This window comes from Paramormyrops kingsleyae, chromosome 12 (genome assembly GCF_048594095.1).
Source record: "Paramormyrops kingsleyae isolate MSU_618 chromosome 12, PKINGS_0.4, whole genome shotgun sequence".
Taxonomy (NCBI): domain Eukaryota; kingdom Metazoa; phylum Chordata; class Actinopteri; order Osteoglossiformes; family Mormyridae; genus Paramormyrops; species Paramormyrops kingsleyae.
In genome coordinates, this window is record NC_132808.1 from 32,092,426 (window position 1) to 32,164,514 (window position 72,089).

Consider the following 72,089-nt stretch of genomic DNA (forward strand, 5'->3'; position numbering starts at 1 on the left):
CAAAATGGAGCGAAGGAAACAGCGTTCCCTCATGTTTACAAAACGTAAGTGTGTCATTAATGGAGTCTGCGGTTCTCACAGTAATGCATATGGTGCCACGAGCCACTGGCTAATTGCTACATCAGACCTGGGGTGTCTTTCTACTTTTAAAAAATGACAATATTTCAAGTAGCGTGTTTCAGACAAGGCTACGTATTAAGATTTCGGTGTACTGGTCACCTAAATATTTAAAAACGTCAAAAAAGTAAAACTGGCTACACCCAGACCATGTGCAACAGTGGGCACTATGGGAGTCTGGATGGGCGTCTGGATGGGAGTCTGGATGGGCGTCTGGATGGGAGTCTGGATGGGCTTCTGGATGGGCGTCTGGATGGGCTTCTGGATGGGAGTCTGGATGGGCGTCTGGATGGGAGTCTGGATGGGCGTCTGGATGGGAGTCTGGATGGGAGTCTGGATGGGCGTCTGGATGGGAGTCTGGATGGGCGTCTGGATGGGCTTCTGGATGGGCGTCTGGATGGGCTTCTGGATGGGAGTCTGGATGGGCGTCTGGATGGGAGTCTGGATGGGAGTCTGGATGGGCGTCTGGATGGGCGTCTGGATGGGAGTCTGGATGGGCGTCTGGATGGGCGTCTGGATGGGCGTCTGGATGGGCATCTTTCATGTATTCATAGCATTTTTGCAGACGGTTTTGCACAAATGACACTCGATTAGCAGCCATAAGCCAATGCTTTGGTTTGCACCACATATCAAACTGGGAAAAGCCCAGTAACAACACCCCAAACTCATTTTGTAAACTCTCAACGATTCACCTTCCATACCGAAGCCTACAAATCTGACTTTCAATCAGTTTTATCCTTAAGAATGTAACGTAGCACATCAAAATATACCTGAAGCAGCAGTTGCTTGGTGCTGTAATGGTTGAATGCAGCCCAACTATGCGTTCGAAAACACCAGTTTACCAAGCTATATGTCTTTGGACCAGTGCTTAAAGTGGGCCGGTACTCACCAGTACATAGTTTCTTTTCAGAGTACTGGGAACATTTCTCGCGTACTAACCTGAAGACAGAGTCAACTCCCGATGATCATAAATTTACCGGTAGTGAATCACAAGGTGAGTACCGAGCGGTACCTGTGCTTTCACACTGCATCCTCTGCTTTGGACTATAATAAGAAACCCGCACAATAAGAGAACATGCAATCTACACACACACACACACACACAAACACACAGAGGTGGGGGGCACGACTCAGCTCCCAAATGGTGATCTAGGGGCCAAAATGTCTTGCTGGGATTAAGCAAACTCAGCCGGTTTGGCAAATGCCTGGTGATGCAGGTGATGCAGGTGATGCGGTTTCCATGGAAACAGACAGTCGCCTGCAGCTAGAGGCTCCTACATTAAAAACATGCAAGAGTCATGAATTGGTCATGTAATGTCCTTAGTGAAAATAAGTTATAGTTATATATACTTCAATATATCACACATTAATTACCTGATAGTATATAAAAGCTTGAGGGCTTCCCATTCAGATATTCTGGACCTTTGTTAAGTATCGTTTTTCATCAGGGTGGGGTGAGAATTTTACCATTATTATGAATTATAGATACTAGTTATGTATGAGCTGTATTAAGAGGAGACATTTAATTACTAATAGATAACAGTTATTTCACTTTTATGTCTAGGGATCGCTGTAGGTTATCAACTAGTATCAGAAACGTGCTGGAGAGGAAGGAGGTCTGGAAGGAGGTCTGGAAGGAGGTCTGGTTTCAGGGTTTGTTTCTCACGTACACAAACATGCATGTATGTATGTAGCTTTTTCCATCCTGGATTGTGCTCAGGAAAGACCTCATAGAAAGAAAGATACTACTCAAACATGTAAAGAATAATTAAACATATCCATCCATCCATTTTCGATACCTGCTTGTTGCAGGGTTACGGGCCTCTCTCAGAAGCTACAGGTACAAGGCAGGTACGGGGTGCCATCACAGATAATTACCAAAAACGAAAAAACAGACAAATCAAAGTCGAAGTACGATTATTGTCAACTTCAGGTATATGATGCATGGGTCTTACATCGAGGTGAAATATAATTCTTTTTGGTCAAAGTGCAAAATAAAAGTAACATTGAATGTAAATATTGAGACAGGAACAGGACATATTGTGACATTAAGCTAGACACCAGATTGGTGGGCAAAAATTGAGCAAAAGTAAAAATAAGGGTCGATAAAAATATAAAAGCATGTGGAGTAGTTGGAGGTGTTTTCCTCTCAGACACAGGCCGCCATTCGCCCGCACACGGAAGGCTCTGGGTTCCCGTCCCACCCTGACAGTCTGAAGGCGGCGGGGTGTGGTGTTTGTGCACACGTGCTCTCAGCCGCCGCTAGCCTCTTATCGGACGGGCCGTCTGGCCCTGGCGTCTCCCACGCTCGCGGCTGACGCACCTGGGGGTGGTGATGCAGCCGGGTGCGTCATCGGGAGCCGGCTCTGTCGTCAGGCCAAGGCTGCGCTAATCTCGGCTGGGTTACGCAGACCTCCGCACCGAGCTGCGATCCCAGCTGGCAGACTGAATCACAGCTCTCCGAAAGGTACTCGTTCCTCATTCAGGAGGCCCGTAATCACGTTTACGTCTCTGTAAATCACTCTGCCGGCTTACAAGTTCACGCCGTTAAAATCAATCACTACGATCACAGCCACAGATTGTTGCTGAATGGGAAAGCATTAGCTTGGAATACATATGAAATAGAACAGTTATACTTTATTCATCTCCGTGGGAAAGTCATATCTCTGCCTGTTCCATCCTGCTCTTTATGAGGTGTATGGACACACGTACAGGTGTGGGCAAACTTAGGCAAGTGCAGGGACAGGCAGCATGCAGTGATGTCCAGAGTGATTGGGTTTTAAGGGCCTTTCTAAGGGACTTGATCTAACAACCTACTGATCATCGGCATAGAATGCTAACTCACTCAGCCACACACTGCCCCACAAGTAAATAAACTGAAGAATTCTGAAATGTCTATATAAATGATGTGTAATAAACACAGTCAAAAGAGTGTTATAATGTGAAATCTAAAAGGATATACTAGGACTGATGAGACTGGAGCAGAGGGCGGATGGTAATCATTACCTGCTGTTGCTGATTGGACACTTGTTCGCTCCACTGATGTTACAGTAATTCTTTCCACAGTTAGACACACTGCTGTCAGAGCGATGGCTACGCTAACAGCAACCCGCTAAGCCGCGTGAGCATCTCATTCCCGGAACCTCCGACAGATCGCTAATATCCTGTCGGTTCCGATGAGCGGATTTATCGCCACGGCATCCTGTGACATCATCAAGCTGGAGATACTGGAAAGCTGACTTCCCAGTGCCGTTATGGGGTCACTGGAGGGCTTTAGTAATCACAGAGTCCAAAGCCCACTGATTCGGATCACTGTATTTTTTGACTTGCTATTTGATGGCCCAGATGCGTGAGGCTGGGCGGTTTTCCCCCCATGTGGAAAGGACAGTGGCCAAAATGGCAGAAAAAGCAAGGGATTTGACTGGCTGCCAATGGATCTCATTTGCATGCTTTGCGTAATGACCCTGTATAAATATAGACACTCCCCGGGTAACGATGGTCTACGTTACGATATTTTGACTTTACGGTGAGTAAATGTTTTTCACCTTCAGTATATTATTCAATATATTACACGACATATTCAACATTTTATTATAAAATAGGCTTTGTGTTAATGATTTTGCCCAACTGCAGGCCAATGTAAGTGTTCTAAGCATATTTAAGGTAGGCTAGGCTACGCTATGATGTTTGTTAGCTTAGGCGTGCTGTATCAAAATGCATTTTCGCCTTACGATATTTTCGCCTTACCAGAGGTGGAAATTTCAGGTCCAGAAAGTACAAATCCAGACCAAGATTTACTTTCAACCAACCAGTTGAGTACTCTGTGACTGTGACTCTTTATGCTCTTTATGCTTAACCTCTCTGCATTATGTCTGGTTAATCGGAATGTAACCCCATCCAAACTTGGACAGAGGCTGTGTATGGTTATGTCGTTAAAACCCTTGCATCAAAGTTGCGGTTAGATTCTGTATCTTCCCTCTTTTGAGTGAAAGACTGGTTAAAACTGAATTAAAATGGCTGCATAGCTTTTATAAATTAAAGCATATAATAAATGCATCATTGTGAAAATATGCTGGATAAGCAGTATTTTACTAGGAAAAAAACAGACGGCCATTATCATTTAGAAGGTACTATCAGCAAAATAATTACTGGAATGCAGCAGTAAAACGTAGCATAGTGCAGAATGTCAGGTCTGCAGAGGGACATTAGCTCAGGAATCTACATGTTCATTCTTCAGCAGTTTTTTTTAAAACTACAAAGTCATGTGACCAGGAGTTTCAGGTATGAATCAGGTGTCCGTTTAACCGCAGCCCCTCAAACACAGCGGGCTCTGTCACTGGGAGCACTGGGCTGGGAATCCCTCATCTAGGTGCTGGTGAGACGGTGACTGGAATCTGTACAGAGCTGTCAGCTGCTGGCTTTGCGCCAAATACCAGAAAACAAGATACAGAAATGAAAGTTCATTATTTAAGAAAAAAAAGTGGATTGCTCCCATAGAAATCGTGAACCACACTGGATGCTATAAAATTTTGATATCTCTCCTTTAAGCTGAACTGCAAATGGCATAAAAACTTGTGTCCATTGAAAAAAAATTGTGATATATTAATAAAACAAAACAGATTTATTGAAAAGTATTAATTGTACTACGTGTGTGAAGTTCTCTATTCTGTTATTGTGTTATTCAGTTCTCTATCGCTTCTCTTGGTTGTTATAGGACAGGATCCAATCTACAAAAAAATAAATAAATAAAAAATACATCAAATACCTTCTGCTCGAAACAAGATGTTTTTAGGATCTGCTTGCCCCACACGCGCAGAGCCTCAGAAGTTCAGCACGCGGCTGGCCGGCTTTCGCGGTCTGTTCTTCCGTGTCTCCAGAAACACGATCCAAAGGTTTAGCATAAGACATGAGGCCTGTGTTTGAGGGATTAGGTCCTGAGTCGACCCGGTGCAGGCAGATCGGAGGACGAGGGAGTTCGAGAGCAACTGTTTTCCAAAACCTTTTAACAAGGATTTCTGCCAAAACTAGGTCATCAGACAAGTATGTTAATATTATCTTATGAAAAGGTCAAAATATTTATTTAATTCCCACCCACTTTTTGATATGATAACCAAAGCATGCTGTCCAGGTAACAGAGGGAAGATCTGAGATTGGGCAGATCCTTCAGGAAAGCCTTTTAAGGGGTTTACTCCAAATTACACGACTCAGATAAGAGATTGAAAGACATATTTCAAACAATGGCACTGGATCCCTGATTTACCTTCTGATTTACCTTCAGATTTACCTTCTGATTTACCTTCAGATTTACCTTCAGATTTACCTTCTGATTTACCTTCTGATTTACCTTCTGATTTACCTTCAGTCATGCATTTTTTTCTTTGTCACACCACTGATCTCTGTAAGCCGGCAATAAGACTATTGATTCCCTCATTTGAATGGAGACTTACTGAGGAGCTGTGCTAATTATTATAGCCCAGATACAGTTAATTATTATAGCCCAGATACAGTTAATTATTATAGCCCAGATACAGTTAATTATTATAGCCCAGATACAGTTAATTATTATAGCCCAGACACAATGGATAATAACAGCCAGGTGAGATGGGGGTTGATTCTCGGATGTGAAATATGAATGGTAAACTCAATACACATATTCAATACTCCCATTGCAATACTCACTAGTATGTGTAATGTGTGACAAATAAATGACATTTCTGAAACATTTGGGGGGGACCTGTTCTCCACCACGGTTCATTCAATTCAGCGTTTTATGGATATGATATTATATGATACTTATAAAAAGCTATGATCCTCATTCAGCTGTTCACCATCTTTTCAGTGGAGATGACGAGAGCTTTTGATTGCAGCCCCCTCCTCATCATCACATCCCCTTGGGGTAAACCAGCCAGTGACTGACAGCTGACGGACATCCCACCCAGCCTGCAATCTGAGGTCCTCCCTTGCTTGTATCTGCCTTCAGACATATTTTACCCCTAGCATTCCATATAAGGAATTCATGCTTGGACTCAAGAAAATATTTTACAAGGCCTTTTCTCTTTCAAATATAAAACGCAGCATGGCATTCAAGTTTTACTAACACCTTTAAAGTTATATATAAATTTAAGAGTTTAAATGATTGCTACTAAGCATTGCCAGGTCTTTAGCGTGGAACAGATGTAGTCATGCTTCTCACAGCATAGTCCTGCACTTCAGCAGGTAATAGAGCATTTAACCAGTCAACATTTCTATTCAGATACAGGTTTTCAGAAGCTCACTAACATAAATAACGATCTTTAAGAGAAAAGTCATACCCCACAACCAGTATAACATGGGGCTCGAATCATTTATCTGAATGTAACTCACATTCACGGTGACCCTGCTAACTGATAGATTACTATTTAGAACCCAATTTAGAACACTTAAATTAACCCAACATTTATTTTACATTTATTTAAAAATAAATAATTAATTAATAATAAATAATAAATTCTTCCTAACATTTAACACTAATTAACAGATGTGTTGCAAAGCATGCTGGGTAACTATGCTACAATATTATTTTAATTGGTCGTTTTTTTTCTGTTGTATATCTGCACTGTTGTGATAATCATCGCTTGGTTTAGCAGTAAAAATTATTGTGACTGCTCTGACTGCAGGTGGTAGAGTGGGCAGGTAGCAGAGGACTCATTTGGAGATGAGAAGATGCTTGTGGAAGAACCTTAAAGCTACGAAATGAAAAGAATGTTAAGTGATGGGAGTTCATAGCGAGCGGGCTCGGCGTCCCTCTGCATGCGGTATTTTGAGGGGCTTCGCTGGTGGAGATGTGGGCTTTTTTTGGTAACCGCTATGATGGGTCATAGCGGTTCCTTCTGAGAAAGTCTGCGCTTCCTCTGTTTTGGCAGAGGGAATTCTAGCAATGCGGGGCTTCGTGGATGGAAAGGAGATTCTTTTTTTTCTTTAAAACTAAGAGCTCTTCTATTTACGTCTAGAAAATTCCGTTTTATGTCATTTCACGTGGCAGGCTGTATTTCGGGGCTAGCCGAGTGATCGTGGTATTAGATAGAGCTCCTCTGTGCCCTAAAAAAGGAGATGCTTTCTCTGGATACAAACCCAGTCGGCGTCCTTACTTGCAATCAGTTGGCGCTTGCCTGTAGAAGCTAATCCCAAATATGCGTGTACTTCAGTTTCGGATCTGTCTGTCACAGAGGCTGAGTCCACAGCATAGTTTTCTTTTCCGTTTTTTTTCTGAATAAGATTAACAAACCAAGCTCATTTCAGCCACAGAGTTAGACGTCTTGGGCACCCTAGCATGTCGGTGAAGTAATACACGCATTTACGTGTTTTTTTATATGTCACAGGGAAAGTGCAGGTGAGAAAGACCACTAGTCTCGTTATGTTTGTATGAGGTGCACATTTTACTGGAAGGTCTTGACCATCAGGAGCTCCAGCAATTTGTAGTTACCAGGTCCAGACAATTGCTTCTGTTTATTATTATTATTATTATTTATTGTTATTAACTCTTGTCAAATTTTCCATGTCACTTTCCCATACAGTATTTTAACCACATCAATGTACATTCAACATCAATGTCACTGACTAAGATCCAAGTTTTCATTCAGGATGTTGAGTTGACTACCTATGTGCTTGTACATTCGATTTGGTCCTTTTAGTTGTATCATGGACATTCACCCAATAAAACTATAAGGCAGTTTTATTTGTTTCTGTTGAAAACCCAGGACTGGTTTCATCATACGCCCCCCAGCGTTAGGTACTCCCGCGACGTTCCCGGACCTGTAGCCAGTGTGACAGTATCCAGGTTCATTGACCATCCCTTTTGCTGCATGTGTGACAGTCTGCGAGTCCAACTCCCACGTGTGAGACCTTTTATTGTGCCTTGTAAAATATTGTTAGAATTTGTTCTGTCAAACTAGAAGTCTTTTAAGGTGATTGGAGGAAGACGAATACGACGTCTCTGTTTTCGTAAATGTTTATGCTATTGAAGAGACTCTTGTCTGGAAAGGGCCCCCTGCTATATTTTCATCATAAAGTATTGTTTACCGTTTCTACGTTCTCACACAAACACTGCACACCCTACACCGGAGTCATACTTTCGTATCTCGCCATTTGAATCTGTGACTAGTTACTTAAATTGAAATTGAACAGTGACCAAGTGCTTATCTCAGTTTCCTTATCCACACAAATTTATGATGTTTACATACATACAGTCCACCGCCTGGCACTTTTATTCAAAGGGACTTGCAGTTTTTATACAGCTGAATGTTTTACTGGAGTAATTTATTCTAAGTGCTTTGCTGAAGGGTATGATTGCAGAGCCTCATTCTGGGACTTAAACTGGCAACTTTTCCATTCTACTGCCATATGTTTTACTAACAGGCTATCTTCTGTTTGTGTTTATGGTTTGGTGTTCAATTGGTATCTTTAAAAGATGTGATTATACAGTTATACCAAATGATACAGCTAGGTACATGAAATTCAGGTTAGGTTTCTGCCTCCAGGATTAGAACCAACAACCTCCAGATACATAATTCCTAACCTTATTGGTAGCTGCTGCTCTAACAGGCATGGGAAAGAGACTTTTCTATAATGGGGATTACTCGTCTGCATGAGATTCTGCCTACAATGAGGACTACAGACTGCCTCTCTTACTCCTTAAGAAAAACCTCACCCTTCTCTAAAATATTGAATACAATTAATATCCAATGATTAATTACTTAGACACTCCAAGTTTGTATAGTGTAGTACTGATACAGTAAGTGATTGCACATTATTTATGGTATTATATATTCTACACTCCAATCCAGCATGCTCACAGTCACAATGTTCTTGTATATTGTACAAAAATGTTACAATACCTACCAGTTCTCTGAGTGTGCTGTTAGTCTTTTCTTTTAGATATATTTCCTCAGTTCTGAACCTGAATGCATTAACATGTCAATTTGCAAGCAAAAGACCGCCACCTGTATTCACTTGTAAATGAAATGAGCCGTTTAATGTTTGCCTGAGGTAAATGAAACTCGGCAACTCAGTTTCTGTCTGTCAGTTCACGTTACCAGATGAGTCCGTGCCCCCCCCCACAGCGGACCACAGCGGTGTCCCCTGGGCAGTGGCCTCCCACGATCACGATGAACGGTATGGATGTCGACCAATTGCAGCTGCAGACTCCTCTTCCTGATGACGTGATGTGGATGAACGTGGCGTGGTGTCACTGCAGCCCATTCCAAAGATGCCCAGTGGCATAGGTGTGGTTTCGACATTTGTAGGGACCAAATCAGCCCCGAAGCCCCCACCATCCTAAACGCTCACTGTACCTCTACGATACCGGTAGGGACATGAGCGAAACCCTTGGTATTCGGCAACTGTGTGCATGTAGAGGGACGTGCTCTCATTCACTATGCCATGTGACCATCCCCATTGAGATGCCCCCCTCATATACTGACTGGCCCGGTCATCTTCGATGACATCATCCAGATCGCCAGCTTCCTGCCTCCTAATTTTGTAGTCCTTTTTTAAAAGGCTTACATAGACCTCTATACAGTGATTAAGCTGATCTTAACGTGCTAAACTCCACATACAAGCTGTTGATGGTAGATGGTGCATTTGACACCCCGTTTTCCTCCGTGATATTACTTCACACTGCCACCTGCTGGAGAGATGTCACAGACCATAATTTGCTCTATTAGTCATCTTAAGAGCACCTATGGACCCAGTTATTAATGACAACAGAAGTATCCAATGAGCTTCCCCCATTACCTTTTGGGAACAGCAGTCCCTAAGCCTCATGGGTAGCATGAAGGCACCTCGGTTCACAGAAGCTAAAACTACGATGGCTGGTTATGGCAGCACCAGGCACACGTTCCCATGCAGCCCCAGTGAATGAAATGAAATAATGCTTTATTTGCTATCATCACAGGTGCACTGGAATGCTTCTCCCTCAAACCCATCTTAAACAGCTGGGTACATGAAATTCAGGCTAGGGTTCTGGCTCCGGGGATTAGAACTAACAACCCCCTGGTACACAGAGAGTTTAACCTACAAATGAATGAAATGAAATGATGCTTTATTCGCTATCATCACAGGTGCACTGGAATGCTTCTCTCCCTCAAACCCATCTTAAACAGCTGGGTACATGAAATTCAGGATAGGTTTCTGGCTCTGGGGATTAGAACCAACAACCTCCAGGTACAGAGAGCTTAACCTACAAGTGAATGAAATGAAATGATGCTTTATTTGCTATTTGCACAAGTACAGGTGCATTAGAATGCTTCTGTTTGCCTACACCTTGTTGCGCTCCATGAGCAACACATACAGGTGAGAGTAAGCTTGGGGGGGGTCACAGCACAGGGTCAGCCAGCATACAGGACCTAGGACGTGTGATCATTCTGCTAAGACCCAAATCGGCAGCCTTCCAATCGCCGGAGCCTGCTGAGCCACTCAGAGCCACGAAATGTGACACTTTTGTGTACCCTCATGCAGATGGAGTGATATCCCTGTCATCATGCATCACGGCTTAAATGTGGAAATCCCAGCGGTGCATGGCACCCTGCTAATTAAGACAGCACTGATAATTCGAGAAAAAAGCATTTATTAAAAACACACACATGCATAATTGAGTTAGTGGGTGTGCTGTAGCATATCTCAACTGATTGGAAATAGCAGGGATTAAGAAAATACCCATCGTGCTTTGCGGGTGTGTTGGTCTCTGTGGATGTTTTCATCTGACCTCTGTCAATGGTCCCCTGGCCAGACATTCCAGTGGGTCACAGCTGCGGGCGGAGGGCCGCGCGCTGAGTTATGTCATATGGAGGGGCTGCCAAATCGCACCGCAGCTGTGCTGACGCCCCCCCCCCCCCACGCACAAACGCATAGATACACCACACACACACGCACATGCACACACACACACACCTCATCCAAATATGGCTGAGAGGTCTCTTGGCTGCGTGTCGTAGCCGCGCTGGCGATTAAAGTCTGCGAAAGAGACACGGGGGGCCCGAATGGTATAAATTATGGTCCAGATATGGGAGGGGTCAACTCCCATAGAGGTGACAAACCTACACAAAGCAAACTGCGGCAAATTAAGGATTTTTTCTCCCTTACGTTCACACATGTCCACACCCTTCGCTGCAGGATGACGGCTATAACTAAATGCTAATCGCTTCCTGCTAAGGAAGCGTAACAGTTACGGCTTTACTTTGAACACATCTGACTCCCACTTCAATGGGAATAAAATCGGGTGATAGCTGAGTATTGTGAGTATTACTTGAGTTATTCTGTTATTAATGAAGCAAGTCTTCCTTATGACTGCAGTTGGTAAATTTGCTAAGATGCGCAGATATATATATATATATATATATACACGCAGGCATGGACTGCGGGGAGGTCTGTAACGCTTCATGGATGCATGTCGGACGTCATCGGCACAGCTGGATTGGTTTTTTTCCCGCTGTCATTCGAGTAAGGCGTCTCACTCTGGGGTACAAGCACAGCGACCCGCCCAGGATGCAAACTCAGCTCTCCGGTCGGCTTTTCAAAGTCGTCCTTAATCACTCTCTTACCTCTGCTCCTTAACGTTTCTCAGACACCTGCACTGCTCATTTTACGGGGGACTGGTACCTGCACCACAAACTCCTGAGGTGGATTTCTGATGTAGGAACCCAGAACTGGAGATTGGAAAGGAAAACCACAAAAAAAAAAAACATTCACGGTGGCCTGTAACATGCTGCCAAAAACCCAAGAGCGTAATTCAGGCCTCCTTCATGCAATATACATATCATGTACTGCTTGTTGTATTTAATATTACATTTAGCCAAATACATTTTCACACATTTTGTTTTTTGACTATAAGAGACTCACCAGCCACTTACTCTGAGGGATCTGGTGCCAGTTAATTCCATTCCTGCTCTTCAACACTTCAGCTCACACATTGAACAAATTAACATGCTCCACAGCTTTCACCAGGAACAAATCAGCTTTAAAAAATAATCCATATGCTCTTTTTTCAGCTTCCAGATTCTGCAACGCTAGCCGGGTGGGTGTGCGGCACAGGACAGCTGACGGGGTTAATGCGGACTTCCACATGTCAGCTGACAGACATCCGCCCCAGCCCTGCCGGGGAGCGGGCAGCACGAGTCACGGTGACACCAGGCCAGCGGCATCCTGCTAATTACACACGCAAAGACCTGCCCTCCCACCGCGATCTGTGAGCTCTTTAGTGGGAGAGACTGGGGACAATTGTTGATCGAATCTGGTATCTATTTACTCATTAATCTGTGTGCTTTTAGTATGACATGTTTCATAAGCTTCAGAATTGTTGCTAGGAGTCTTAATCTAGCTGGAGGGTCATGTGACCGGGGTTAGTTGTTGAAGTGTGTTGAAAGTCTGTTCAACAACTGACCCCCGTTCAACAATTGTCCTCTAAGTCAAGTCAAGTCAAAGTCAAGTGGGCTTTTATCATACAATCCACATACTGGTCTACAGTGGCACAAAATACCATTATCCCAGGACCATAGTGTAACTGCAGACAGCTGGTGACAAGGGGAGGGTTTCACAGTAAAGGACGTGCCAAGCGCAGTAAGGACAGACAGTAGATGTTGCTTATCTTTGATGATGTTTTTGTGATTTTCTCCTGGGTGTAACAGTACATGCATGCCTAGTTTCTTCCGGAAAGACAGCAAATAAGAGCAATTGCAGACTGGAAAGATGTGGTGGAAATATGCAAGATTAAACGATATCGGTCTCAGTTATTAATATGGACAGTGACCTTCTTAGAGAATGAACATGTTGATACATTCTGGCTTAATATAGTTTCATTTGGAGATCCAGTGCAATGTCTTCAAAAAGCACTGCTGGATTTCATAGCTACCTATTCTGGCCAAAAGTCAAAAGGAGAAAATATGGAACTTCCAGGGAACACAGGGTGTGTCCCATACAGGGGATCTGCTTTTGGTCTCGGCAGTCCGGCATTGTCCATCTGTGGTGAGGAAATTTAGAGAATGTGAATTAGCTTGTGTTCTGTAGCTGTGGAAGATGGCTGAGATCTTGGAGAATCTTCGTTCATGCATAGCTGTCGGGGAGGGGAGTCTGTCCATTCAGTGCAGAGGCCCCTGTAATTCCTCACTGGGAGAGAATACATATTTCATTTATTTCACAAACACTTTAATCCAAAGTCACATACTTTTTTTGAGAAAGCAGTCCCTGAGCGACTGAAGTTCGAGGGCCTTGTTCAATCATCCGGCACTGAAATCACTCTGCTGAATATGGGATTCGAACCAGTGACTCTCCAGTCACGGGCACACCATCCCCAATGGGAAATGGGAAAAATGGCAGGATAACTGGGCTCTGCCTTTTCTTCACCTGCAAAGGACACCTGCGGGCATCGGAAAGCACTTGGTGCATTCTGTGGCAGGTACAGCGAATGGAGTCATGGTATCAACACATCTGGGCTAGTTCCCACACTTACGTACCCATGTCTTGATGCTAATGTTTAGAGTAAGGCAGCAGAAGGGCAGTCTTTGTTCGGGCTCGCCAGTCAGTAGGTAATCTAGAGTGTGGTAGCAATTTAACTCATTTATTCATTTACTATCTAACCTAAATAAACGACCTGCTTCTAGTTCAAAATCAGATATAGTGATTGCTTGACCTTTTGTTATTGTTCAAATGGATATTATGTGACATCAGTTGTCCTTATCTTTTTTTTTCCTGGTTATTTTGCATAATTTCGGTGATTATTCATTGATGTGGGTTCTTCGGGTATCGCCACATTCCTGAGCTCCTGCCATCTGCAATCACACAAGGGAGGTGCCCTGGGTTCTACCTCTGAGTGTCATTCGCCCGCCCCGCCCTTCAGCGGCCGGTTATTTTGACGCTGTAATAGCCGCACAGGATTTAAGGTCCAATTGAAGATCAGATTTTTCCATTTTCTGTGGACGTTGTCTGAAATTTAGCAAAATGTTTGTGCTGGATTACAGTAGGACTGAATGAGCTTTAGTTGCCAGTACTACAGCGTTCGATGAGGAAGCCTGACTTGACGTGTGGCAGGAGAAAGATGAGTTGGCAGCCAGGTTGGGTGGGGTCATGGTTGTGCTGGGGCCACATGAGCCTCCGCCCTGTGGAGACGGGGCGTTCCCCCCCGGAAGATCACGGTAACAGATACAATCACAGGAGAGTCCTAACGGGCAGTCGGCTGGAAGGCACTCTATGCCCCCGAAAGGCCCGAATGAGAACGCTTTGTTCCCCTTTTGAGTCTTTCTTTGGGTGGGGGGGTTTCCTGATGATAAATTGAACCCCAATTGCTGGAGGAAACATGGAGAAGATCACAGGAGCGTTTTGATGACAGTGAAGGTTTCAGGAAGGGGCTGTGCTCCAGGCCGACGGACACCATTGATTATTCTGCAGCTGGGGGGGCTGCACACAGTAAGCACCAGAGAACATGCAATGTGGGGTTCGCCATCTCCAATTATTCTGCGATAATCGTAGTATATAGCAAGGGTTTTTTTTTCAGTATTCAAATGAATCGCCAACACTGACATGAATACCACCAAGGGGCGTAGCTAGTGAAAATGATCACCTTGGTCCCCCCTCCCACTCAATTTTACTTATAATTCAGTAATGCATAGGTCCCCCATACCTGCCAGGGTATCCATGCCCTTATCGTCCCCCTGCTTACTGCCATGGAAAATGAATTTCCATTCATGCCGACCTGAATTATTGAACATATGTGTTATATAAATATAAAAAGAATAGCAAGATGACTGAATACACTCACTGAAATATATAAAATATATATATAATTGAACCTATTCATATAATATGATTACATTTTATTTATATATATACACACATGCACACACACCTAATATATAACATATATAGGTTATGTTATATATTAATATGTAGTATGAAATACATCATTTAAACCTATTAATTGGAGAGTGGGAAATGAGTGAAAATGTAATTTAACATTTTTTCTGCTTACATTTCACACTCACCTATTTAGCGTGTTAGCTTTCACACTTGACTTGACCCCAGAGATTTCCTGAGAGGAAATTATTCCGTGCAATTATTTGCCATAAAACAGCCCTAGCTGTCTCTGACATTAAATCAATTCATAACTTTGATCCGCCCGCTTATGAAACCTCACGGTGAAATTAAAGGTCTGAATTCAGAACTGGCCTGTCATTAATCAAGCTGCGAGCGAATCCTCAATCCCACTCATCCCATTTGGCTGCGTCCTTCCTCCCATTTGGTCTCATCCGCCGTGTTGCGTTGGTGCCAGGGAGATTCCGGCAAGCTGCTGGTTAACCTCCACACATCTCGCGCTGACGGAGAGCTCATTTTTCACACAGTAAATTTGTGGAGTTAATCGAGGACCGACACCACTCTTCGGCGGAGCATTGTGTCACGATAGTCCAGATGAACGATCCAGAGGTTCACCTTTCACCTCATCTGCCAGCAGGATTTCTGTCAGAACAAACAAATTAACTAATTACAAACTGAATCACACCTTTGCTAAAACCTTTAGAACACTATAATTACAGCAGGACCCTAACTGGCCAGAGATCAGGGCAGGGCTGCAGTGGTGTTATACGTATTTCATAGCAGTTATAAAGACAAGTGATGTGATGGAGTTTTTTTTCATTCGTTCCACCTAGTAATGCACTCGTTATTTTCTGATTCATGCTGCCTGGTTTACAAGCATCACTTTCTCCTTCCAAAAATTTATCATATATATTTTAAAGTTACTTAACTTTCTGCAACATCACCTTTTATGGATCACATCCATTCTGTGAGAGAATCCTCTGTATGTTCACAATCGTTCCATCCAACATTGTGCGTCGGGATACATTCCGTGCATATTCATGATTCACGATTGTTCAAGGCATGAATCCTGTATTACGTTTGCTAACATTCATTCCGTGAGTGAATCCTACATGATGTTTCCACGTTCTTCATTCCTAAACCTGTCCCCTCCAAATCGTTCCGGATCGATACAGAGGTGAAGCGAGGAAAGGGCCAGTCACTGAGGCTCTTGCACAATGCTGTCACCCCCCCCCCCCCCCAGGTTTACACTGTCTGGACAAACTGTGTTAGGCCACCAGACCCTCGCCTATCGCCTAATCCCCCAGACGCTACGGGAAGACCCCCAAACAGACAGGAAGGCGTGGCAGTAACACACCTTGGCCTGTGAAAAGCAAACAGCGGCTTGGGGGTGGGGGGGGCAGGTTCGCCATATTTCACAAGGCCGTCTCGACACTTCACTCCCGCAAAGTAAACACAGGACCGCTGGGACCGTAATTGATAGCGCCATCCCCTCTCCTACAGTAAATACATGTCAAACAGTGGGGGGGACACTAGCCAGATTACCGAAGATTTGCAACACCAAAGGATTACCCAAGAATGCTTGTCTTTGATCTCCCAGCACTTAGCCTTTGATTCCCTGTAATTATTTAAGCCGGCAACTTTTAATGCCAGCGTGCTGATGAATGGCCCTAACGATTTCCTAATTGCACAGCGCGGGGCTGCCTTATCTGTCTGAGGGTGCTGCAGTAGTCGCGGCTTTCGCTGTCCCGCCGAGGGACGCAAACAAACGCACACGCGCACTTTCCGTTCGACGCAAGTGATGGAGCGGGACCCTCCCCCGTGTAACACAAAGAAACTGTTTATGCACCCCCTACATTTGAGTGATATTTTTCGCTGCTTCTCCGTTGTCCTGCCATGTCAGGAAGATGGATCTGTCCAGCCAAAAAAAAAAAAAAAAGTCTCGCTGTTCACATAAAATAAGCTTAAAATCAACAAAAATAATGCCGACAGGGCTGAGTCTGCACTGATTCGACATGGTTTTCGTCACCGCATGACATGAATAAACAAGACGATTTCAATGCATATGTATGAATATTTTAATGCTTATTTTTCTTCTTTATATGTAATTTAACCGGCATCCTGTCCACAGTGAGCACCCCCTTGTGTCCACACGTCCCCCATCACCGCGACCTGCACAAGCAGCGGAAGATGGATGGATGGACATGTACTACATACCCAAAACAAGACTATTTATGACATTTATAGGGAGACTTATTCTTTTTATTCTAACTTATCATTACCTCATCCCAAATGGCACAGTGGCTCTGGAGAAACGACGTCTCATTGTGGGGACCTGGTACACAGATGTCTGTGCAGGTGGGTGCTTATCAGGCATGGTGACAGTGGAGAATCTCATTGGCTGAGTAAGGGTATCCCTGGGATGCCGGTGACGAAAGGGGCCGCTTCCTCTTTAAGGGGGGGGCCGGGAGCCGGATCAGAGACAGCGATCGGCCGTCGCATGCGACTCACGGAGATACCGGCACCAGATGAAAAGGCACCAGCATGTAGGGGAGGCTGGAGAGGAGGCGAGACAGACTGTGCACCTCCGTCTCCCAAACAGCTCCGTTTGCTGATGGCTCAATGGGGGCCATCAAAGCCCTACCCCCCCCCCCTCGCTGTCGGAAGGCGGGGGATGGCACCAGAAGCCACACCAACCCATCAAAGCGGCCACTATCTCAGAAGGGGGCACTTGTTACATGTTACATATCTTCTTGGGGGGGGGGGGGGGGCTGTGCTTTGATGTGTGCTGACGATACGGCGCTCGATCGCTTGGACGCGGGGACATTTCGGTGGGACATCACCCTGCCAGTTTCTGGGTGGCACTTCTCGAGCTATGCCCCCATTCTCCTAAATGCCCATGAAGATAAGATGGGAGCCCGATTACAGGCTCCGGGCACTTGGATGGGGGAAGTGGTGCCCCTTGTGGTGGCCACATGGACTGACGCCGTGAGAACAACCTAAAACTCAGCTGAGGCGATTCTGTGCGGTCAGGGTCTGCAAAAATGTTATTTTGTAGCTTTACCTCAATGATAAACATCACCACATTATCCTGACCTTATACAAACTTATTATATAATATTAATACTCAGCCTTATAATGTCTGATAAACCAACAGATCGGCTAACAAAATAAATTATAAATGCTGACTACAGAAACACTGCCATGGTGGGGAGGATAACAGACCCACCCCCTCTGGTTAAAACTTGTAATTAGATTTCCATCCATCCTTCTCCTAACGTAGGCAATGTCAAACACAAAAACAGCCCATGTGCTGTAGATGAATACTCATAAATACCTGTGTGAAAGTGCATTGTGTGCCCCCCACCCCCCGAGCCACGGAGAACCCCCATTCAGCTTGCCATAACAGGTCCTCAGCTCAGACCTGGCACCTGACCGGACCCCCTGGGCGAGCGCTGATCCTCCCGAGGAGCCCGTCCGACAGGCAAACAAGGAGGGCACCTCCCCAGCCCCGACTTGCATGCAGAATTGCCCAGTTGCACCATTTTGGCCACTGAGAAACACAGGAAATGGGTTTAAACTGATGGAGAAAATGAGAATAATAACAAGAGAAAAAAAGGCAATCTAAACCAAGGATACCAGCAAACCAGCTTAGAATACAGGCTGCACCATCCTCTCCTCTATTACCCCCTGCTGGACAGTATCGTAAACTACACATGGGAAGAGAAAAAAAATCCCCAGAAACTGCTGGATAAGCAGTTGGAATATGAATGAAAGAGGCAATGGATGAGCAGCGTAAAATCACCACAACATGGCACAGGCAAGTGTGAATAACCAGAATCGGGTTCGGGATATTCCAGAGGCATTCTGGAGGGCTGTGATTGACATCAGCTCCACACAATAATAAGCAGAACCAGAAAACTTTATTAATCATGGGGGGAGATTTGGGTTCGTTACAGTTGCTCCAGCCATGAATAGAAGTATGATGAGAACAGGGAATTAAGTAGGTGTACAATAATTATTGCGATTATTGTTATTCTTGTTGTTGCATTAATATGAAATAAAATATTTATTGAAATATTATTTTAATAAACTATTACATTTTATTAAGTGAAATTAACATTTATTTTAATAACATAAATGATAATAACATTTACATATATTTCATGGTTTTCTTGCATTTTGTGTGTCTGCAAGAAGGTGAGCAATGAAATCAATTCGTTAGCAACAGTGTGTCCCGCAAAACCTGCTTTGTGTGTTCATGTGTGGCACTTACTGCACGTGTGACCATTCACTAATGACAGTGGTGTCACTGGTTTGCCTGGACTCAGGGTCGTCCCATGCTGGGGGACAGGAAGCCACGGGTTCCAGGTGAGCAGCCATGCATCTCGCTGGAGAGGGTGGGGGGATGGTACACAGGCAGTCAGTCCTGGGGGGCTACGTCTGCCTATTTAACACTGTCGTGTCGAGAATCCAACGGTCAGAGGTCGGAAAATCGTTGGGTTTTTGAGGTTTTTTTTTCTCCTTCTGGCAGGGAGGTGACCTGGAGAGCAGCGGAGTACCCCCCCCCCCCCCCCCCCCCGCATGGTCCCCCCCTGCAATTGATGCGGGCCCCAGGGCCCCATCATTAGTGTGCCACTGAGAGACTAATTACTGAATTAGCGTGTGCTCCGATTGTCCCGGCAGCACCTGGGATGACAGTATCCTTTCCACTGCACCTCCCCAGCCGGGCTGCACCTCCCCAGCCGGGCTGCACCTCCCCAGCCGGGCTGCACCTCCCCAGCCGAGCGGCACTTTGCAGGTGGGTGAGCAGCTCATCATGATGGAGGACGAAGGCGCTTCAGATACGATAAAAGCTGCATCAGGAGGTGCAAGCAGGAGGTGCAAGCAGGAGGTGCAAGCAGCCAGAAGTCACACAGCACCGCATCAGTCCTAAGAACACTAGCATATAAACATATAAATACAGCCATTTCTTTAGCAAGGGATAAATTAATTTTCTCTCTGATCAGTTAGTAAATATATAGCAATAAATATTTAATAATATTAGACTTTATTGATCCCCATAGGGAAATTCTCTTTTACGCCTCCCCCAACTTCCTCTCTGTGGGTGACAGCAAGCTGGCCATGAAAGGGAGGGGTGGGGGGGGGGGTTAAAGCCCTCGCTGAAGGACCTGTAGGCGTGCCCAGGCGGGGCTCAAACCGGCGACCTTCTGATCACAGGCGCAGAGACTGAGCAACATGCTGTCCCATACAGCTATAGATAATATATAAATAATATGATATAGAATAATAATATAAACTAATACATTTACCGTGTATTTCTTACATTACACCTAAAAAATGCAGCATACTGATCCTATATCTTGTACTTGCTGATTGCTGTTGGCCAGTAATCAGCAAGTACAGGCTATTGGATCAGCAGTCTGCAGGGTTTTTTTTCCTTTTAACAAACCCAAACCAGATGTTGTCCTTTTGAAGGCTGGCAGAGGGCCAGCGAGTCACTGGAAAGCAGGGAGGAACATGAATCATCATCAGAAGGAGAGCGACAAATGACTTACGAGCTCTTCTCGTCCTGGATATAAGCCGCCTTGTTCTGTAGATAAACGACAGAAGAGCCCTAATGACAAGACAACAAAGGTCTGCTAATCAATTACAGCCTGGCAAGGAGCAGGATGTAACCTTCATTTCTAAGTAACAAACACAACACAGAAAAGCACGTAAAAGGCATCATATGAGTAGGTACCGCTACGTAGGAGCACACAGCAGCGTCTTTAGTCACGAGAAGGACTTGAAAGGACGACGAGTCTTAAATAATCCTTTCCGCACACCCCCGTAGTACTGAGCTGTCATTTTTGCACTCCTGACCTTCCTGTTAACTTTAACGAGTCTGGCCATTCTCATCTGACCTCTCTCATTAGCAGGGAGTATTTGCCAACAGAACTGCCACCGGCGTGTCGTTTTGCATTTCACCATTTGTTTGTAAACTCTAGACACTGTAGTGTGCAAATATCTGTTTCTGAGATGCTGGAAGCGCAGTGTCTGACTTCAGCAGTCACACAGTCTTAGACTTTCTGACGCTTAGCCGCACAGATTCTGAACCTCTTGACCCCTGTCTGCATGCTGTATATATTCAGTTGCAGCTACATGATTCACTGTTCGGAGGAGCAGTCGGTTTGCATTGACGAGCAGGTGTACCTAATAGAGCACTGAGAGTATATGATAGTAATCACTACAAAACATTACCCAGTAAAACAGATGCTGATTGATAAAAATGTCTGAATGACACTTCAGGTTTTCTGTTTTTCTTATTCCAAAGAATGCTAGATGATATCTGGACCTCATTTCCTTGAAAATATTTACTACCATCAAGGAGCAAACCTAGATATCGACGGGTTTATCTTCAAGCGATACTTCTGTATATCTCTGTTTTCTGTCCTCCTTTCTTTTGCCAACAATAACCAGTGATGAAATCCTTTGTCCTCCGACTGTAATATGTCAAGTGAATTTGCCTACATCTTTTCCAGCCTGATAGCTTAGGCTGCCAGGTGTCTGAATCAGATTAACTATAGAAAAGGGACGAGGACGATGAATGGATTTGCAGGCTGGCAGAGGGAGGGAGAAAGCCCTCTTTGTCTACGTGCATCGTGAGGTAATAAAAGAAAAAGAGACGCCTGGTGCAGTCTTCCTCTCTCTCCCTCTCGCTTACCCCACTAAAGTGTTTTGCTACACTCACATCTCCAGCATCTCCTGGCCTGCGGGGTATCTGGATATTTCGTGGAGTCAGAGTGCTGTCAATCAGATAACCGGTGACCACGCAAGAGCTGGTAGATAAGACTGTTCACACAAACGAGGAAACCGCCAGCAGTGAAGACAACTTACACAGTGCCACCACTGTAATTGCTCACTGGGGTGTGAATGATCAGCTCAATTCTTCAGATACATTTTGCACGTATATTTGCCAGAGTAAATTATCTGGACCAGATCGACGTCCAGGTTCTTTCAGCTGAGTAAACAGAATTTTCTTTTAGTGTTTTTAGAGTTATTTCAGGAATCTGTCATATGTGAAAAATCTCTCCATTCTCATAGCCCGTCAATTAATTGCAATACTATCCATGTTTGTGTTTTCAGGAAAGGTGAGATCTCTCTTTAACATGACTATAACCTGCCCGGAAGGCACACCATTATACCATAAAAACTATGACATACTACATAAAATATTAGCTAAATAAAGCTACCAAGTGCAACTGCAAGTTATTTATTCATTAGAACTGTAGTGATATGTCACTCCTAATAAGACACTTCATGCAGCCCGTGCCTAATAAATACTGCCACTTGATAAAGCCTACTATCGGAAATCTGTGGTTCTGTTCACTTGACGTATTTTATTCACGACCTCGTTTAGTTTGACCTTAGTGCAAACCAGCATATGTGTAGCAAGCGGCATTACGGTACAGTTGGTATCAAGGCATTGTAATGGACATTACTACTGACTAAAGAAACGTGATGACGTTATATATTTTATTATTTCAAATAATGTACGGTGCGTCGTTTAATTGCATTGCGAACCGTATGCGACACTTAAGGAGTCCTATGTCTATGCTGCCATCTACTGGCAGCATGACAACATACTGTAACACTGAAAGCGCTGGCGTCCGCTTAATAGCATCCACCCATCCATCCATTCATCCTTCACACCAATCCATCCATCCATCCACTAACCAGGGCTGGACTATGATTCAAAATTGGCTGCGATGTCGTGGCCTTCGGGGTCCCCCACGGCAACTTTTGACGATACCATGACGATCGATAACATTTTCCGGGTGGGGGAGGTGGTCCCCAATATAACTTTTGCCAGCCGGGGAATACCCCACAATACACTTTGCCTGCCCAATCATTGCTCCCTGAGAAAATGCCAGACGCTACACTTTCCAGGGGGCCAGTGAAGCCCAGCCTCTAAACGCTTGTTCTGGTCAGTGTGTCGGGTACTCCAGCCTATCCCAGGCACAATAGTGCACTTCCATGGAAAACACTCTGGACGGGATGCTAGTCAGTCTGGATATCACATTTATAGTGTAAAATCTTTGTTCTCACAATCGTAAGCAGGAAACATGTGTGACAACTACAAAAATCACACGGACTGGTATGTAATGTTCTGTAAGTGATATTTATATGAATTTATGAGGACATTACTGTTTCACTTGAACAAGAAAGTAGAATATACTGACTAATTTAACTACAAAAACAAACTTAAGTCTTCCATGTTTTAACACTGCAACGTACTCCGAGTGTAATGAACTGGGTGTTATTCTATGTAACGACCCGTGTAGCGGTTTTAAAACTACAAATTCATTCATACTAAAGTACACTGTACAGGTTAAAAGAAACGGTAGCATAATGTAAATAGATTGAGATACACTGGATGTGTATTCATCCAAGTTCATTTAAAATTCTCAAAAAAGTAACACACTAACGGAGCGGCGAAGGATAATTTCTGCGCATCGGTGCACTGTCCATCTCGTGCCGATCGCTCTAGTTGTTATGACAACAATTTCCTTATCCGGAAGTGAGCCTATCCGGCCAAAGATGGCGGCGCAGGGACCGATCGCGATAGCTATGCGACTGAGGAACCAGCTGCAGTCCGTCTACAAGCTCGACCCGCTGAGGAACGAGGTTCGCGCCGCACCCTCTAGTCGCAGTCGCGGCCGTGGCGGTCGGCCGGCCGGCCTGGGCTCGCGGGAACCGCGTATAAATAGGAGGGGAAGGGGAAGGGCGCGCGCGGTCCGCTCGAGCCGGAGCAGCGATGGACAGCGGCAGTCTCGCGGTCTGTAATTGCGCAGGCGTGAGCGGAGCGCTTCTGCCTTCCCATGCCTCGCACGGCGCCGAGACCTGCGCAGTGAGCTCTTATGCGTAAATTACTAACTTAACTCTTGTCGTAACCGGAATTAAATCGGCCCGGTTTGAGAGAAATGCGTGTATGTGCGATTCCTCCTTGAAAATAATGGCGCGGTGATTTCCAAGAGATTCTTCTCGGGTAATTATCCAGGTCTGAGGCGGCGCGGCGTGTGCACCTAGCTGTGAGACTGGGGGCCGGGGCCGGAGGGAGATGTGGCCGGCCGGCAGGCGGGATGGCGAGCGCGGCGCTCCTTTCCGTTCTCTCTAAAATTCGACGGCGTCGTCGACTATTCCAATACTCTATATATTTATTATTAAAACCAAACCAAATGGCTAGTGTCGTTGTAATACGTCCATCGTTCCCGCGTATGACATCTCTGACTTGGGGGCACTCCGTCAGTCGACGTCCTTACGAAGATGGACAGTCATTTTTATTTATTTTAAGTTAAGCTGTTTTTATCGTCGGCGCGTGGAGTAGCACGTGCGTCGCAGGAAAACCCGCCTGTTAAGCATCACCCATAAATCGTGACATGTCTGGTCGCTGATTAATAACAGGAAAAGGTCATGCTACTGTTACCGAGATATAGTTTTTAGCGCCTTTTATCTTCACCCGTATGCCAGTAAAATATGCACTTAGAGTGAAAAAGGGTTTAATTCCCACGCCTTATATTCACGATCAACACTATCAGTACGTCCCGGTTTGAGTCAGTGCTGTCCTACTTAACTTTTGAATCCCGATCATTTCATTTATATTCACCTTTTCGTTTCATTTTTGGCGTAACTAAAGGCACAACAAAACATTTAAACTCGCGTTTTAGTGGAAGTGTACACTGTATCACATCTCCAAAAAGAAATGCTTATAACTAAAACCAGAGTAAGAAGGGGGCAAGGAAAGTGGTCTTGACCAACTCCACTGATGTGGATGTTTTCAATTGTTTGAAATGTAAACTTTTGACGTGTAACTTTTTTTTTTAGGAGGAGGTGAAGTTAAAAATAAAAGATCTGAATGAGCACATTGTCTGCTACCTGTGTGCTGGGTACTTCATTGATGCCACAACCATTACAGAGTGTTTACATACGTGTAAGTGAGGCATCGCCGTGTGAAAAATTAAGTATTTTGTGCAATAGCTGACCTTGTTTTAGGTCATGTTTAGACCTTGATTTTATTTGATTTGATTTTTGCATACAGCTTTTACCCCCTCTCCCCCTGTCCTGCAGTTTGTAAGAGCTGTATCGTGAAATACCTGCAGACGAGCAAGTACTGTCCAATGTGCAACATAAAAATCCATGAGACGCAACCCTTGCTGAACCTGAAACTTGACCGAGTGATGCAGGACATTGTGTATAAGCTGGTTCCAGGACTACAGGAAAGTAAGTGTGTCGAACATGTCCTTTTGACACCCTGTGTGATGTTTAATTTACTCTCCATCCTCCCTTGGAAACCTTACTGCACCTGCTTCACTGTTTGGACTAAGAAAGATATTTTGGATCTGGTGCCAATTGATTTTTCCATTTCCATTTTCCATGTCACAGGTGAGGACAAAAGGATAAAGGAGTTCTACCAGTCCCGAGGTCTGGAACGAGTTGTGCAGTCCTCTGTCGATGGTAAGTGTCCTGCTTTGGTCTGCACTGTTTCTTGATTTACGAAATTTTGCAGCAGAAAGGGAAATGGTGTTCCAGTGATTGAAGTAATGTGTTTTTTTTTTTTTGTTTTTTTTTGCCATTTCAGATGCAGAACCTGACATGGCAGGATTGCCCTACACTAGCTTTGACCACTCCAAAGCCCATTTCTACAGATACGATGAGCAGGTCTCTCTCTGCCTGGAAAGACAGAGGTAATGTGCGTTTCACATAACTCAGATTTTGTTTTGGTAATATGGTGCTTTTCGTATTGGTTGTAGCATAAGTGAAATTATAATCACTTCTGTATGCATCAGAAAACAGGCATTATATGAGTTTCCAAACCATATTTTAAGGAAAGCACAGCTTTTGGTACAGTGAATGAGCTGAAAATGCTGTTTCTAAAACACTTATAAATGGGGTCAGATCGTAGTTGCTTTATAACCTTTTGTAATTCAAGCTGTAAGTTTGGTTGTTCTCAGAACATGCACCCAATCTGTTCCTCAATGTGCTGTCTAAGGGTTGAGGATTTGAGTCCCCGAGGTCTAGGAGGCTGTGTAGTTCATGGAGGTCTCAGTCGTAGGAGACAGGTTCAGCGTGAATGGAGGACCCTGAAAGGAGGGCAGAAAGTGCTTCACGTTTGTCTTCGCTTTGTCAGGTTCCACTATTGCCCCAAATGTTAATGGCTGGGATAATTGTGTTTGTTTGAAAAGTTAGTCTTTTGTCAATAGTTGTGAATAATCTTCTACAGTGCTGTGCTTCATTGACCGTGCCATGATTACTTTTCTTAATTACCTTGCACAGCACCAAATAATGGCTAGCAATCGATTGTGGTTGCAGAAAAAAGAATCAGCTTAACTATTGATCCCCCCCAGCCTTCCACGTGTAAACGTGTCTCCTTTATGTGTGATGGGGCTGGGTTGCACCTGCATTGTTAATGGTTGCGGGGGGGGGGGGTCATAAAGAAAAACGCAGCTATTCTTTGACTTTTATTGCACCATGAAATGTGCAGAAACCCCAGTCAAACAGACTGAATTTGTCTTTACATTTAAATTATTGTAATCATCAGTGAATGCTTCTTGAGGTATTGATCGGCCTTGCATTTTTAAAAATTCAATGTCCAAAATAAGAAAAAAATTGTTGCCAAATGAATAGCCACAGTGGCAGTTTTAAAGACTTTCTCTTTTTGCACATTCAAAATGACAGTTACATACTGCAGTCTGATTTGATTAATGGAATACACCAAAAATGCAATACGGTTGGTATTTCTCATTTGTGGTGCAATTGAGTGTCAGGGAACATATTGCCATTTAAAACAACTGATCATTGCCAAAGTTTCATCTGTATTTGGTTGTGCCCAACTGTGCGATAAAATATAGTTTCTTCCCATGTTTCTGCAGTTCGTCGTCATCTACAGGGCGAGATAAAAGCAAGCTGACTCTACGGGTAAGAGCTCCATCCCAGCTCACACAGCCCTGCTCTAAATTGTGTTTTTCTCTATCGATTTGCCTGCTTTCTCATCTTAGTCTTATCAGTCATTCTTGCGAATGTGTGGAAATACGCAAGTGAAGTGTGTACAAAATGATGTCACTCTTTCCAGGCAAGCACCGCCTTAATGTCTCAGAAGTTAAACCTGTCGCAGGCATTGCCGTGGGCGACCAGCCCATCCGCATGTAGTTAACCATAAATATGCGAAATGAAACAATCTTGCAGACTTGTCACAGAGAACCTTTTGTGTTTTCTTTGCAGTAGCATAAACTGTTAACTAAGGTGTTGAGATGTTTATAATAGATTTAGCTGCATGTTCTGCCTGAAGAATGTGGCGTATACCTATATTTTGACTTGGTAATACTTGATGCTTGACTAGTTATTCTGCTGATGTTGGTAATTGTTGAGAAGCAGTGTAGTTCATGCTGTCATTTTCCACCTCCTCAGTAGGTGGCAGCACTGGCTTGAATTTTGCTTTACACTTGTTTCTTTTGTCGGTCATTTGTATCTGCTTGTAAAATGCAGTCTTTGTCATTCAGAGTGACCAAGCATATATATAGTAAAAATGTATGTAGATCGTATTTGGGGTTTGTTGTAATTGGTATAGAATGTAATCAGACGGTCTCCTGGGATTCATCTAAACAAATTGATTATTCAGTGTGCTTTTGAGTTTGCGGTTACTTACATTGCATTATTAATTACTGAGTACTTTGTCTGCAACAGTGATTATGGACATCTATTGATCAATCCAAGCTATTAAAGATTTTAGAAGGAGCAGGTTAATTTTTCACTTGATCGTTATAGATCTGGTTTGCTGAAACTTCCCCTTAAATTTCACGTAGGCTTCTGTTTTCTATTTAAACTCATATTTGAAATTAATTTTTTTTTTTTTGACAGTTGCTCATCAATGATTTTTGTTAGTTCTCCATGTTAATTTTCGTTGTCCCCGTCTGGGGAGTAAGAGGTAGTGAGTGTGAGGATTGCGAAGGACAGGGTGATGTTAGCTGTAGAGGTCTGAGTGATGAAGAGCTTCAGTCTTTCTGCTTAATCAATCAGTTTATAATGTATGATTTCACTATATTGATGTGTTCAGAGTGAAAGCTTTGAATAGCACAATTGCTTGGGACAACCTCTTCTCACAGCACTTTGATTAAATGAAGAAGAAATTACAACCTATCAAATATGTTTGACGGACTCCTGCAGATTGGCTAAATTTGATTATATCTCGGGGGCTGTTTAAAGAACAAGGAGGACTTTACAGTGTTGTTGTCGTCGTTAAATTTCACATCATGTAGTTTTTATGGTGCACTGCTTTCTGTAACGCCAAGCTGCGCTGGGCAGGCTGCACCCATGTGACGACTTGTTGCACTTGCGTTTTCGCAGCAGAAGTTCGTGCGGTGCTCGGCGCGGGCAGAAGTGCGGCACCTGCGGCGGGTGCTGTGTCAGCGGCTCAGCGTGGAGAAGCAGCAGGTCAGTCACTGGTTTGCTGCAGTGATTCATGCCGAGCTGCCAGATTGTCGCACCAGTTGTGCCACACTTGCCTGATTTGTTGCTGGCTGTGATGACTGTGGCACGATGTATCGGCCTCTGTGGTACAATAAGAAGCAAACGGGTGCCTGGAATTTTCTGCTATAGTGTTGTGGGTGGCTTGGAGGGTAGCACTGTTTCCTCTACCTTTGAGTTCTCTCTGTGTGGTGCTTTGCATGTCCCCCCCCCCCCAAATTTCTATGGGTTTCTTTCAGCAGTCCAAAGACATGCAGTTAGGCTAACCGACATCTCTGAATTACCTGTTGTGTGTGTGTGTGTGTGTGCGCGTGCTCACGGCGGCCTGCAATGGGCTGCCATTCTGTGCAGGATCCTAGCCTTGCATCCCATGCTGCCTGTTTAGGTTTCCCTGTGACCCAGACTGAGTTATGACAGTTATAAGATGGGTAGATGTGTAGATCTGATGATGGGTGGGTAGGTGAGTGAGAGCCCAGTATCTTTGGTCAGAATCTTGAAATATATTTATATAATTTTTTTTTATGTGCTCTCTTACCTCTGCAGGTCCAGATGTTGTTCAACAATGAGTCCTTGCCTGATCACATGACCATGAAACAGCTGTGGCTCTTGCACTGGTTTGGCAAGGTACGATGGCCTTCACCAGAGTCTAGGGCATTCCCAATTCCCTGTTAAAAATGGTCTTATTTCACTGCGTATCATTCCTGTTTTTCTATTCACGAATGCTCTGTCACTGCACATACGTATAAACCACAAGTTTGACTTGTCCCAACAGAAATGCATTTTGTGTTGCCAGAATTCTTCCCCCCTCCTTTTTTCATCGCTGTGTAACCTTGTTCAATATTAAAGCCATCATAGCAGATGTGCAATATATATTGGTAATTTTAAGAAAGTTTCACTTTGTAAAAGTGTAAACTCAGGCTTAATTTCTCCTTTTCTCACAGGCTCAACCTCTGGTTCTTCACTACACAATCAAGGACAAGCAGACAAGATAGGATTGGTTCTGTTTTAAACAGCACTGTTGGTTGTACATATTTGTATTTTAGATAATCTATTTTAATTAGGTCTGTATATATGTGTAAATAAATGTACTTAGATTTTGTTTGTATTTTTAAATAAATTTTGTGAAAGTTTAGCTTTTGTTTCTCTTTCATGAGTTAGTAATGTCTTCTTGATGTCCTATGAAAGCCAACCTTACACCTTGGGTTAGCTTTTATTGCCCATGAAACAGTCATTTCTGCACCGCAACAGCCTACAATCAGATGTTATTTCATTGAAAAACGAGGAAGTGTTTTGTGGTGGCTGATATTTGTTTTCTACTGGGTGAAATATTAGCATCGTATCTGGACCAAAGGGACTGATCACTGGGTTGGTGAACGGTATAGAACAGAAACGGAAAACGGCACCTAGACAATGTTTGCCGTTCCATTGTAAAGCTGACATTTTCTGAAGATACCACAAGGTGGCGCGCTTGGCGCTTCTGATGGAGTTACTGCCTACCTTCGTGTTCCCCGGGTAGAAGTCAAGGCATACTGTAAATAGTTTCTTAAAGAAGAAACTGCGGAAACAGTGTTCAGTTTAAGAAAGTCTTGGTTTTAGGTGGGGAGCGAGCAATCTCTTTAGAGTAACCAATTTTATAGGATGATATTGATTTTAATTAACTTACAAAGACGTGCTGTGATATTACGACGGAGCATGCCGCACATTCCCCCAACTGATAGAGACATTGTATATACTTTTGGTTTATTGTGAAGATGAGGCTGCGTTTAAGAACAGGAGTTAACACGTGGCACATTTTTATATCTTAAATAAAGAAATTCTTACTTTTACCTTAGTATTACAGGACGTATGGTTAATGTTACCGGTATAACTTAATTTAATATTTTTCATTCGAACAGTAGCTGCGATGGAGTACCGTGCATTTATTTACAAAAAAGTTACATTTAGGCTTTCATAACTCATTGTTTATGAAGCACCTGACAGTTGATCAGATGCTTTTCTGAGCTGCGAATTCAGCTACATGTCGGAAAAGGCCGTTTAAAAATAAAATAGTTTGACTAACACGTTATATTGTGTAATACAAATCAACGTTTGTGTTACAGTGTTTCACAAATAAAACTTTTAAACTGTGTGTTAAGCGGCGCGTGACGACATGCATAAAGAGAAGACGCAATGCAAGTAATCAAGACATTTCGAAAACAAAGTGGGATGATTCTAAAGCTAGATAATTAATCACTAGTTAAGCCAAATTAATGCCAACAAGCAGTGATGTCAGGGAAGAAACGATGTAATTAACCATCCAGAAAATTAGGTTTTGGTTCACCATACAGGCGCAGTAACAGGATTTCAGGGAACAGCGAAGGCAGAAATCAGGAAATTCCTACGAGAAACTTTCGAAGCACTTTTATATGTGAAATATGTAATTAATGTCACAAAATGTATTAATAATGCTACCTGGTGGCATTCATTTGGGCTGTTTTTTTCCCTTCCTTGCGTAGATGCTGCGTACTAGAATAAGTGGCGTGACAGCGATATAGTGAAATGCGTTGTTTATCATGTAGGATAATGCTTTCGATGAAATGAACAATTATTTAAACAGGCGGATTTACACAATTTGCATATTATCTGTTTTCGTTTATCTCTATTTCATACTATAAAGCGACACTTTATTTTTCTCTAATTATGTACAATACTGTTACATTTTAAAAGAAAAAATAACGTTGATTTAAATTCTGCATATATATTTCAAAGTTAAGAGAGAATTTGGCCTGTTAAAATATTTAAGGAAACATCGATAAATCGTTATTGCTGTTGTGATTTAAAAAAAATTAAAAACAACGTTTTTGGTGAAACTGGCGTTTTTTGTGTTTTTGAGCCATACCGTTATTTTTAAGAGAAAAATCTAGATTTATAATACACTTCAAAAGAAAAAGTGACAGTGCCGTATATTAAACATTTCAATATAAAATTAATCAACATTTTAATATGAAAGTTACATAGGAAATACAAACCAATTAAAATGAAACTGAGCCTATACTACGTAATGGTTCCAGGTAAGTAACACAAAAAATATTTTCACCAGCACAGTCAAATTATTGTTAAGAACTATTGGCATAGTGCGCGACTTTAAACAGAGGTTTTCATACACGAAATTATATATGGTTTCCGGGTTAAAATTAAGTTTTCATTGTGAAAGAAATTATTATAAATAGTGGCAGCAATAGCGTCCAAAACCATACAGGCACACTGATACAATTCATATTTCATGCAGAATAATAATCGAAGCCAAGTGGTCATTTTTGTATAAAATCATGCGCCGATATGATTATCCGTATGTATTAGTTCAATTCATCAAATAATATTTTTTGTTCGGATATACCTATAGTTCAGACATTTCAAACAAACAATGGGGGATTATTCCATGAAACATTCGATTTTTTGCATAATGATTTTTGTTTACACCGACAATTACATGAAAAAATTGACAATACCAAACGTTTATCACAGAGAGACAAATGCCAAATCAGTTAAATACTGCAGCATAACTCACCCATAACCCACAGCATAAGCGGACCCGCAGGCTCTTGCGTGGATGCAGTGTGTTTTTGCATTAAATGCACGTGCATTTAATAGGCTCGGGTCCGACAAACATGACAACGAATCAAATGAACAAATACACAACAAAATTTTTACTTACTGAGAAATAATGTTTATGGTGAATGCATTGCTTGTGCGTCTAACCGGCTGGCCATTAAATGCTACACGGTTCAACGAAGGCAACAGTAAAAACATTGTATACACATTTAGTATATATTAATCTGTTGCGCGTTCATACAAAAGAGAAATATTCGGGGTATGGTGGAACACTGAAATAATGGCGCCGGAAATCTGCAAGCTGCAGTTTGGATCTTTCAGCATCTTTGAAATGTCCAACTATTTCTAAGTGTGTGATACTCTCAGTTAAGTAATGTTCATAAGGACAGGGCCGACAGAAACCTCATTTCCACAGAAATTTCAATTACTTTTTCACCGACAAAGTATGTGTCGAATCTGAAAAAAATCTGCTGAATTATATGTAACGCAAAGTAAACTTTAAAATAAAAGAGGCCTACATGAAGAATAAGCCTGGTCTCGTTTCTGTGGCGAAAACTCATTTATGGCTAGTTCTTGGATCCGTTTCACAACGCAACAATAAAAAAAACTGCTTGACTTTTCAACCCTTTGGCGATTCCAACCGATTGCGTCAATTGTGTTCAGAGGAGCTCGGTCATTCTCTCCTCCACAAACAGCTTTCCTTGATCTGGTTAAATGTTACTAATGGACCAAAAGATTTGCCAGCAGATTGCAGCCTGGACAACGAGAAGGCAGCAGATAAAGGCAATAGACCTCCCTTTCTACTGGCCTCCTATTGAGATTTATTCATTAGGAACCTCTCGCTAATCAATTGCTATTCATAGGCGTTTTTAACACACAAATTAAAAGAAGCACAGAAGAGGCACAGATGCGTGGTATTATTGCTGCCGGCAGAGGGAAAGTGTTTAAGTACGGAAAGGCGGGTTAAACTAATAAATCACGCCGAGTAGGTTGTGTTAAGAGAAAATTCATAAACCATATGGGATCGGCACGGTCACAGCTTTATTTTACACCAGGCCCGTCCGAACCATATTGTGACAACAACAGTTCTTTAACTGATAGTCGTGAGGGAGAGACATGCTTACTTGCCTCTGAGACTCGAGTCCCACAACGCTAAGATCAAACGTGGCACTGTTGGTAGACTGTAGACTGATCTGTAGACTTACTTGTACGGGCTTTGTAAAAAAAAAAAAAAAAAAACACTTGATACTTTTAACATTTACGAACACAAAAGTGATTCACCTTGAAACAGTTGTATCGACATTTTAGGTTGTATACCCAAGCAGCTTAGACTTCTCTGTCGACTCTTAAAAGATCTTCGCGAAGACATTTCTATAACCCATCAATGCCCGAGACTTAAGTTAGATTTATTAAGCACGACGGTCCTTACCATTTAACGCAGAACGACATACAAGGGCAAATGACAATCAGAAATGCACACCGAGGCTCACAGAACACGTCATGTCAGGAAACGCTAAATATTATAATCCCTTTATTTACAGAGATAATGATTAAATAGAATGTTACAATAAAATTGCCATAATAAGAGGTTCCATTAAACGTTTTATTTAAATTATATACAGAACATACCTATAGATTAGGTGATTGTTTGCAGGTCCACGTCTGAAGTCTGGTTAGTTTTAAAGACTAAAGTGAGATGGGCAGGAAAAAAAACCTACGGGTCTCTTATTTTTAAGGTCAATTAAAATTCCCACAAATTATTTCTGCATGAACAACCCACTGTTTCAGCTACGTATTTAAAGGCAATAACATACTCTTCTCCTAAAATATGCACCCTTTATATGCACACATCTGAGGGAAAAAAACACCAATTTTGAAGAGATGATTTCTTAGCAGCTATAAAAAATGAGTGTGATTTATGGTTTATCAAAAGAGGCAAATTTGCAAGTGTTTCCCTATGAACATAGTAAAAGAAACACAAAACGTACATACACACTTCTGAAATCTTGTACCATGAATCAAAGTAATTTGGTACTTTAGAAAAGTAATTTTCATCATAATTCCCCACGGTATTTGCCGAAGCTTAATACAGAAGCATCTCATTATGTCTTTTTTTTTACAGTCCTTTATATAAATAAAACTTCAACCAAAACGTCCTTCATTTGAACATTAATTCCCAAAGTAGTCCCTGTCCGTGCAGTATTTGGAAAGTGTCCCCTATTATAACACAGGCCTACTTTCAATCGTCCACTTCAATTTCTTCATCTTCCTCTGAAAACTCGTCGGTGGTTTGGTCTCTGGATGAGAAAGGCGACTGCGGAAAGACCCCGTGCCCTTGCGAGGACGGTGATATGCTGGGGGATACGGCTCCAGAGCCGCCTTGGGGGTCATCAGCGTCCTCCATGCTAACCAGCTTCTGGAGAGCCTGCGGTGGGATTTTCTTCAGCGACTCAACGTCTGCTTTCATCTCCTCCAAGTCTCTCTTGAGTTTCGCCCGCCTGTTCTGGAACCAGGTGATGACCTGAGCGTTGGTCAGACCCAGCTGTTGTGCAATCTGGTCTCTGTCCGCGGGGGACAAGTATTTCTGGTACAAGAATCGCTTCTCCAGTTCATAGATCTGATGGTTCGTGAAAGCCGTGCGAGACTTTCTCCTCTTTTTTGAGGCCTGACGTTGGCCGAACGCGTTCAGATGCTCACGACCTTAAAGGAAAACAAACAGGAGCGTTAAACTCCCAGAGGAAGCAGGCGGACATGCTGCAGGCCTTCGAGCACACAGCATACATCTTCAAGCAATCACAGCGGCAAATAATTCAAAACATTGTATATACGCACATTTCCGTATTTTTGCTAACTGTCACGGCAATGCAAAATGGTCCTGTTTAGGCCGATCTTACAGAAACTACACAGAACCACACAACTCGAACGCTAGCTATGAGCTATTAATATTAACATACTATAAATACAGTAATATAACAAGTAACATTGGATGTGTTCGTTTGTAATACCTCATGAATCTAAAAACATTTCCCTGCGTTAAATTTTACAGGAGCATGTTATTCTCCATAATTAAAACCAGCTATAAGTACTGGTTATAATATTTGTTTCTGAAACAGTACTTTACAGTGCTAAAAATACAGCTGATTATGAAAAATTCCATTACAAGAAACTGTCAAATAACAGTTATAAACCGACTCCTATCAGGTTTCATTTAAATTTGATGCAAAAAAAAAAAAAAAAACTACACCAAGATGTCTAGGTCGTTATATACAATATTTACTTCGTTATATGCAAGATTTCTTAAATAATAATGTATTTAACCACTCTGAACATTGATGTTGGTCATTTGTACAGGTACCGTTTTTTGTTTATGTTGATTTTATACTCATAGGCCGAATTTTGTATTTTTTTATATTTATTTTTTTGTAAGGAATTACACCTGGGAGTTTAAATATTAGACGGACATAATGTTGATAAATATTACAGTTATACGCGTATTGTAGACCTGCTGTTTTCATACAGGCCCTCGTGCATTCTTCTTGGCTGTAAGTGCCAGTGGAAAATAACACGCATTCCTGTACAGCAGTCCATACACGTGCATTGCATTTGTTTCATAAGCGACACGGATCGGATATGGGCGATTAACAGAAAATAATTTTTAAAATGAATACCTTCGGCGGCTTGGATAACGCTGACTTCCAGACCTTTGAAAGTTTTGCTTGCTAACTCTTCCAGAGCACACAGCGGGGAAGACGGAGTGTTAATACCGTTTCTGGTGGCACTCGATCCGGTCACTTTCTCTAAAACTCTCGGCGGACAGAGACTGGCAGCCGACTTCTTTATGGACGGTTTGTTCAAAATATCCTCAATGCTAAACGGAGTGAGGGGTTTGTTGGAGTTAGCTGGCGGTGGAAGTTGATCCAAAGCACCTCTTCTCCTCTCCTCGCTGCTAGATTGCAACACTGATCCTGCCTTCATGTCTCTGCTTGAGGTCATCGTACTCCCTCGAAATGTTTATTTCTAATAGCAGTAGATAATATTTCATTCAAAAGGTCATAGAAACTTCCGATTATATATCTGCTCGCGTCTTCGCTTCACCCCCTTGTCGCACGCTCAAAGCTTCTCTGAAGTGAAATGATTTTCGAGAAGAACCATTCTTCAAGCCGGACTTCGGTTTTACAGACAGCAGAATCAGAATTGTATTCCCTTTAAGAAAGCCGTGGGTCTTCTGAGGAACTCCATTAAAATCGCTAAAAAGTATAACGGTGCTGGCCCAGGGCTGATTTGCCACAAAGAAAAAGCGTCTCGCAGAACTAGAAAAGCGAGCGACCGCTAACGACTTATGTTATTGTTGATTGGGCGAAGATCAATTAGAGAAACTCTACACCATTTACTGACCCGGCGCTGGGTCTTAAAGGGCCAGGCCACATTAATTAATTGGACGCAGGAATAGGAGGAGTTTCCCCGGCGTTACCAAATTTAAAAAAGCGAGACACGGCTTGAAAGGTTTATGCATCTGCTGCTCCACTTTCCACTTAAGGGAACCACGTGCTGCCCATGTATATTTCACTGAAAAGGGAGAGTAAAGATTCCTGTTTATAAAACCTACGAGTTACGTCATAACGCGCTGTGAATAGCTTTTGAACAGATGTTAAATAATCTCTTGGCAAACGTGATGAACCAAGAAATAACATTCCGAAATGTTATCACTTTCATTTATTTTATTGTTTTTTTAACCCGCGCTTGTGATATAGGCATTATAAGTATTAAACTGTGTAAGCTATACTGTTTGAGCAAGCGCAGTACGGTCTGAAAAAACCTTGGCAAAATGAAAGGCTTTTACAACAACTGCAATATCACTGTAGTAACAAGAGAAATTATATTTTCTATGTATAGTAAATGTACAAATGATTTAATATTAAAAAAAGATTGACTTTTAATTCACACGACACTGGTCCAGATAACCAATCGTTGCAACAATAAAATAGTATTATATTCACAATATTATTAATGCTACGTCTCACGAATGTTTTTGAAATGAATATACGATTAATCGTGCATACCTACGGAGCGCAGCCCAGTCAAAGGCTGTTTTATGCATCCATCAAGTGTTTCACTGGGCAAGGGCAAGCATTTAAGGCAGAAATATTAATTTTCGCACTATTTATATTGGTTTTTGGGAAGCGTGTCGGCGTTCTTTTGCTTTCTCCATCAATGGATAGAAAAATGGGACGAAGGAACACTCGGACAATCTCGAACAGATGAAAGCACTGTCCGTGGCGGGTTAGTTAAATTTATTAGCTCATCTTCTTTCTAATGCACCATAAAAACAGAGACAACCTGGAAATGATTATGAGAGAAAGGGGAGATTTGTGCGCGGTTTTGAATTACACAGAAGTGAAACGCTATAAAACGTCTTACAAATAACTCGACGATATTTCAGTTTTGCGAAAATAAAACTCTGTTTCAGTTCTTGCCCGAGTAAAAATACAGGTTAAGCGGGGACCCCGAATTAAATTTTCCGCGTCACTTGTCCTTCTGTTAATGGTGGTGTTTAAAACCTGAATTCAAGGTTCAGCATTGAGGTTCGCTCTTGACTGTTAGGTGCTGGAGTGTTTGGAGTCTAGCTGGGCGCAGAGAGCAGGTAGGAACCATCACCCGTTTCATTTTCCGTTCGTAATATTAGTTTGTATCGGCACACCCAAACAATACATTTAAATGAAAGTATGGAATACACAATATATTCACTGCAAACTACAGGTAGTATGCTACTCAGATTCAATGCTTTATTGTCTAGAACACCAATAATATTGTCTAGAACACCATATCATACTTATGAAATAATATCAGCACCATGAACTAAATTTTATATCGTTTTTTCTCTCAACTATCCAAGAAACAAAAACGAACGCGGTATTACATTCCTTTCACCATTTTCACAGTTTGCAAACGACGTGTTTCTTAAATGCTAATATGGAAGACGTGTGTTCAGCTTCACACTGCACGTGCAGACAAAATTGGGACGTAGTTCTTTTTAAAACGTGCAGGCGCGTTGTCTTCAGATGTAAAAGATTTATTGTGTTGTATGTGGAATGTAGCATCAATTAATAAATTTTCACAATTTCAAGTAATTTTAAAGACATCACTTCTGACCCCATAAAACATTGTTCAATTAATACATTTTATAAAAAGGTATATTTACGTGAATTCGAATATTACCCGTCATGGACAGACTGCGTTTTTAATTCATTCGTTTTGTGGCTAAGAATAGAAAGCACAGCTGAAAAGCAGAATGGCCTGCGCGACGATATTACTCCAAGTTATATATTTTTTTCTGACTACATAAATTCCCTGGAACCAAATTTCTCAACATCTGTACAACTGAACCGAATCAAAAAATAATTATTTACACTACAAAACGCTCCGTGGTCTTTCTAGGTCTAAAAGCGCAGAAAGATTCCAAATCAAGGCTGGTCACTTATTTCTGTTGCATGTGTCGCTCTTGTCAGCTAAATGCATTATTTTTGAGTAGTGAATTAGCTCAAGTCTATTGGAATATGGTGCAAAATGTACCGACGTTTGATCTGCTCGTAGATTTAATGATCGATTGAAATGATAGATAACTCTTTTACACGAACTATTAGCGATGAATGGACTCCGCAGAAACGTCACCCGTGCCAAAAACACCATATGGTGACATTCATGTAAGGACAAAACAGGGCCAAATAACACGGGAGTTATTAAAACAGCACGAGATTCTATTACACTGGATGGAGAGTGTCTCCGACAAGGGTGTCATTGAGGAACAACGGCAAGAGCGTGTTATTAAACAAAGGATAATTTATTCAAGAAACACGACTGACACGGTAAATACCCGCTTACGGTAATGCTAAAATCAAGCACTGAGACAGAGAATTGCAGGTTATCGTCAGGGCAAGTCAGGAGATGACGCGATTTAATCAAGAATCAAAAATAGATATTTAAGGTTTTTTAATTAAGTGTAGGCCTATTAACCCAATAGATAGTTATCAAAAACAGATAGATAATGTATCACAAACACAAACGCTAATTATATAATTAAATATTATAACATTTTTATTATCAGGCATACATGACCTATGCTGTCCCTCAAGCGAACTTAGAATGAATAAAAAAAACTATTCATATTAAATTTCTTATTTATATCATGTTTCTTAGAATATAGAAGTACATGAAATCAAACTTAAGTTGTCCTATATACAACCGGTATTTTATCGATTTGAGCAAGTAAAGAGAATTTATTGGCTATTGTAGAAAATTTTGTTATACTATATTAATAGTTTTTCATAGGCATGTCTGCGACCTGGGCGAAATCCCATAAAACCTTATAAAAAAGGGGGGAAACTCTATCAGTACACTTTATTACTCTAATAATAAAAGTTCTACTTTTAACAACGTAATAATGACAATTGTAAAAACTGACATTTTAACATACAATTGAAAGCCAATTTGCAGCAAACAAGTGCATATGGGTACACACACACACACACACACACACACACACACACACACAGACGCTGGAGATCTGGGGTAGGTGTCCTGAAGCATTCTTCAGTTCTATGTTAAAAGAACTACGTAGCGTTAAGAAGGCTTCGGGAAACTCGGCCCTGGTCAAAGCTCACTACAGCGATAGAGAGACCGACAGTCAGGCGATGCTTTTCTGAGCGGAAAGAGATGGTGTGAAATTTCTCTCAAATCCTGTAAGCACTAATGATGCTAAAACTAAGTCTGCCAATATCTCTTTTCAAAACATGTTTTATATGATCTTTACGGTCTCCGGTGGGGCGGCGCTAATTCGAAAGGTCTTCTTTGGCCTAATTTAAGCGTTAATTAGAAACAGCACAGCTGACTTCATCAATCATCGAGTCTTACGGGAGCTGCGCTTTATTTTCATTGTCGCTGTCTCTCCTTCTCCGAACTTGTTCCCTGCGTCTCTTGTTGCGCTTAACTTGTCTGTCTTGTTATTCCTGGCGTACATTCATTTGCAGTGACTGAATATTTGAGCTGACGATGAAGACTGTTTTGGTCTCGGGGACCTTTGCTTAACTGGGGTAGTTTAACGCAGACTAATTAAGCCAGTTTCATTGTTCATCCACACTTAACCTGTATCATAATTAGTCTTGTGAATATTATTACAACATCAGGTACAAATCGTTAAACATTTTTAAACTAATTGTTCCATTTTAATTAACAATAATTGCTATTAGAATTAGTAAGTAGATATAATATTATTACTTTAAACAAATTTTAAAGATTATATTCCTATTGATAAAAATATTATTCCATGTATCAATTCATCCGTGGAAATGCTTATTCTGGTACAGGTCGTAGGGATATTAATATTTTCTTAATAGGCCTATATTAAATACAGTTCAAACCTTTGATGGGCATTTATATTCTAATTTTCGTCACGCTTTGTTTTATACAGATATAATACATTAATCATCGAATGAAGATTTGTATTTCTTCATAATATGTAATTTTAATTTAACTTTTTAATCCAAGCAAAACGAGACAGCGGTGCCATACGAGTGTGTGAAATTGCTTTTTGCCTGTTTCGGGAAAGGAAAAATATGATGTCAGGGGACACTCGTTAATTCAAAGCCACAGTCTTGCTTTCTTTTGCTTAATATCTGACTTTCAAATCCTTTGGCTGCGTGAGAAACGAATCAAAGCAGTCAGAGAAATTGTCTGCAGATATTTGATACGGGCTTCTTATCACTTTAAGTTCCATAACGTTCCACACATGAACTATAAGAATCAGATCTCTGTTTCAGAACACCAGGTCTCCACCAGTTGTTAACCCGTATTACTAAATAAAACAGCTGCACTCCTTGCCATATCAACATGACACGGGGCAGCTTCAAATAAGCTGCGTACATCTGCAAGACGAATGCAGTCTGTAAAATATATGGAACATTATGGGGTCAGCTTTCAGCGTGATTATTTCTGATATACAACGCATTCTCCTAAGATTCGCTAAACTGCAGCTATTTACCGCCGAATATACATTTTTGTAATAGGTAAACACGCGCACGGTAAGCAGCGAAATCGATTTCGGCAGTAAATATCAATTAGGCCAACAGTTCAATTAGTGACAAATTTTCGATAATTATGCTGTTAGTTACATTTGTTAAATGATTGACCGCTGATATTTCCCACCCAGATTTCCCCATGGCTCACCTTTGGGCCAGATGAGCTCAGTTTGATACATAAAATCTGAGGAAAGGGGCACCTTTAATGGAGGATAAGATCACCGAAACAATCGGGGCTGCTGTTGCGCAGTTTCGGTAAGTATTGGATAAAAGTCAAGTTCACGTCATCGCTCTATTTCTTTAGCTTGCCAATAAGGAAGTTAATTTCACGTAAAACTTATGGTATTGCAGTAAGAGGAAAATACAATACTCATCATACGCCATGTAATGAAATTGAATGTTATTATTGTCGTTGTTGTTGTTGCTGCTGCTGCAGTTGTTGTTGTTGTAGTTGTTGCTGTAGTTGTCATCACCTTCGTCGTATATTTAAGAAAAGTGATGTAAAGAACAAAAAATAATTGCAGGTTGAATTGTTTCACTGAGACAGTTATGGATACAGCCACGGAGACTGGCCTAAAGTATGAATATAGAATTATATATTAATAATTTAAGAAAATGTGGGCGCCTCAGACTTATAATAGTTTAAAAAGTCACTTTTAAATTTATGTATGCCTTAATTGCATTGTAAGGCGCTGTACAAGAAGTCCTGCAGCGATTCCTTGTAACCTCCGGACCTGGGGGCGCCGTGCAGCCGGACTGCGCAGCTGGCTGGGCAGTGTCTAACTTCGTGTAACTGCGCAAGCAGCTCTCTGCCACCTTTTATTCGCGGTAGGCTGATTGCGGGAGGAGGATGATAGTTTATGGCCTTTATTGTGATCTGCCATTAATCCATTATTCGCAAATTTATTATTAAGAACCACGAGGAGCCAAATCTTTACATTTGCGAAATCACAGAGCCACGTAATGCAAGGTAAACAACCACTTAGAATGTAGGTAGGCCCATGTGTCAAATGATTATGCCACTTATATTCCGATTTCTTTTAATGGATACATAATAGATACATAATTAGATAACATGAATACAACGCAATACCAGTTGGAAAAGGTGAGTGATATTTACCTTTTTGAGCTTAAATATAAGCAACGAAATCGGCGAAGTCTTTTGACAACTGAAATTTTGCCTTTCCATACTGCGCGGCATTCCGTATTGCACTTGGCATTGTCACGTTTTGCGGTATTTAGTACCTGTTGTGTCTTCGCCTCGGCTGAATGACAAACGCTGGCATTCCCAGCAGGGCACCGCGAGCCCCTAACTAGGCCAAACGGTTCCTTGGCTTTCTCACCTCGGCGGAGTTCATTCTCTCCCGCGGATCACAGCACTCGAAACCCCCAGGGCGCGGTGTTAGTCAAGCCTAATGCTCCTCGGGGGTCCATTTAAAATAAAAAAAAAGATGGAGGCCGGGAACCTGGATGCACGAGAAACATAAACATACCCACACACCGTTGTATTTGTCTTTGGGGGGTGGTGTAGTAAATGTTAATGTCAACAAGGATGGGGCTAAATAAAAATTAGCATTCAACTAAAGAGAATCAAAGGACACGTTTGTTTGATTAACCTATCGACTACACTAAAGACTAGGCTACCGTATTTCGTGACTATACGAACAGTTGTGTTTCCTGTTTCATTTTACAGTATAAGCATTTAAACCATTGTAAGATTTAGATTTTTTTCAGGACGTTTTGAATTATGGTTCTCGGTAACGTTATCTGTTGTGTTGGTATCTGCATGCAGTCTAAATAAACGATCCTTGGAAATTTGAGCACTTCGCCATAAAACATGCCGTTACTAGACCTATATGAACTTTGAAAGTTACAAAATTTAATATCTCAACAAGTAGTCCCTTTTGCTAACAACGCAAAAGAATTGGGTTCAAATCCCAAAGAGCTCACATAAAATTCTAGCCCTTTAATCTACCTTAAATCGCTTTCGATAAAAGCGTCAGATAAATGAGTAGAATGTAAACATATAAATTGTAAGTTCCTGCCAGATAACCCTTTCGTACCTTTCTCATAAAAAATAAATAGATTGCTGATCTTGACAGTGCATTAAACCTCGAGCTGAATGAGTGACAGGCCAAACACAGCCGTCAGTGTATATTTTATTGGTGACTGCTCTAAAACGACCGTAGCACAGCTGTAAAATAATGGCAAGTCCCGAAAGGCAAAATCGCTCTATTGGCGAATTAGGATTACATTTTTTTTTGCAGTTATGCGTACTTACAGCGGGACAGACAATGAAAATATCATTCAGATTGCAAATAAGGTCGTATTATAATGTGACACTGAAGGAGAAGCACCAGACCGTACGACCCTCGAGAAAAGGTGGCGCCAGTCTGTTGATGACTCATTAGATAAACTACTAAAAGGAATCTATCCATCCATCTTCAATAACTGCTTATCCATTAGAGGCTCGCGATCACAGAAATATGTTTATTCATTAATTGCATAAAAATCATGTTTCTTCTTTGTGCTAGAATCCCTATATTTATTACACGGACTTAACGTGATCTGCGGTTTTGGCTGAAAATAATGCGTTAAATTAAGAATTAATTTACCGGCATATCTTAAACTGTATGCTAATAGGTCCAGTAATACCCAATAGGAAACAGTGTCATCTCATTACAAACGCATTATTCGCACCTGCCCCCTCCCCCTTTTGTCCGCGTATTATGGAAAAAATACCCTACAGCGTAAATAAATTTGTCAGCCCGATTACAAGTAAGAGGAATAGGCTGCGCGTACAATTTGGCTCGCGACAAGGTTTGCCGAGAGACGCCTTTAACATGAAGGGATCACGCGAAGACGGAGTAAGCGCTTTCCATTATAGGAACTAATTATATGGATACATATGACTGGGGCGAGAATAATTCAGTTACACTTTAACCAATTTAACCTATGTTGTGTATTTACAAGAATGCTATATAGCAACTAGAATAATCACATAATAGGTATATACGAACATTTTGAACAAATCCTCGTATATACCTATTGTAAACACAAAACACCCATATAATAACAGCAAAATAAACAAGAGTAATTATACAGGAGAACAATTTTATTAGAAAAAAATTATTGTAGGGATTCTAAGGCGTAAACTCACGATGTAGGGTGATATAAACAAAAGGAAGTTGTTATAATAATATTTACAGACGCTAACACTTTCAAATAGTATATCATGACTTTCAGACGATTGGTGGCAATAAAATAATCACACACACACACACACACACACACACACACACACACACACACACATATATATATATATATATATATATATATATATATATATATATATATATAAATAAATGATCAAACCAAAACACAACTCGGTAGCTTATTACTGCTTATTATCTTTTTTTTCTTCAGTTTTTGACAGAGGACACTAGGGCGTGCATCACACACAAGCACACGCGCGCACACGGCCATTAACAGGTCAGCATAGAGATACGCTGTTTTAAAAATAATATAACCGCATTGACTTTTTTTTTATCATTGGCAAGTGTGGAAATGTATCCTGATCCAATTAAAGGACAGGTTTAATGCACACTCACTAAACACGAAAATTCTGAATGAAATTATTAGCCCGGTAGAACAGGAAGCAGATCGTGCGTCTTTCTGCGAAATTATTTTAAACGTTGAAGTTTTCAGGTAAAAGTTTTAGGTAAAAACGATGTTTTTTTTTCGTCGTAAAATCCTTGCTTATTTTTTTTATCAAATTGAACTGTCTTGCTGATTTATGATGTACATTTATAGGAAAATGAATGAATAAAATAACGCTGCCGTAATATGCTAAATATGATCGTCACTTCGAACAGAAATGGCCATTGTTCGCCTAAACCTTTTACAATTACATTTATTTACTTATTTATCAGACGTTTTTTGTCCAAAGCTACGTTTCGTGCAAAGGAGCCAATTCAAGTGCTACTAGGCTGAGCTTCCAAACTTATTTTTAAAGTCTTCATTAAAATGAATGGGTCGAAATATGGACCACTTAGGCTAATTACTTATTTGCAGGAAACAACGTGAGCGGGCCCACTAGTCATTTTAATTCGACAGGGTTACGCTCAATGTTACACTAATAGCTACTCACAATGAAGTCTAATTAACTCTACCAGAATATTAATTGATGAGTATAAAATACCATAGTTATTCTAAGTAACTGTGTATAAGGAGTTTTTGTTCTTAGTCTTATTAATATGCCGTCAACCCGAACGACTTATAATTGGATACATTTCTGCAATTCTTACGATTTCGTATATGCGTTTATATAGGGAGATTGTTTTATTCTGTTGAAGCTTTCCATCTGAGTTCTTGAAGCGAAAACATATCCGTGATCATACTTGTTAGGTATGCTTAAGAAAAAAAAATACAGTACTTTAAATTTGACTTTATTAATATTAAATTTGTCGCACAAAACAATTTCGTTTTAATTTTGTTGTGAAATCGTGGTTATTTAACTGAAATTCCAATCTCTTCCTCCTGCGTTATTATAGACTAGGAAACACTGGTCCAGATGCACCATCGGATTTGGGGAGGTGCGCCGGCAGATCACGTGACTGAGCCGATTGACTCTTCGGGGGTGACGGATGGTGACGCCCGACAGGACCGTCGCTGGCACCGGTCCGGAAAAGTGCGGTGGGTAATCAAGAGGAAGGCGAAGACACACACACACCCTTCAGGAAAAAGAACGAAACACATATTCTTGCATAAGTAAAAAATGTAGCCCCCTTTACCCTAAACCGTGTTTATGATTACCTAACTTTTATAACGTATTTATTTGCAAGACCAGTTAAGTAGCTGTCGTCAATGACGTTATTAGAGGCGTGCATTTTACATTAAAATTACGCATAATAGTATGAAATCAATCAGATCCTAACGAACTGGTGGAAGGAACACAAACGTTCACACAACCCTAAAGGTAACACTATGAATTAGAGACTAAACGAGTTACCGAAACGAACGTCTCCCGCCGGTAACGATTCGGTATAAATTCACATACGTTTCCTTAATATGATCCCTTATTTTTCCACAAACACAGGACGAAACTGGCATATTTTTACAACACCCAAAACAAGTAAAACATAGATACTGTATGTGCTGTAGTTACCCTAAAGGAAATGTTACGGACTATATTGTAACCATACTCTAAATATGACCAGAACGTGAATAGCTTTCTAATTGTAGGTTTCCTGGACTCTCCGTCTCGTCTGAAGATACAGACACTGCAAACATTTATACATTTAAACGTTTATCATAATGTGTTGGTTTTTAAACGTACTCTATGTTGGTTTTGCTGGTATTTGCATGCTAATAGGACCGTTGATGCCATTAAATTAATTCTTACGAATGACGTACTATTGTTGCAGTGGAAACACCAAACGATAGCAGAAACCAAGAGGGATTGCCAAAAAAATAAACCGAAGGTAACTGAAGGGGCGACTGTGAACAAGAAGGACTGCAGAAACAAATCATAATGCCGGCAGCAATCACGCACTGATATCTGACTTAATTTATTTGTAACATTATCCAGCTTAAATTTGGTTTTATTCCTTTTTTTGTACATGAAGGATGTTGTTTGGGCTCCATTCAAAGCTTATATCTGCATGGATGAAGATAAATACGTGGGAGAACGATGTTCCAATAATCTTATAGCTTTTGCAGGAAGAAATGACTGCAAGTATATTGTCTCCTGCCAAGATTGTGGCTCCCAATCCCATCGCTTCAAACACAGTTGCACACAGACACAGACACACACACACACACACACACACACACACACACACACACACACACACAGACCAGATATCTTAGTGGGGACCTTCCATTCATTTCTATGGGTAAAACCCTAATCCCAACAATGACAACCTTAACCCTAACCCAGCCATAACCTTAGCCATAAGTAACCAAACAAAATACAAGTATTCTGGCATTTTTTGTTTTTTTGATCGTAGTCAGACTTTTATAAATATATTGGACCCATGGATACATACTGAGACACACACACACACACACACGCAGACACACACATGCACGCACACACACACACACACACACACACACACATGCAGACACACACATGCACGCACACACACACACACACTTTGAAATGCAACAGAGGTGCATCAGTGTAGTAAAAAATAAATCCTTTCATAAATAACAATCCCTAGCCCGCCTCCTTGGAGTAGTGCAGTTGCGATGGTCGGGTGCTGGGACTCGGAATACCTTCTCCTCCCCATACATCAGGATTTAATTAAGCTGTGATCAGTGCCTGCCCTCTCGCTCTCCCCTGAACCACTTTGCTCCAAATACAATGAGGAAATAGCTCGTCTGGCCGCTGACAGACTCCGGCTTTCGCTGTAAAGATAAATGACCCGCAGTATTAAAGTTTAACACTTTGACAAAACCCACCTGATCTGGGGGATTAATGCAATGAAAAATCCATCTGCAGGGGGTGGATGGGGAAGGGGGGGGGGTGGTTCCCCGAGGAGTGTAACAGCAAGGTCACAAACTGCTTAGGATAAGTACATATCCAGCATTGAAAGTTGAACTCTATTGACCTGCGTGCCGCAAACTCCACACACGGACAGTGATACACACATACAAGAGCCAGCGCTTTTAAATCTATATCCTTATTTATCCCCTGAGCCAAACTTTAACTCTAACTTGTTAGAGGCACGATGTGGTTATATGTACTGTAGTAAACACTTTGGTTTCATGGTAAATGTTTTTTTGTTTTTAATTCGAAGAATTCTTTGATGTATGCACGTCGATATCTTTGAGAGAGACACTGTCCATTAAGTGCACTGCTTAGCTGCTCTGACGTTAAACAACTACAATAGCAGCATATAAAATGTATTATTATTGTACTGAAATTTTATGGCCATAAATGTATGTTGTCTTTTATGCACATGCCAAGTCATGTGATTCTTGTGATTGTGTAACAAGCTCTCCTAAGCGATTAAAGATATTTTTTTTTGGTTTCCAGACTTGGAAGCGAGCCGCTCTCGTGTGGAAAAAATGTCTTTCCCTTCGGCCATGTGGGCTTCCTTGTTAGGATCCGCCCAGTGTCTTCCAAACAAACCAAACGGTTCCTCTCCAGCTACTGTGCAGAGCTACTGAGTAGCCCAGCAGGGCGGCCCGGGGCGCTAGCGTCAGGCAAAATAGTGAAATACAGTGCTAACGTGAAAAAAGCTGGTTCTGCAAGCTGGTTCTGCAAGCTGGTTCTGCAAGCGTTCCAGAAAAAGACACAGATTCTCTGCTAATTCGTGATACAGTGAGGAGATCTTGTGCAGCATGTGTAAAAAAGCAGAAATGTAAATAAACTGAAATATGAAATAAACTATGAAATATTTGGTTGTAATATTCCATTATATGCTACTGATTTCAGCAGCATTAGTAACAATTTCAATGATCCATGAATGGAGTAGCAGAGACAGCAGTCATCTTGGCTTCTGCAGTCCTGGGGATGCAATTTCTCAGATGATAATTGCTTCTTTCAGACATTTTGCAATCAAAACTCAGAAGATGCTGTCATTGTGTGGTGGAGGGGGGGAAGGTGTACATTAGCATCCTGTGCCTGGAAGGTTATCAAGTCAAATCCTGGGGCCAGCAGAGTCATTTCATTGTTGGGCCCTTGAGCTCGGCCCCAAATCCGCGTTTACATGAACTGTCTGGTGCTGCTCTCTTAAAAATAATGTATGTTGCTTTGGATAAAAGCATCTACAAAACAAGCTAATTGTCTTAATCCCTACAGGCAACATTGGAAGTTGACAGGTGTGTTAAAAAAAGACTGCAAAAATGCATTGGGTAATAACTCAACAAAGTGTCAAAGAATGCATCCATTTTGTTTGTTCATTACATGCACAATATTACATTTTCATCATTAAAACGTGGAATAATAACGTATAAGTTTAATAACCACTGCAATATGTAATAATTTATTACAGAAAGTAGGGAAATGTGTTACATATTGTGTCCAAGCTGTCTATTACAAAATGTGACAGATTATTACAAAATGTGACAGATTATTACAAAATGCAACAGATTATTACAAAATGTTGGTGCTATTACAAAAGGAAGTGAAAATTTGTTACATTTTGTCGTTATTACATAATGCACTATTCTTACACAATGCATTGTTACAAGGACACAAAAATAAAAGTAAAATGGATTTTTATGAAAACAAAATGTAGACAAAAATCACAGACAACCCTACATATCAAATGAAAGATAGGAAAGAAAGACCAAAGGAAAGAAGTTTTATCAGTCACAGAACTTTAACCCCTACGCTTCCTCACAATTTGGTCTGATTTCAAATAAGCCCCCCCCCCCCCCCCCGCACCCTGGCCGATCAATACCGTGCCCTTTATTTCAAGAGGCACATGTGCAAAGAAAACTTGTCGCAGGAATGTGGGGAGAGGAGAACAACAAGAGAGAGAAAAGTTGGGGAATGTGAATGTGAGGGGAGTGAAGATACAGAGGAAGGTTTCGGCTCGGCCGAGTTCATAAGCTACACTGTCACCGCGTATCATAAATACCAGAAATAGGCTCACACTCCGTCGGCGGGGTAAGCGATGCCTCCACTGAGGGACTCAGCGTCTCCATGTTTCTGTTCCCCTGACTTACTGAGGCTGGTATACTCCAGGACCTGGGGGGGGGGGCTCCCTGCAGATGAGGGGGGGAGACTCACCCGGCGCATTGGGAACCCCACTTTTTATCGCCGGTCATAACTGGAAGGGCTGCGGTCGCAGGTAAAATGCGCGGTATTGTGTTCGGCATTGCGATCGAAATCCGGGGCTTAGTAGACTGATCCTTTGCAGTTTTGGGGGGAGGGGGCTCTATTTTAGAAACAAAAGCGATTAATACCAATGACTTAATACTGGCACTCTCTATGCCAGAGGAGTTCTGTAGCTACATTCGATATGTTCCTCATGCGAGTGTGCGGGCCAGCCTTCCAAAAAAGACAGATTAAAATATTTCACTTCATAGTTTTAGCAGAATACACTTAATTACTTTGCCGTATGGGGGGTGGGGGGGAGGTGGGTGAAAAAGGACAGCTCTAGTGGAGACGTTATTAACAGGGGAATGAATAGTGACTTCAGAAATATATGGTCACACGACGTCTTGTTCCAGCGGCGGGACGTCGTAAACACAGAACTTCACGCCGAGGCGTTACCGGCCAGCCGCCCCTCCCGAAACAAACCTTCGGATGCGTGTCCAGCACCAGTCTGAGTTTTTCCACTATTTACGGGGCAAGACGGACATCCTCTGGTCTCTCCCTGGATAAGCTGACCTTGGATCAGCTGCCAGGTGTCACGGTGGAGTTGTTTTGGCGAAATGCTGCACTTAGGTCAGTTCTTAGCGCTGGAGGGAGGCCGGTCTCCCACGCCGGAGATACTTATCGCCGCTAGCCGCTACCGTAGGGCCCGCTCGACTTTTCCTCCTCGTTCTTCCCGTTTCCAACCAAAGCACGGGTGGCCCCCACAGGCCGCCGACAGTTTTCGTTCCCCCGCTGCAATTAGGCTACCAGCCAGCGGGTATTTCCCATCCAGAGAGAAAAGAGGCCCTCTTCCTGACTCGGGTCCGCAGCCAGGCTCGATCCATTCGTTACTCCCCGTGACACGCCGACATTTACCACATCGCTGAAACATGCAAGCACCTCGGGGGGGGGGGGGGGTTGGGGGGCAGGCTGCTGGAGGCTGACCGGTGAGAAAGACGCAAGGGTGGTGTAAGCGGCAGGCTGACGTTCATCACGCGTCTGATTTCACGTCATCTGAGGCGTATTTGTTTTAGTGAGCGAGGAAGAATTCTAATTACGACTAATGTCAGGCTACTAATACTTAAGCGGCTGTCAATGAAAAAAAATTTACGGATTAAAGCTGCTGTCATTAAGATGAACAAGCTTTACATTGTCAGGCTTATCCGCTGCATCTTTGTGGTGAGCTTGGATCCTATCCCAGACAGCTAGGCCAGGGTACGCAGACACTGTATATGGGATCCATGCCATCATTTACATTTTATTTTTTTTAGCCGTTGCTTTTATCGAAAGCAATGATCAGACAGTCCCTGGGGAAGCAGTGGGTTAGGGGGCCTGGCTCAGGGGCCCAGTGGTGACATCACTCTGCTGACCCTGGGATTTGATCCCAATGACACAAAATCCTAACCTCCATCAGAGGGCGCACGCAAACAGATCCCACACTGCGGGAAAACCGGAACTCCAATTCTGCCACCTCGGAACTTTCCGGTGTGTGGGAAAACACACGGGACATGAGGAGAAGAGGCAGATTTCAGAGACGTAGACAGGCGCAGTCCAGGGTGGCATTCCTACCCCAGGCCTGAAGGGGGCAGGCTAGAACGCAGGTCCCTGTGCCGCACCTCGTACTTATGCTTATTTTAAAAATTTACACTGACGACTGTGACCACAAGAAGCACACGCTGACACAGTTCCAAACAGTCAGAAAAACAGCAGGGACCTATTTGGTGGGGACTGCCGCTTCTGGATCCTGCGGTACCAATCTGTTAGACCTTTACTCTGGTGGCTACAAAGCCCGCCGTGCGGTTTCTTTGGAACAAGCATCGCATTGTTATTATTGCGACAAGGTAAGATGTGAAGTGTGTCCATTCATAAGAACATAAGAAGTTTACAAACAGTAGGAGGCCAATTGGTCCATCAAGCTGGTTTGGGGAGAATTCAACTACTAGCTTAAAGTTGTTAAAATCTTATCTAGCTCTGGTTTGAAGGACGCTTGCACGACACTAACAAGAAGGCTATTCCATACTCCACCATACTCTAAAGAACTGCTTTCTCAAATCCAGTTTAAAATCCCGACAATTTCTACCTATGGCTATGAGTTCTTGTATTTGAACCAATAGTGAAGTAACTATTTGGTTGAACATCTATGATTCGGTACAGAAGGAGGACAGATGCAGCGAATCCAGGGTCGAGACACCCGGTGAGAAGGCGATTCAGCTTAACCAGCTAGCTGAATGGTACAGCCTCAGACCCCTTCAGAGATGTGGGACAACAACTCTTCTGTTAGAAAAACACACCAACCCTCCTCCCATAGTGCGGTTCAAAGTCATGGGACACAATCGCCATGGAAACCTTAACCCTTTACATGGTCAACAACTTGTCTGTTTTTTTGGTGTTCGATGACGACCATATTTCATGCATGCATGTGCGTGATGTAGATTTGGGTTTGAACAGCAGGGATTTGTCCCTGCTAATACTGCGGGAGTACTGTGTCTCTTTAGGGGGTAGTGGGATTACCGGCTGATCTGGTTCATACCAATGCTGAAAGCTCTATATATAAATGGCTTTGCTCAGCCCAAAACCCTAGTGTGTTGGCCCAGTCATAGGTATACTGTACAGTGATCACTGCTGCAGTACAACTGGATCTTCAATGTGGATCTCTGGGCCGCACCGGAAGAGTAATGAAGGCAGGATCTCCCCCCCCCCCAAAAAAACTAGGCACCTAACACAGCAATAAACGAGTTCGATGCAGCGCAATAAAGGAAGGCAGCAGCAGAATCGACTTTCGCCGGAGTGCTGACTTTCCACGTAACCAGTTTAGCTTAGAAAGAAACGCGGCGATTTGCCGAAATTTTGAGAATAATCTCATCTCTGCCTTTTTTATCACACCGAGGTCTCAATGGATTGCAGTAGTGCTTATAGAGCATTAAGATGGCTGAGCATTTAATCTCCACATCTAGGGGCTGAGCGTATCAATAACCAGACCCAGAAATACGTATTCATCAAAAAGAACTGCTGCAAAGAATTTCAACGCCTGGACAGGGGGAAGATTGCATTTTCCTTCATTTGTGCTTCTTCAATAGAGGGATTTATGAATGTTGTAATTTTGTTAAGCTGTTTATGTCTTACTCTGACCAGCCAGAATGTGACAAGCCAGTGCGGACACGTGACAGGCTACGAAGCCAAATTGGACAGCGCTGAAATGATCCCAGCTTTTCAATATACCAGCAATATACAGAAAATGCCTTTTTCCTTTCACTTTCTGTTCATTAGATACATTACATTACTGATGCAATTTCTGGATTTAAACGAAGAACTGCCTATATTGTAAATGTGGTATAGATCAATTTAAAAAATATTAAAATCATCATTCAGTAAGAATTTCACATAACATTTATTGCACAAACTGCAAGCGCAATAAATACCACAGGCTTAGGGAAATACGATGTGACAGATGTTTAAAAATGGGGAATCGAAATGTAAACGGGACCGATTGTGAAAATTTGCAACGGGAGCACTCCAGCCTGCGACCAACAACAGCTCAGCTGTCAGAGTTATTATTTTACAATAAATGTTGGTGAACTTTATGTTTAATGCACAGAAACACAATCCACATCTTAAAATAATCTAAGCATACGTGTGTCGCTTCTGGGAACGATGTATAGTTTGTGATTTAATTTAGCGATCAGGCATAGGAGATGGTAAGAGCCCCGATTACATGTTAAATCCACCTGAGGGGTGAATTAACCCTTTTGGTTGCATAACTCACATTTAAACATGTGCGGCTAGGAGGGGGAGGTTTCCTCTAGGGGGGGAGCTTATGTTTCTGCTGTACTCTACTCTCGGGACACCTGCGGCCTCAATCTCTCACCTCCGAAGCGCGAGATAAATGAGACGGCCCCCCAGTCCTTCCCCAGGCACGCCGCATCGGTTTATGGGTGCAGTAAGGAAAATGGCGTCCCGAAGCAGAACATCTCTGGCCATTATCCTCCCCCAGTCACTTTATTATGCTTCAACTCCCCAGTGACACGCGTTTCCTTATAAATAAAATTTGTTGTTAAAGTCTTGCAAAGTCTCATCCGACGCCCCCCCCAGAAATATTAGACCAGTGATAAAAACAGATTCACAGGGGCGCACTGAATTTTGGGCCCTCTGAACACGTTTGGACAGTACGGCACATTTCTAAAATCTTACGAGTCACAGTTGCAGATCGCTGAAATCTGAACTCGGACTCTGTGAAGGGACTCCCACGCATTGCTGGTGCAGCCTGTACGTAATCCATCGCAGTTTCACTTTACTTTCACGAATCAAACTCCCAAGGCTGTGATACATAACTAAAATCTCCGCTCTACCCAGAAACAGTAAACTTCAGTAACATAAAATAGTATAAAAGAGTATACAGAGATGCATCATCCCGGAGCGGTCAGCACAGGGATGGCTCAGAGGAGCGAGTCTAACGTCAATTTATTTAAACATAACATTTAAAAAAGGTGCTCAGAATTACATTTATTTTTATGACTGAGCATTTCCCTCAGACCACCTTCTCAGGGAATACACTATATTTGCAGGATTTTGTGGAAGCGAACACCTGTCCTATAACTTATTGCACTTGCACTAGGCTCAGGAAACCTTACGCATTAGTCACTGGTCATTGTCTTACCACTCAAACCCGGTAACTCTGACTCAGTTTTGAACTTGGGCTCAAGTTGAGTTTGAGGTCTTGACAACAGCACGGGGCTCATGGTGAACTTGCTGCCCTAGTCCTCTCTGTGTACCTTCTATACACCCTACGTCTGGTAGCCTGTATTATGTACATTTATACTCGCATTGCCTATACAATATAATAATTTTCATTCATCGTAAAGGCTCAGAAATCGATTGTAGGCTGGATTACTCTGTGCTGGCAATCGCTGCCTGGTTTATCCACATGGGAACATAAGAACATAAGAACATAAGAACTATACAAACGAGAGGAGGCCATTCGGCCCATCGAGCTCGCTTGGGGAGAACTTAACTAATAGCTCAGAGTTGTTAAAATCTTATCTAGCTCTGATTTAAAGGAACCCAAGGATTCAGCTTGCACTACGTTATCAGGAAGACTATTCCATACTCTGACTACACGCTGTGTAAAGAAGTGCTTCCTTAAATCCAGTTTGAAATGTTCTCCCGCTAATTTCCACCTAACTACAATAGCTGAAAATACTTGGACTAACCCCAACAATGCAATGTAATCCCAGAGACTATGAACCTCACGCCTCTTGTCTCTGTGTAGCTTAGCATCTCATCGAGGTCTCTTCTAAGAACGAGCACAGCTAGCTAATGCAGGTTACTGAATGATGGGTTGTGGAGGGCACACCAACTTTGAAAACAGATTGTAGGGGTGACCACAGTATGTTACATCATAGAAGAGCTGAATGTTACATCATAGCAACGCTGTACATTACATCAGAGCAGAGCTGTTATTCACAATCTGCTCTGTGCAGCTTACAACAACCATTTGGGAGTGACAGAGGTGCACAGTTCAGGTTCAGAAAGTAGAAATCCAGATGAAGATTTGTTTCACTGAACCAGTTTAGTACTCTGTAAATGTGATCCTTTATATGCAACTTGTTGGTTGAAATTAAATGTTAGTCTGATTTTGGGGAGTGAAAGGTACAAGACTTTTAATAGGGCATGATGAACACTAGAACATTTTTTGGTTACATCACTTCACGGAATAAATGATCCTACAAGATTGCTTATAATAAGCCATGTTCAGCCACGATGACGGATACAAGAGAAAGGTAAGCGTTCAGGATGTCTGTTTAAGCTGCCACTCAAGCCTACATTTTTATTGGTAGGATGTGATTAGAGACTCTTCCGGGAGTTTCCGGAAAAGTGGCAATAAGATTTCTCATTGACATGTAGACAGTCTCAGAAACCTCAGGAACAGCGCTGCTGAAATCGGTTTCTGAAATGGCGTTAAATTCCCATCAACGCAGGACAAGAGTAATGTCTTATTTTTTCTAAAGAGACGTTGTTTTTAAGGGTGACGCACAGATGATAAAAGCAGACGGACAGCGAGGACTTTCTCACCACAAAACGACAAAAAAAAACAGCTGGAAGAATAGTAGCTGCAAGATATTTCGCCGGCCGTCAACAAGTCATAATATCTTACAAGTGAATATGCTGTAAACAGCCACAAGTCATGAAGTCAAAGCTGTCACGACACGTCAATGTGATGAATGTACCGTAACAAGAATGGAGATCTTTGCAGCCTTTTCAGCGTTGTGGGTTATGCTTTTACTTTTTAAAAGATACCAGCGTTTTCTTCACATAACAGGCATTAAAAAAGAAGAGTGAGTACAATAAGTTCAAGGTAGAAGCTCATGAGACGTGTGGGACTTCATGATTACGTCTTGTACTCACTTCTTGACTCTTGGGGTTGGGATCAGCACCCGGTTTGTCTTGGAGACACATTTAGGTTCCCTCACCTGGATTACTACTCATGGGGTAGATGCCACAGACAAGGGAAGGTTCTGGATAAAGACATCACCCTGTGCTCAGACCTAGCGCTTCCCCGTGATATGTGAACACACACATTCCAGTGTTCCAGAATCTCCTTTCCATATTTATGCTATGATCGTACCCAGGGCAGGTGAACCTGTGTGTGAATCCCATGCATGGCTGATTTACATGCCCCCCACCCCTCCCCCCCTCCCCCCCTCCTTGAATGAGCAGATTTAGCTGGGGGTTGTGCTGTGAGCAGGACCTTCCCGGAGACCCTGGGATCGACTGCCGTTTGAAGCGTTTAACCAGCTCTAACCTCCACAAGAACCTTTGTCATATATAAAAAATATATATAGGTGACTTACATGTGCTGAAGGGGAATTTCCGGATGCTTCTTACTGAAAGTAATGGGATAAACTGACATACCTATTCAGAGTCAAGTTTTGGTATTAATTATTTTCTCTTTTTATTTTTTTTGTGTTTCTCACCCCTTAATTGCCTATATATCAAAGCACAAAACTTCATTATTATGTTAAATGATATCAAAAATTCAGTACGTATGACAATTTATATGCTCACTCTAAATTTAAATTTAAGCTAAAACTTCTAAAAGATCCATTCATGTCCGAGCCTGGAAACTCAGTGAGTGGCGCCTTTGATTAACTGAGAAAATAAAGCGGAAACGTCAAAGTTTCCTCGGATCACTATAGCAACCCAATATCGACAACACGTGTAACACCCAGTCTTCCGTTTCCCATAAGACGACGGGAAGGATCCTTCCGATTGGCCTGAAGTATGGCTTCGGAGAGACTCTATCTCTGCTGTCGGAGTAAGTGAATTAAGGGACTGACTCCCAGTGGGAGTCGGTGAACTGTCCGCCCCGCGAGTCTCGGTGAGTTGTGTACAGAGGAATCGCATCCTGCTGTCGGAATAAGCCTGTAGCGCAGCTCTGGATATAACCACCCCCTCCCAATTCCTCCCTCCCCAGCTTGGATTTTTAATTAACCTTTGAAAGATACAGTGATGTTGTTCCCCGCCTCCGTGTCAGCGGGGTTAATGATTTCTCTGGCCCGGGGAGGGAATGTAGGGGTGGATCGATGGCGTCCATTTCTAGTCTCCGTGTTCCCGACTCGCTCATTCGCGAGACAAGAAAGGCCTGAAATGCCTCCCCCCCCACTACCTTGTTTTCCCAATGGTCTTTGCAGGATCCCACAGCACATGTTAAATCGTGCCGTTTCGTGCCACTGGAGGGCACATCAGAGGATGATCTGGTCAGGTCTACTAGTGGAAGGCCAGGGAAGGTCACCTTAAATTGTGATATATGATGGAAACCTGCTGATTGATCTGCTTTTGTTTAAATAATGAAATGACATTACGCATGAAATTTTCATAGCCGTTGTCATGCGCTTTTCACTCGGGCTCCCTGGGAAAGATGGGAAATCGGATTGGCCTGCTGCTGTTCCACATAAATTTAATCAGTTTGTCTGCTTCGCCGCTTCTGCATGAGGACAGCCGGCCGGGCCTTCGAGATGACCAGCTGCCCCACCGAAAGAGAAAACACCTTCTCTGGAGGTCTGCTACTCAACAATGCATGCAGACATACAGTACCACAGGAGAGATCGCGGTTTTACCATACGATGATACTGAGCTCAGTCCTTCCTAGTATATTAATAAGCTGGCTTAAAGGTGAATTACTCTTTTTTTTTTTTTTACTAAAGTTAAATTATTTCAAGTTGAACTGATTTACCCAGTGGTGAATACCACATGGTGATTTCCTTAACAGACGGCCTGAAGTTTATAGAGCATGAATACCTCTCTCAGTGGGCCTTGCCTTAAAACAAGGAGCCGCATGATAAATTTAACAACAAAAGCACAAACCATTTCCATTTTCATGCCAGTGGCATGCATGTGAATTCGAAAAACACGAGAAATTTCCGACAAATTTGAGAAACAAAATTAACAGAGTATCAGCATAATAATATCACCTATAATATATAACAAATTTTCAAAAAAAGCGAATCTGATATTTATGTAATTCATACAAAACAGAGCAGCAGGACAGGAATACTCAGTTACACTCAAAGGGTTTATTCCACAAGGGCAATTTATTTCTAGCATTATAATTCATTTTAATGGTAATTATCCTGACATTTATGTCATTTATAAAGAAAGTATATATTGTATGACTGTTTCCATTCAACTGCGTTTGGTAATATCACTGACTATCTAATGCAAACTACTGCATTTCCTAAGGAACTCCCAGCGGAGAAATGAGTGATTTGCAGGTCTGATGGTTAATTACAAGTCACGAGTATATTAAACCTTATTAAGGAAAGCCATTCTCTGAGGACAGCGCCAAATTTCCCTCTGTCAGGGCATTTTGCTCAGTGTTTCTGTTTAGCTATCGATTTCAATATAAATTAATTAAGCTGGCACACAGCACAATATTAAGGCAGGTTCCGGCGCGCTGATGCCTGTATTGACAGAACATATACGCCTCCGCTATTTATTTCCAAATGTGGTTATTTTTCGGACGGCGTGGGTTGTAGCTGGGCCCTCGGAGGAGAAACTTGGTCAATAGTTCTATATTTGTAGCATATGGACCCAACCAAGGGATGTATGAGAAAGTTTGATATTAGGTGCAGAACTTTATAATGTAAATGCAAATGTCTTTTTTGGGAGGGGGGGGTGAAAGAAGCCAAATTACATATTGGGAATGCACATCCCCCTGGTAGCTATGGTCCGGGACCGAATGATTTATTGTGCAAAGCGAAGGCAGCTACGACGACTGGCACATTGTAAACAAATCAACCGTGGGCGACTCATTGTTAGCTGTATAGGAAATAACTGGCTTCTCCATATTAACGCTTGATCTTTTACACTGTGATTCAGCTACGCAATTAATCTGATCCTTTTCATTCAGCATGCGAGTTGGCTTACGAGCAAAACACTTTAGATAAAAATTAGAAATTTTTTACAGGAAGCACTAAGGACCAAATCAAACACCCTTTAATTTCAACCTTAGCAACTTTAACGTAGGCTGGCAGAAGGGATGCAGATGTTTTACGGGGCAAAGATGCTTAAAATCAGTCTTTATTACTTGAGGTTTTCATTGACTGTAGTCCAGACACCCATCTGTCTTAGCTTTAGGGATGTTATCAACCCACCAATGAGGAGTTCCGTGACCTGTCACCTGACCCATCCTCTGTCTGATATCCAGCAAATCACAGCCAGGTGGAAGGAGGGTCGGGGAATCCATATGTAGTTCTTGCCATGAAGGCTTCCCCGCAGCTGCCCTGGTCCAGGTACCGGATGTGTCTACCTACGCCGGTCTCTGCCTGGAGCAACACATCTCCATCAGTGGAAAAAATGATCCGCTCTCCCGGCCACAAACAGCTGCGGGCCTCTGCTCCGACATCGGGCCAGGATGTATCAATCACAGCCAGCTGGGGAATTGCATCATGGCGGACTGGCGGGGGCTATCTAAGCGGGGCCAGCAGTTCATCGGCGAGATAAATACGGAGCGTTTAAGCCACATCCTTTTCCGTGAGAGTCTCTGGTTTATCACACGAGAGCCGACAGAGTGAACCTGGGGGAGAGCACCTTGGTGTCTGTAGGTGCCCCGGTGGCCTGGGAGTAAATCCAGATAAGGAGGTAGCCTCGGACCTCTTGGGTCACCCAGGTCTGGGTTTTAACAAGAAAACCCTCTTCAGTATTCTATGCAGTGATTGGTCTTTGACCCCGGCACTACTGCACTACTGCCTCCGGAACCGGCCATAAAGCTCTGATTCTTCTTAAACGTAATATGATACAAACGTAGAAATGGACCCTTTGAGGGGACTTTAAAAATATTTCCCGGCAATGTTTTGTAGTTGTTCGGAGATGGATCCAATACGGGACACAAAGACACAAGTGGACCCTTTAAAGGTTTTCCAAAGGTATTTCCGAGTGATGTTGTGCAGTTGTTTTGAGAAAAATCCCAATTTTGGGAGAATATATAAAGCTTTAAGAACTATAGCTAGCCGACTCTTAAAACGGGACAGGGCACAGAGTTGCAATTAGACCCTTTACGGGTATTCCAAAGATATTTCCAAGCGATGTTTTGCAGTTGAAGACAGGGAGAGCTTCTTGATCCTTTGGAGGACTCAGCCCAAGTAGGGATGCCAGTTTCAAAAAAGTAGTACAGGACATCAACTACGATGAAATTTGGCGAGCTGAAGGGACTAGTTAATGTGTACAAAAATACGGAACAAAATCGCTAAATGTATTTAGAAGAGTAATTTTTCATGGGGGCCAAGACAAAAAATACAGTGGCTAAAGCATCTCAACATGAGGTGTAGAATCATCTATCTTTGAAGATGCGCTCCGATTCTGGAACATGTCTCAAGAATCCCCCGAACTTCCAGAAGCTTCCCTTACGCTCCACACGCACTCACACAAACAGCTAAAGGACTAAATTAGGCTTATTGATGTAAATGCCTCAACGCTCTCTGCAGGGAAAACATAATTCCACCCCTTCTGCCACCAGCTCCATGCTGCTCGGGCAGGACACCGGGTAATAAATTACCCCCTCAAGTACACCGTTGAGACTTTTAGTATTGGATGAGGTGGAGGGAGAGGAAAATGGAATGACCCTGTGACCTCCAAACTCTTAACCTGTGCCCCGGTCCCCAGCACCATGGCCCCCTCTCACCAGGGCCCCAATTAAACAGCACTGTATCTTACGAGGCGCTCGCCTGTCCAGCCGGTTCGTCTGTCCTTTACTCGCCACCCTTATTTAACACACCTGGGGAAACAGACAGCGATAGATGAGTGCGCTGATTAAATAAAATTAAATAATCAGGGCACAATTTATTCCAGATCCTTAAATATGGCTATTTTGTGTTTTTTTTCTGTCCCCCCCCCCTCCTTAAGCACAGAAGGTGGGAGTGCGGAGGACAAGTGAGAGATACGCTGACAGGTCGACGCTAGCGCTAAGTGGATTTGACTTATGGGCAGTCCGGCGATGTGTTTGCTTAACCATCTGGTAGCGACTCCCTCCGTGTATGATGTAGTGTGTGTGGAAAGAGGAAGCCCAGTTCATATACAAAAACTCACAACTGTCTGTAGCCGCTGGTACGGGGGGAGGCCTAAGGCAATCAGAGCACGGGGGGGTGGGGGGGGGGATTAAACCATTTTGGCCTTGATGGGGTACTTCAGAAGCTAGATTTTAAAATAATAATACATGGGTTACAACACAATATTGCCAGATGTGATGACTTTAAAGTTTGATTCCCGCCACAAAAAATGACAAATTAATAAAATAAGCTAAACAAAGTACATCATAACATTTTTACTGGACCAAAATTTAAATTTCGAAAAATAAATTTGAGATACGACTGAAGTGAAAATGCAAGGTTTCTCAGAAAAGGCACACATAAAGAACTTCTGTTTATTATTTATGATTTATGATTCATCATCATCATCTCCAATAACAAAAATAAAAATTATTTTCCATTATACAGTACCATTATTTTTTTATATGACTGAGGTCAAGGACAAGGGGATTATTTTCATTATAACCATGTTTCACCATTTTCAGTCACCCAGGTCATGATATATCTGCAAGTCAAAAGTAAATGGACTTTATCGAAATACCGGGGAACTGATGAAGCCTCTCGGCTGAGTAGTGGAAAGCGTTTAATATCAAACAGTAACACGTTGTTTTTGACGTATTACTACCACGATACACGCAGATGCGAGTTCATAGCTTACTGAAAGGTGAGGATCCCATTTAAGAAGCTCCACTTTAACATACCCTCTAGAATTAACAGTTTTAGACAGGAATACATTGAATGTGAAAGGAGGTAGGCCTATATACCGGATAGCTCACGATGCAGAGCAATATCCCAGGATCTGCGCCCTTATGCACCGTTTTATTTTTGAAATTCAGCAGTAATTTCCGAAGTCCATTATTAAATCAGGGGAAGGGAAAGGCGAAGCGTCCCGATCGGTGAATCTGTGTCTCAGCGACGCTTTGCAGGCGGCGTATTGTTTCATTTCGCCCAATTACACGCATACAGCCTCTAACCGGATTATGGCTTTTATTGAAACGCCGACATGGCGTTCTGAAGTAATTACACCTCCTTTTAATAAAACGCTGGGATCCATTTTTAATCTCACTCTGCTGAATTATTTAGCATCTCCTTCCTCCTGGACAGGGATATTCTTGCTCTTAGACAGTGCTGCATGGTTCTGGAAACGCACAGCGAAGAAAACGTAGGTTCAGCCAATCGATACTCATTTCTATGGTAATGTTAAAACCTTAAACAACGTTTCTAAAGGTGAAAACTATTTTCTGTGAGGTTTTGGTCAATAATCACGCAAAGTACATCTTAGCCTATAAATTCTATAAAGAAATACATGTACAGCTACCAAACAGATATTTGGCAAGTAAATTAAGACCCCCCGAACGCACCTGTTTCATAATGCAGATTACCGCTGGATCGATTGGACTAATTAGAAAATAAGGTGAGAGTATTCGTCTCAAACTCACCTATTGTTAGCATAAATTAATTGCTGACACAATCGGTATCGGCTATTTATATTTAACTTGGAACAGACTAACTTCATGCCATCCGATTCAGCCCTTCTACAAGCAATTCCTTCTTCCCTAAACCGCCAAATATGGCATTTAATTTCCACATGATTGATTGATTGGTTAATCGATTTCTGTACTTATCTGTTTTCTTTGTTTTCTTATTTATTCTGTTTACTGTTTATATAAATTGCAATTATAACCATTACCTAAGTTTATATATATTTATATATTATCCAAGAATACTCTGTGCCAGGGTCCAGGTAAATTATAAAATACATAAAATCCATACCTCTCTGAATATCTGTGTGCCTTATAATACACCTTTCCATATTTAATACACTTTTCCAAACTGTTCCCTTTCCTTCAACATACTTATGAGCCATACAAAACCCTGTTACTTTTTCCTTTATAATCCTTAATAGAAATAATCAAAATCTTATTAAGTTTTTAAATGGAACAATATTGAGTTAGTGTTAACAAACATGGAGTATTGACCTCTCTATGAGAACTAAAGGTTAAAATCAATAAAACGCTCTCTATAGTGGAGAAAACAAACAGCATGATGTTGATTTCCCTCTTCTGTTGTCTTCTTTCTTCCACTTCTGCGAAATGTCAGGAGGACTGTAAAGCACCAAAGGTCATTCGGTCACTAACAGCCAGGAAGGTTTATTACAGGGACTGTGCACTGTGGCGATGTCTGGTAAACGCTTTAACACCCAGGATGACATTTGGTTAGATTTTACCCTACGCTAAGTTTCACCAAACTTCACAGAAAGGCCTGCTTGTACGTATATCGCCACTGTGAGGGACTCAGGTAATCGTGTCTGACAACGCTGACCAACTACAAAAGTCAATGTCACACGTGGCCACTTCTGTTTTTTAACTGGAAACCAGTTAACTTGAAATGCACTGGGGAAATTCACCGCCCTTAGATGGGTCAAGCTACAGAACCGTTCCGAAGAACCACAGGTCCAGAAAGCTTGACCCCCTTAACAAAGTTCCGCTGTGAGAACATGTGTTGCGTTTCTCCAGAAAATCAATAAAGCTTCTCAAATGCCTCCTCAGATCCGGCCCTCGCGTTTTCAGGCCACCCGAACGCAACGTAAAACCACCGAGCGCATTTACAGTCCAAATGCAGTGACTGAAAGTCCAAAACCAAAGTCACCATATTTCAGTTCTTGTTGTCCATGTATCATGAAGACTTAGGGTCATTCACCTCAAATAAGCTATTTATATTTTTTTCGTTGTTAATGCTAATCGTGCGGAAGGAATAAACGCATTGGGGAAACTTTGACGGCTTCCCTCTGTAGGTGAAGTCTGGCTCAGTGAACTACCTGATACTGTGATAAATGTTTGAGGGACTGGATGAAACCACAAAATGTGTTAATCAATTTATACCTGCTGGGCAAATGGAATCCCAGTGACAGCCCAGTTGGGGGTTGCGATGACAGCAGCGAAGACACTTGGCCGACTCCGTGGACGGAGGTCAGAGGTTAATGAACAATTAATTCTCCATCCAGGGAGTAGCTGCCCACCTTTGCGTAGCCAGAAGCATGAAAGAGACTCAATTTACTATATTAAATTTACACTTCACATGGGAAAATTGGATAATGCATCGTTATTTAATTAGGGGTTTTGTAATGAACTTCTGAATAATTCAGAGAAATATTACTTTATTGGCCCCATATCAGGTGATATTAATAGTTATACAGGTTTCCAGCATTTTGATTTATATCTTCAAAATGTAGGTGAGCTGCACTTATTCTAGTAAGTAAATATTTTCAGTCCCAGTAGTACCAATTTTATGACTACATACATACAGTCTGTATTTCAATGGGAAATTATCACCAGAGGTGATCCCCCACCTAAATTCCTTTACGGTTACCTGGGCCTGGTCACAGAGACCCACCAGACCGGTTATAAACCCTCATTGCAGATGTGATTTCACTGCTGGCCAGCTGTGGGCGTCACATCTGCCAGGAGTCTCGTCCACTGTGGACGTCTCTCTCCCCCCCCCATCCCGTCAGCAGGATTGTTTATTTATTTCCGGTTTCTCATTCGTTGTCTCGCTCATCATTTCCTTCCGTTTTTCATCTAGCGCCTGCATGCCTCTTGTGTAGAGTACCTTAGACTTAAATAGTTACTAAACAAAAAAGATGCCGTAACAATGTTAGCTAAAAACAATTGTTTGTTTCCTGCCCTTTGTATTTAATTCATGATGCTACACGGCTCTGCTTTTGGCCATTTGGTATGTCATAATTTAATTAATCTTTAGCTTGGGGACTCAAAACATTTGCCTGAATGCCCACTCAGGGATTTCATTTCTCAGGTAAAGATTGGACAGTTGTCCTTCAGGTTAATGACCCACCATAGACGTGAACCGGGTCAGATGAAAGAACTGCCTCAACTTGCCCATTAATCATGCTTGTTTTCCTTACAGTGATCTTTTCACCCAGCTTTAAGTATGTGTCTGTTCACCGGGGTCTCGTCCGAGGGGGGGGGGCTGAGGTGGAGGCCCACTCTGCATCTCACACCCTCCGCCAGGGGAAATGCCCTAAGCCCAAATCAGACTTGGCTTTTAATGACTTTTGTAATGGCAAATTATAAATGGAAGATTAATTGTAGTTGGACTGTGGCTGACGAGGTAACTGGAGATGACTTGCTCCTCGTTAAAAATGCAGGGCACTGCCCTTGTGACCAGGACGGCCGTAGACGCGTACACTCCGAATTAGGATAGTTTTCCGTGCTCGACACTCGCCCGGGGCCACTGGACAGAAAACCATTATCATTTGTAAAATGAACAAATTGTTTTGTCGGGATTTTCAGTGACATCATAATTTCTTCGCTAACAGACTTGCCACGGTCCAGCAGGGGCCCAGTAGGGGCCCAGCTCCTCTCCTGGGTCCAAGCCATGGAGTAATGCTCTGTTCCCCTTCCATTGTTTTTGAATGGGGCTCATTGATTTGGTCCAAAGTGGACAACCAAACATACTGATGTTCCAAAAAGTCTACAAAAACACCAACGTTTTAAACGAACAAAGAATATGCTAAGCAAGAATGAGTTTGTTTGCTTTATTTCTATAGTTTTGCTTGCTATTTTGTCGCACAGTATTGCAACAAATTTGAGTTTCTGTAATTCCTTAATACTGGTTAATAATCTTTTAATTTTCCTGCATTTTTAAAAATTTGCTGCTGGTGGCTAGTAATGAATATAATAGTGATTTGTCGACTGTCACTAGCAAGATATCAGTGTCTTTTTAACTGTTCACAATTAAAGAAACCCATTTATGCAAAGGTACAAGAAAGGCTTCTGCCGCTTAAACTCCCCCACTGGGTCCAATCTAGGTGTAGCGCTAATATTTATGCGCCGTGAAAATGTTTACCTTTTCGGTTGCACAGTAGCAGACAGCTTCGGTAGGTAACAGGCGACTTGTCATGCTGCTCGGGATAAAGTCGCGGCTAAAAGCATCAGACAGCTGTCAGAGGCAGTCTCTTTTCCTGCTGCTTGCTTTATTTCCCAGCGCTTATCAGCCACTGACAGTCAGGTTGAATCTCCGTGAAGAGTCCCCATGAATGGCATCTTCAATTGCATCTTTGAGTCGATTTTACAGCTCCCTTAGAGTCATCCACGCCGTGTGAGCTCACACTTGTTCCTCCTCGCGATTCTCTATCTGAGAACAATAACGCTAGAACAAATGTCCTACTATACACAAATATGCTATTATAAATTGCTCTACTGATTTAATCATTTCTTTAAAATGTGCCGGATTTAATTATAGTAAATCTGCTGTGAAACATCAGGAAATTGCTCCTTCTCTTGCTGGATTGGTGTTTTAACTTCACCAAAAACAATTATAATTTTTTTTTAAGTCACTGTAGAATTAGCATCATGTACTTGAAACACATGAAGGAGTAGTTTAGAAAAGTTCAAAGGTCATATGAAGGATGGCTTTTGAAAGTTCAAAGGTCATATGAAGGACGGCTTTTGAAAGTTCAAAGGTCATATGAAGGACGGCTTTTGAAAGTTCAAAGGTCATATGATGGACGGTTTTTGAAAGTTCAAAGGTCATATGATGGACGGCTTTTGAAAGTTCAAAGGTCATATGAAGGATGGCTTTTGAAAGTTCAAAGGTCATATGATGGACAGCTTTTGAAAGTTCAAAGGTCATATGAAGGACGGCTTTTGAAAGTTCAAAGCTGATATGAAGGATGGCTTTTGAAAGTTCAAAGGTCATATGAAGGATGGCTTTTGAAAGTTCAAAGGTCATATGAAGGACTTCCTCCTGTCAGCCTGCAGTTATGGACATTTTTGACTCTTTCTCAAAGTCCCACGGAGGATTCAGGCAGAACGTTTTCAGCAGCTGTGAAGACTCTTCAATAAAAATGTTATCTACTGAAATATACTATGCAAAAATAAAATTTTGATCTTGGTGACAGTTTGGTCATGGAACCGGGAAGGCTATGTGTCTGTCACTGATGACAGATTAATTATACCTTTGGAAAGCAGTCATGTATACCTTCCTGGTGATAGTTTTATTATGGTGTCATGAAAATGACCAGGGGTCCAGTGGAAATGGCAGCAATCAGAAAACACTCAATTATTAAAAACCATTATGGAGTAAGACTTAATATCTTGGCATGAAAACAGAATCCCTAGTGGGTCGCTTTAATGACACAATGGGGTGTGATCTATAAGTGTTTATTTTCTTAACCAGGAAACGGACAGTTAAACCCACTCTTACTATTCTCAGTCCGTTGAATTGTGTTAGCCGTGGCTAAAGGCTATTTCATTCCCTGTAATGTTGTGATGATTAAAGCGCTTAATGCTGGGGGTGGGGGGGTGTATATCTCCCATATTTCCCAAAGCCTGTTTTTAGCTGCCTTTGTGAAACTCGCTCCTGTCGCCACCTTCGCCGTGTTTCTGACACTGAAGGGGGAAAGTGCACGCCCCCCCCCGGCTGTGACCCTGGCGCAGGGTGCTTACCACTGCTGGGGGGTGTCACGTTCGCATAACACTCCTCTGTGGTTTCATGTCTCGACAGCATAATGTTTTTTTTCTCTTTTTTCTACACACCGCGGCATTGAATAGACTCCGTTCGCCTTGGAAGCCGAGCACTTGACCCTTCCTAAGAATGCAGAAAAAACAAAAAATGAGCGAAATGGGAGGCCTGCGAGTCACACTCATATCTCATCTATATTAACGGGTTTACGGTTGACCCCAGGGGTCCTCGTAAAAGTTTACACAGAGGTTTCAGTTAGAGCCTGTTCCAAAGGAATGAAAGAAATCAGTTAGTTTATGGTTACCCTTCAGGATTTTACGGCATGTTTTACTAAAGTTCCCATTTTTACAGACCCTGGTTCCAATTAGCCCGACAGCAGAATGGGAGCCAAGCCTGTGCTTCTTTTTGCTCTCTGAGAATAAGCAAGGAGGGGCTTAATTGACTGTTGATCTCTGAGGACACACAGGTCGGCGTAAGAGGTCCAGGTGACGGGTATTAAGGAAGGACGTTTGGCACCGGAGTGAGATATGTTCACACCTTGGGAATGCCAGTGAGGTGCATCAGCGTCATCGCTGATAGATGGATGGATGGATGGATGGATGCATAGATAGATAGAGATACTTTATTTATCCAGTAGGAAATTTAGGCTGTTGTGTAGAGGCACCAGCCGGGAAGACCGAGAATCCATATATTTCTCTTGGAGCGCCGTGAATTCCAAGAGGGAAACAAAGAAGGCGTAAATCCCCGAGAGACGTAAACGCTGAAGTTGAGGAAAAAGATATTTTCTTGTTTTCACAACTTCAGCGGTCTTGCCTTCCTCTCAGTAGTCTTGGGACCTCATCCCACAATAAAATCTGAAAAACACATTCAAAACTTAACATTGCTAGTTTCAAGCCTTATAATTAAATGAAACTCCGTAACAATTGTTTGTTTTACAGACAAATAAAAAGGAGAGATTAAAGCACAACAAAATCCAGAAAAACTGTTTTTTCCCCCCAAGATTCTCACCAGCTGGACGAGGAGTATAAAATAAATATGTGCATTAATGGATGTAAAGGGTAGATGAATTTTTTCTTCCCAAATTTGCCGATCCTGACATCCCCTTTTGACATGCAGTATAGGATTCTATTGATTCAGCTGAATTAATTTCATTAACTGTCAATCAACTGCTGTAACTTCTGTATATATTGAGTTAGTAGAACATGCTAAATCGATTAAACAGTTGTTCTGATTATTCAAATAGACAAATTCTCAAGCATCAAATATTGATCTCATGGCACTTAAACACTCGCAGAAAAGCCTGACAGGCCCTAAGAAGAAAAGAAATTAATAGATAATGTAATAAAAGACAGAAAGTCACTTCTGATGTGTCTGTCAGCTGGACTCCAGGCCGATGTCTACAGGCCAATGTTCCAGTGGTGATGTAATGTCGTCAGGTGACCTCAAGGCACCATGGTTACAGTAGATCTTCCTTCAGAGCTCTAGGTTGTAGGTTAACATGGCCGGACAAGTTTCCTTGGCTCTGCTTTACGGCTGTGGGATCGAGGCTGGCTACCGGACAGCTTCAGCATGTGTGACGGGTCGGTCTTTTCCACGCGCCGGCTGAGGCCCGATCTGGCAGGATCCGGCGCTGTGCCGGCGGCCGCGGGTCGGTGTGTCCTATATCTCCGCGTGGGCCGGAGCCCGGCTTGTTCCCTCTGACAGATGAGACGCGCCGACATCTGTTCCACTTGCTCCGCCGGGGACCCCGTGACAGGATCCCTGCAACGTGTTTGTCACAGTCACATTCCTGTGGCCCACTGTGTCCCATAAGGAGTCGGGCCCAGAAATCAGCCTGATGACATAATTACTACACATGTCATCGCATTTTACCATAGGAGACGATCCATGGACACTTAGCGAATTAACACCTGATTGAAAGCACTGCTTCAGTCCAGTGTAACTCCTTTAGTCCAGTGTAATCTATGGCCTTATGAAGAGGCACATCAGCATGGTGTGGGGGCCCTGGGCTATTTCAGGACTTTACATCTGAGTTGTCAGAGGCCTCTACTATTATGCTATTTTCCACAATGGTGATGCTGTCAACCCGGTGGGGGTGGGGATAAAATTTTATTAAACAAGGTAAGCGGGGGGCCCTGGGTTTCAGGCTGGTAAACCCCTGCATTAAATCGCCCTTACAGTTATGTCAGAAAGGGGATAGTTGTGGAAATTAAAGAGTTTTTTTTTTTAATTTTATAAAACGTACATTTTCTCCGTAAATGTTATGCAGCAGCATATTAAAAGCTTAGAGGAGCAGGAGATGCTCAGCTCAGGGGGGAAAGAGGAGCAGTTTAATCAGCTCTGACACGTTTCTGTGCCGGCTGTAATGAAAAGGGAGATTAATGTGGCTGTTTGGTGCCGTTGCCGTCGGCTTCTCGCTGAACTGCTGTGACAGTCTGAGGCGGCTGGCAACAAGCTAAGCTGTCAGACTGGCATGTGCCACTTTGCCACCAAGCCAGGCTCTGTGGTTCACCATATCAGGGCGTCTTTCCCAGAGCTGATTAGGGGCATATACAAGGGGGGTGAGGACGGCCCCAGCTCAAAGCTGATTGGCCCCAGAGTGCTCCCTCTCCTGTCACTCACCAGTTCGAAATACATCATTGGCTGGTGATAAGGTCGGCCCCTCTATGAATTATGGCTTCTCCTGTCAGCTCATTGTGGGTGCGTGGAACCAGGCTTGGCAACAACAGGAGACCTGTAGCTAGTGACGTCGGAGCTTCCCGTCCAACCTAAAGTGGAGAGAACTCAAGTCAAGTTGGCGAAATAACATTCCCCCAGGACCAGAGCGCCACCTACAGACAGCAATGACTGGAGGGACACAGTACTTAAAGTGCGAGACACAGGACTATAAAAACAGGAGGGTTGATACAACAGATGCCATCCAAAGCAAACACTGCTCACAGACCCAGTGCAAGCTGTCTTCAGAAACTGATTTCTGAGTCACCTACAGACACTGCTGCTATAACTAGGCTCACATTTGCCTATTCAGGGGGCAGCTTTACTTGGGTCCCACTACCAAGAAAACTGATGATCATTGCACTTCCCCCGCAGCCCAGGTATTTTACAGGCCCGAGGAGACTATCCTGCCTATAGCCAGAGCTGGCCCTGGCTACACCAGTGAATAATCTTTCCCATATTATCCCTCAGAAGAAGCATTACACAGCATGGGATCTGGCTGCGCATATACGCCTGTGCTGCACCCCCCAGGTGCGCTCCGCGTTTGGCCCGTCCTCGGGGCCGCGGCCCCAGACGAGCCAGGGCCGTCCATGCTGGTCTGGGCTGCAGCCTCGCTGCGGGGGCTCATCCGCTCGCAGCTGTTAGCGAATGCTGCCGACAGGCTGTCCGGAGCCGCGGTCCAATGTCTGGTTTACTGAACCGGACCACGGGGAGAGGACATCGAAATCAATCTGAACCGGGAGCCAAATCATGGGAGGAAACATTATGGCAAGTCCCCTGGTGTTCTGCATTACATTTCCCACAATGCACTTTTATCCATTATCGTAACTTTTTTTGTTACGCTTTTCAAGCTCATAAATTAAGTTAAATAGAAGCGGGAGGAAGGAAACCACAGGTTAAACACTGTTGTCCTATTTCATCAAAAATGTTTTTTTTTTTCACTCCAGGGGAAACACACAAACAATTGCCATGTGGTTGGCTTGTCTTGAGCAGAAGGTGACCAACAGTCACGCCTCATTTTAAAGTTTTTTTTTTTTTAACCATTTCATGGGTTTCCATAGCCTGTTGTGATGTTATGGCAGCCATGATACCATCTGTGTGCACAACAGACCAGCGTGGCGACAATTTTCCCATCATGCTCCATGTGTGTAACTAATAACCATCCTACACACAGGTTTAGCTACCAGGGGGTTTGTTTCTGGACCCACCAGAGAGATTCAGGCTGCCTTCCATATGCCAGTTTAAAATACCAATTTGGGATGTGCAATCTATAAGGCAATCGACATATCAATTATCATCATCATATTGTATGGCAACATTAGCTAGCTGATCATTAATTTCCATTCACAGGCTGTTGTCCGTGCATTAATA

The 72,089-nt window shown here is 42.5% G+C and overlaps 2 protein-coding genes and 3 long non-coding RNA genes across 8 annotated transcripts; 3 read left to right on the forward strand and 2 right to left on the reverse strand.

Moving 5' to 3' along the window:
- The first annotated feature begins 3,601 nt into the window (after positions 1–3,601).
- Positions 3,602–7,491, forward strand: LOC140577714 (uncharacterized). Its single transcript, XR_011981872.1, has 3 exons — positions 3,602–3,643; positions 5,957–6,069; positions 6,774–7,491. It is a non-coding gene; the product is annotated as an uncharacterized lncRNA (long non-coding RNA).
- A 7,580-nt stretch (positions 7,492–15,071) lies between these two features.
- Positions 15,072–19,513, reverse strand: LOC140577715 (uncharacterized). The gene is made up of 3 exons (XR_011981873.1): positions 19,232–19,513; positions 18,357–18,508; positions 15,072–15,597 (listed from the first exon to the last, which is right to left on the reverse strand). It is a non-coding gene; the product is annotated as an uncharacterized lncRNA (long non-coding RNA).
- Positions 19,514–23,498: 3,985 nt separating this feature from the next.
- pcgf1 (polycomb group ring finger 1) lies at positions 23,499–29,590 on the forward strand. Of its 3 annotated transcripts, none has more exons than XM_023841900.1 (9): positions 23,499–23,625; positions 24,823–24,928; positions 25,066–25,218; positions 25,381–25,452; positions 25,577–25,682; positions 26,868–26,913; positions 28,339–28,425; positions 29,002–29,082; positions 29,400–29,590. In XM_023841900.1, the coding sequence occupies exons 1-9, from the start codon at positions 23,539–23,541 to the stop codon at positions 29,448–29,450; spliced, it is 789 nt and encodes a 262-aa protein (XP_023697668.1). In that variant the 5' UTR covers positions 23,499–23,538; the 3' UTR covers positions 29,451–29,590. The 3 variants fall into 3 exon arrangements, with proteins under 3 accessions (XP_023697668.1, XP_023697669.1, XP_023697670.1); XM_023841901.2 differs by having other exon boundaries at positions 28,342–28,425; XM_023841902.1 differs by lacking the exon at positions 23,499–23,625 and adding an exon at positions 23,715–23,848.
- A 4,041-nt stretch (positions 29,591–33,631) lies between these two features.
- Positions 33,632–36,391, reverse strand: lbx2 (ladybird homeobox 2). Of its 2 annotated transcripts, none has more exons than XM_023841914.1 (2): positions 35,814–36,391; positions 33,632–34,749 (listed from the first exon to the last, which is right to left on the reverse strand). In XM_023841914.1, the coding sequence occupies exons 1-2, from the start codon at positions 36,040–36,042 to the stop codon at positions 34,289–34,291; spliced, it is 690 nt and encodes a 229-aa protein (XP_023697682.1). In that variant the 5' UTR covers positions 36,043–36,391; the 3' UTR covers positions 33,632–34,288. The 2 variants fall into 2 exon arrangements, with proteins under 2 accessions (XP_023697682.1, XP_023697681.1); XM_023841913.1 differs by having other exon boundaries at positions 35,718–36,391.
- A 7,500-nt stretch (positions 36,392–43,891) lies between these two features.
- Positions 43,892–46,956, forward strand: LOC111859344 (uncharacterized). The gene is made up of 3 exons (XR_002841804.2): positions 43,892–43,987; positions 45,677–45,818; positions 46,550–46,956. It is a non-coding gene; the product is annotated as an uncharacterized lncRNA (long non-coding RNA).
- The last annotated feature ends 25,133 nt before the right edge of the window (positions 46,957–72,089 follow it).

Bases quoted from the DNA above. Each gene is read 5' to 3' on its own strand.
- pcgf1 (XM_023841902.1), top strand. From the start codon at position 23,756: ATGGACAGCGGCAGTCTCGCGGTCTGTAATTGCGCAGGCGTGAGCGGA. The intron at 25,453-25,576 runs GTAAGTGTCCTG...TTGCCATTTCAG, and splicing joins TGTGCAGTCCTCTGTCGATG to ATGCAGAACCTGACATGGCA. The intron at 28,426-29,001 runs GTCAGTCACTGG...TTACCTCTGCAG, and splicing joins TCAGCGTGGAGAAGCAGCAG to GTCCAGATGTTGTTCAACAA.
- lbx2 (XM_023841913.1), bottom strand. From the start codon at position 36,042: ATGACCTCAAGCAGAGACATGAAGGCAGGATCAGTGTTGCAATCTAGC. The intron at 34,750-35,717 runs GTATTCATTTTA...TTTTCCTTTAAG, and splicing joins CGTTATCCAAGCCGCCGAAG to GTCGTGAGCATCTGAACGCG.